We start from the raw sequence: 70,063 nt of genomic DNA, 5'->3' as shown, positions 1-70,063 counted from the left end.
AAAACAATGTAATTAATTAAACAAAGCACTGTGCTTCCTTCGTTACCTGTAAGGATTTTTTTCTTCGACAAAAAAGAAAAAGAAAAAAGGATCCTTCCCTTTTATTGTGACTCAATCACAAAGTGACATGTGTCTCCTCATTTTTAATTATCAAAACTGCTTTTTACTTATGGATTTTAAAGATTTCTATCAAATGGATTTACAACATTTGAAAGGTTTGTAATAATATTAACGTTTCATTTTTACAGTTCTTTTTTTTTCTTATAAAAAATCTTATGTTGACGCTAAAAGAAATCTATGTGTCTTTTCAAATCTTGTAAATCCTATGATAGAAACCTTTAAAATTCATAAGTAAAAAATTTTGATTATAAAAATCTGTAAATATAATCCTATAAGAACATCTCCAAGGGAGATGTCACATGCAAAATTTTAGATTTGAATTTGATGGCTTATGTGACAATTTGACATTTTGAAAAAAATTTAACTCCACCCGAAATGCCAAATATCATGTTATTTTATTATATTTTTAAAAGCCAATGGGGATGATATGTTGCATAAAAATAAATGATAGTAGGGTGTGATAACCATGGCGATCTGATTGATAAGAAGACGGTGCAACAAAGAAGACTAGAGAGAGTAGGGATGGCAACATGTCGGGTAAAGGCCGGGTATGACAATACCATCCTCGTCCCCGCTCTCTATCGCTGCCTCCGTCCCCAAACCCATCCTCATTTAATATGTTTCTGTTCGCTGCGCAAATCTCAAGGCCGGTGCTCCGGGCCGAGGGGATGTGCGTTAACACGTGACGCGTCCTTTTTGGATGCGGTGTGGTTGTGCACGGGCGTGCAAAGACGGTCTACCGTGCGTCGAGATGGTGATGAGGTTTGGGTTGAAGATGGCTTAAATGATGCGCCTGTTTCGAGTTTGACTCTTGATCAAACGATTATGGCCGAGAGAGGAACCGATCTCGGCGATGCAGTTCACGGCACGAGCTACAAGACCGTTTAATGGAGGGACAATCGAGGCTGAAAAGATCTGCGTGGTGGAGCCTGATCGGGCCAAGTGGGTAGTCAAATCGGCATTTGGGATTGTGAAGTATGGTGGTGTGACCCCCATGGATCCGGGTAAATCTCGGCCACGCCTGATCGTGGGTTCTGCCCCTTTGGCCGTGGGAATGCATTTAATGCCCTGGTCTAGTGGTTGGTGATCTGACCTCAAGTTGTAAGCATACTTATGAGGATGTTTGTGCCTAACCACTCTTATCTTTATTACCAAATCCTAACTTCAGTCACTTCCCCTCTCCCCTCGTGCATTAAATGCTTCTTGCGACTACTGGGCTTGCTGCGATAGTCAGAGGCATTACTTCATTAAATGGGGCATGAGACCCTAAGGCCACGTGGCGATTTGACCGCAGTATCTTCGGCCATGTTTTTTACGGCCCTCGGCTTTGGCCTATAATACCGCAATCGCGAGGCCGAGAAGACTTTGCCTTCGCAGCTTTTCTTTTATTTTCAGGAAGGTGAAATGCCTAACGAAACGTGGCCGTTTCAGTTCATGAGTAGGTGCTAGGGCCGAGAGGAGGTCCTTCGGTCGATTTACGACCGTGATTTATTAGGCACAAACAGTTTGGGAATCCCGTCCACTGTGCCCGTTGGGGGATTATCCCTATACCCGCCTCGAATCCCCAATTTTTTTTACATAAAAAATATTTATCATACATTTTAACATTAAGTTTCATATTAAATTATCATTCAACACATCCAAATTAACTATAAAATTCAACTCAACTATTCAAAATCACATCAATATGAAATTCCAAAGAAGATTAGGAAGAATTATAAAAGGGAGGTTAATTTAGGGTTAAACATAAATATTATAATTATATATATATTTATTTATTTATTTATTTATTTAAATATAAACATATATATTTTTGGGTCTGGTTTGGGGATGGGGGCGCCAATACCATCTCCTCCCCATACCTCGTTGGGGATTTTTCAAGTTCGGGGATCCTCATACCCAATATCCATTTGGCCTCGAAATCTCCTCCCATTAAGTTCGGGCACCTGATGGGGACTCGCCCAGCGGGGATTTTTGTCATCCTTAAGAGAGAGAATTGGAAGTTTCTATATATATTCTCTAAATCTGAATTGTACAGAGTGAATATTACAAAGGAGACTATAGCTTTTATACTTAGCTATGCTCACAATGACTAGCCGACTCTAAAACCAATCATGTGCTTAACTATCTAATTAGTTACAGACTTAATCATTAAGTAATCTAGTTAGCAGCTTTTGTTGGCGAGTCTTTACTTAGTTAGGATTTTGGTTACTTATCCATTTATTTAGTCCTATTGTAATTTACATTTATTTCCTAGTTTTTTTAGGGTTGTACTTCCTTATAAATACCTCCATATTGGAGAAGAATAAAATATCTGAGTATAACTGAATATTTGCATATTTGCCTACTTTGTTTGACTTGGTATTAGAGTCAGATTCTTATGACGATATTGCCTATTTCTTGGCTCCGACGACCCATTCTCTTTAGGGGAGAGGGGCTTGTACATAGGGTTTCTGTGTTCTGCTATGTGCCTTATTTTATAGGGTTTGCTCTTGTGTTTCTATTGCAAACTTTGCTTTGGTTTGTCAGTTGTTTCACTCCTGATTGACAGAAAGACCTTCTCTACAATTGGTTCGTCTCAAGTATGATATTCTATGACTCACTTGTCAAGTTGAGCATGTGAAATATCTTTGACCTAACTTGAGGAGAAGTGTTGGTGAGACCTTACTTAGTTAGGAATTTGGTTACTTACCCATTTATTTAGTCCTACAGTGATTTACATTTATGTCTTATTTTATTTAGGATTGTACTTCCTTATAAATACCTCAATATTGGAGAAGAATAAAATATCTTAGCATAACTGAATACTTTGCCCTACTTTGTTTGACTGCTTTAACTATAGTCAACAGCTCAAAGATGCCAATACTAGACATCTGAGATCATCCCCCCTCAATCTTAGCTAGGGGAGGAACACAACCTGAGATTAGAACTGTGACACACGGAGATTAGACTGTGTAAGCCCTTGGTTAACATATCAGCCACCTGTTCATCAGAAGGAATATATTGAATCCTCAAATCTTTACATTGAACCCTCTCACGAATGAAATTAAAGTCAATGTCTAAGTGTTTAATGCGAGAGTGGAACATTGGATTAGCACTGAGAGCTAAGGCTGAAAGATTATCATTATGCAATAATGAAGTTTCAGGGATTGACTGAGCACGTTAAGGTAGTTTTGAGATCTCGTAACTCCGAAAAAGGCAAGCCAAACCTAAGTATCAAATAATGCAACGGCCTCTAGAATGATACTTTTTTGCCCTTCCTATTCTCATAATCTCCTTGCATGCAGTTGGGCAATTCTTCCACTGCTAGTGCATGCAGTCGATCCTTCCAATCATGCATGGGAAACCTCAAACCTTGGCTTTTTGCATAAGTCTTTGGAAGTCCCTAGACGTAGGCTTGCGGAGATAGTCCCTCATGTACAGAGTTTCGATTGTATCACAAAATTTAACTAAGCACTCTAGAATAGTGGATTTCCCCATTCTAGCAATCGCATCCACCTGGTCTGCAAATGTGCCATACGTAAGCATCCGTAAGGAAGTTGTAATTTTTTGCTCTAGAAGAAGACCCGAAACCCCAACAACATCGCACTTTTGAACTAAGTATAAGTCATAATTGCAAACATCATGTATGATTTTACTGAACAAATGGGGCTGCATTCTATATTACCCTTAAAAACCAAAATTAGAGTACAATGAATTTGGGATAAAGTAATCTTCCAAGAGCTACTTACCTTGAGAGTGTCTACGCCCGTTTGGGCTATGGCCGGATTGTGAACCACTGTGGTGTTCGCTTGATTGATCGAGCATACCCACTACTAAAATAACTTGATTGTTATGTGCTTCCCACTTCTTTTCTTCTTCAGCACGTTTGCACATTTTTTCTTCATTTTCTCACTCGGCCCTCTCCAACAACCTCTTCGTATTAGACATTGAGAGCAGAATGTGTTTTGTAAAATCTGAGAAATGAAAGAATAAAGAGGATAAGGATGATTGGTATGAGTTGAGGATGTGGTTTTATAATAGGATTTAGAAGAAAAAGATGACACGTGGCAACCAAAATATACTAGTAGCAACCGAAAATCATATCTGAAATCTAAGATGTGAATAAATATGGATACGTGTCCGAAAATCTTAACCGAATATTTTATTCGAAATATGAGATGTGAATTCTATAATAAATATAAACACATGACAATTGAAAATCTTATCAAAATACAATAACAAAAAATTAATTTCATGTGAATAATGATTGTCTTTTTCCATGGAAATGGGTGGAAAAAAAAAAAAAAAAAAACCATTGCCATGATGGGCACTATTCATATGAATAGTAACAACCCTTGCTTCCCCTTACCATATGCCATGGAAATGCTCTTAGGAAACCCAGCAAAATTTGGGGGCACTTTGGGGTTCGTGCTTTTTTCCGTTAGCATCATCGGAATGACTGTGTTATGCTGTGCGCTCGCCATTGTCAGTTACAATGTCTTCTCCACGCTCGTTATTTGAGTGGCCTTGCTAATGATATGAGTTTTATACTTTCTCAACTTGCAATATGATGTTAACCATATTAACTGGATTGTGGTCTTCCCCACGACCACATATATCCTATTTGTTGCTGTGGTGGCATGGCTTGGATTCAGAGTAGCTTGGGACAAGCTCATGCTTATAGTGAAGAAAAGGGTTGCCTTGATCTGGATGCACTTTAAAAAGTTGCTCAAGTATTTGATAAGTGTTTTTATCCAGCTGGTCTGTATAGTGGCATTCCTGTATTTTCAGTTGTGCTTTTCCACAAACTGAAAAGTTCTTGATTTCTAGTTATTATCGAATGATTGATGCATATGGAAATGCGGGACTATTTACTTCAAATTTTTTTACTTCCTCTCACTCGAAAGCTTGAATTTCTTTTTCCATTTTTTCTATATCATGATCTTAGCTATTTTCTATATTATCAATTAAGTCATAAATGAATGAACATGCAGATGTTTCATTGTCCTTTTAGCCAAGTTTGATCCTCGATATTGGGTCTGTACCAGGAAGTTGGGAGGCTGTGTTGAAGCTTTCGTGTAAAACAATCTTGATGTTCAACCAGATTAGAAAAAACGAACAAAATGGCATAGTTCTGACCAATGTTTTAAATCACTAAGGCATAAGCCGAGGTGTTTTGCCTCTCATGAGACGAGGCGTAAGCTTTTTATGCCTTTCAAGGTGTAATAAAAAAAATATATTATGGAAAAAATATAATATAGTCAAATCCAAGAATTCCAAGCCTTTCAAATGATCCAAAATACATCTAATTCCATAAAATTTACATAGAAACCTAACCAAACATCATCATATCCAAATCCAAATCCAAACAAATCCACATACAAATCAAAATCTGATACGAACAAGCATGATGATGATCTTATACATCATCCTCATCACTAAGAATAACATCATTCAAGCTATCATTTTCATCACTTTCATTAGCGTGATATTCATTCAAGAAATCAAGCAGGGAATCCAAGGAATGAGCGATGTCCATAAAATTCATATCATCTTCTTCATCAACAAGAATCCTTTTTCCTACAGCCTTGGTTTTTCAACCTATGCATTAAAAAATGGGACGTGTTGTTAATAAAAAAAAAACATGTGATCCTTCTTGATAAACTAAATCTAACTTTTCAAACTTACTTGAGCTCTGTTCTGTAAGCATCATCGAAATGATTGTGTTATCCTACACGCTCGCCATTGTTAGTTACAATGTCTCCTACACCCTCGTTATTCGGTTGGCCTGACTAATTATATGAGTTTTATACTTTCTCAACCTGCAATATGATGTTAACCATATTTATTGGATTGTGGTCTTCCCTACAGCCACATAAATACTATTTGTTGTTGATAACTTTCAACTTATTAATATCTTCCAGCATCAAGTCAATGCAATTAGCTGCACATGAAGTCCATTACAATTTCTTTCTCTTTTCTATAAGTCTCTTTTCGATATTCTTATAATTTGAGGCAGTATCTATGATGACTTGAACCACATTATCCTCCCCAACTTCTTTCACAACATCATCCAAGTACTTTAGTATCAAATCTTCATTCTTTATAATGTCGGATGTATCAATTGATTTCAAAAACTAAGTACCATGAGGGCTATTCACTAAAACGTTTATTAGAACCTTAATTTTTCCATCTATCCAACCATCGGACATAATGGGGCACCCATACTCCTTCCAAGCTTTTTGGTGTTCAATCATCAAGCATTTCACATCTTCTAATAAAATTGGAGAATGAATTGATAATTGATATTGATTCAATGTACTAGGGGTGGGCATCAAAACCGGAATACCGAAACCATCCCAAAAACGTGCCAATTTTGTGTCGTCCCGTTTGGTGGTAACGTGTAAAAAGGATGATACCGTGTCATCTCGATACTGTTTGGCACAACATCGGTTCCACATTTGTGATGCCGGTTGGTGTCATACCGTACCGAACAGTACATTATTTTTATTAATCCTAATTTAATTTTAGTTCCAACCCTACTCTCACATATATTTTGTCAACTCTTTCTCTTTGTTTCTCTGCGTACGTCCTTTCCTTTCCTCTGTCAAATTCTTCTCATTTCTCATCTTCTCCTTTCTCAATCACAATTTGAAGCCATAATTCCCAAATCCTCCACCATCAATCGATTTCATATTCTTCTCATCCTCCTCCTCCTCCCTCTCTCTCTCTCGCTCGCCCCAACCCAAAGTCTCTCTGAGTTTTTGTGTTGAAAAATTAGGGGGTTGTTGAAGATCGTATTGTTGGTTTGGTTGTAGACTTCTTCAAACCCGTTTTCCCTCTGCTACCAATTTCAATACGATCTCAGATTCTCAGGTATTCATTTGGCTTGCAATTTTTTGGTTTCAAATTTGAGAAATTGTTTTGATTTTAGTCCCCAACGTCATTGATTTGCTGGTATTATTCTTGAGCATTTATACTGATGATTTTGGTGTTATATAGTTGTTTGCTTCAAAGGAACTTAAGGATTTCATAGGAAAATGAGGTGTGGATCATGAAAAGGTACAACACATCCTTGTTTTTCCTTTTTCATTTTTTATATATGCCTTGAGTTCCCTAATTTTGCATCATATAAACTATTATAATACGAACTGTTGTCATCCACAAGTTTGTTAAGGCCATGTGTTTTTGTCCATGGACTAAATATTAAGTCTGCAATAGTTAGTTTCGATAGCACAAGATTTTTGTATTGAAATTTTGTCTAATTACCTAAATACTAAGTTTGCAACAGCTGAGTCTACAATAGTTGACCACCATTGAAATTCTGTCTAATTTTTGTATTGAAGAACCCTTGCTTTCTTGTGTAAGGCTGCAACTCTTAATTATTTTCCATCACTATCTCAAGTTTTATTTGAAGCCATTTGATCATTGGTGAGTTTTGCTTTGAGACTATAGAATCTTATGTAACTTGATTCGTGAGTGTGTTTGCTATTTGATCTAATGCTCAATTTGATTTCGAGAGTTTCCTATACTTGTAAATTGCTAATCATCTTCTGCTGCTTTGGAAAACTTACATGCTTGTCTTATAGTTGGACACCTTACAACCTGCAACATGCTACGAAATTGTCTTTACATGTTCTAGAAAATTGTTTGTGTTTGCATGAATCTAAAACTGCTATTTGATGCAGCTTTGCAGGTATATTTTTCTTCAATCTGCAGCTCCAACCTAGCCCAAAGCCCCAATTGGGAATTTGGAATGGTAAGAGGCCTCGAAACTTGTTTTTTTTATTATTATTACTTTTGCTAAGCTTGTAACTAGGAATCTATTAATAATATCCATATGATAGTTCTATTCTACTCATGCAGTCCGGATTAGGCTTGACATGTCTTGAACTTGAACTCTTGATTGATTGTTTGTTTTGTTTGTATTAGGCTTGATTTGTTGTAAAAGATTATATAATATTTGATTTCCATCTCACCCATTTGGATTAGGCTTGACATGTCTTGAACTTGAACTCTTGAATGATTGTGTTGTTTTGTTTGTATTAGGCTTGTTTTGTTGTAAAAGCCTATATGATATTTGATTTCCATTTCACTCAAATTTGTATTAGGCTTGATTTGTTGTAAAAGCCTATATGAGATTTGATTTCCATTTCACTTAAACTTTGTATGAGATTTCCATTTCTTGGTTGGTCTTGAATCAAGACTCTTGAATCTTGATTGAGGGTTTTGTTGCATTACACTTCATTTATGAAATTTTGCATATTTTTTACGGTATCAACATTGATACCAAATCATACTGATCCCGTTTGGGTCTGGTTTGGTTTGAACGTGTTTTCAAAAACTCTTATCCCGTGTCATCCCATCCTGATTCCCCTATTCGGGATTGGCACTAGGATGACCTTCATCCTGTGTCATCTCATACCATGCCCAGCCCTAATTAATATCGAATAAGTACTCATCAACGAACCAACAACAAGTGAGCCAGCCAAAATAGTAAGATAATTACTTAAAAAATGTGAAATTAATATTCACTATATATATGAAATCAATAATTTGAAAAGGGCTTAGGCAAAAAGAGCAAAATTGGGAATTTAATACGAAGAATTTGGTTGATTTTGTGGCCCATTTAAACAAACTCAAATCTTAGTTGGTGAGGTTCTTTAAGAGGGTAGAGTTAAATGAGGTTGTTGGGGGTGGATAGGCTCCAAATTGAAAATGGATATTCAAAACTATTATCTGCTGGGGGTAGTTGCCATTATTACTTTACTGTCATATTACTCAAGTAAAATACAGCTTTTTCCAAATCTTTGAAACTCCACACCACAGAAGTTCAGCTATATATGGTTTCTTTACCCTAAGAAATTGATGACTGGCCAACAATTTCCCCAACCACTCCCCATTTTTTTAAGATCATTCTAGAGGGCAACACTTCCAGAGAGGCAAAACTTGTAAGCACCTTTCTCTTTCTCGCATTATCTTTATATTTCTAGTCATACATGTGTGAAAAATGCTTGTTATGCTATGAGACATCTGAGATGATTCATTTTTTATCCACACAAAAAAAAAAAATTCAAATGATTTTTTTCATGTTTTGATCAGTTACTTGACACAAATCTCTATGGTGTAGAGCATTCCAAAGGTATTTGTGATGAAACATGGGGATAATCTATCAAATCCAGTGTCACTTGAGCTTCCAAGTGGAAGTAGTTTAGCATGGAAAGTAGACCTCAGAAGATTGGATGGTCAGGTGTGGTTCGACAAGGGTTGGGCAGACTTCTCTGAGTTTTACTCCCTAGAGAAAAGTTACTGGCTAGTTTTTGGATATCAAGGGAATTCCAAATTCCGTGTTTGCATATTTGATAGAACTTGCACAGAGATTGACTATCCTTTGAGAAAGCAGGAGATGGGAGAAACTGATGATAAAGACGATGATTTTCATGAAGATTCTAGTGATGATTCTATCGAAGAACAATCAGACGATTCAACCTACCCAAGAAAAATGAGGAAGAAATCCTCATTGCCTTGTTCTAGGCCTCAGAAGAGAAGCAAGACAAGTTTAAAAGGTAAAGCAGAATTACACCAAGAACTTACACAACTTTATAAACTGATGTTTCAGAAGTCTAAATCAGAAATGAAACTAATAGATTACATGTTCTTGATAATTAGCATGTGGTGTTTTCTGACATTATGTTCTTATTTACAATAACCTGTTGTATTCTTTTAACAGGGAAAGATGATTATCCTGCTAAATTAGGGAGTGGAAGCATATCAAGCGCTAGAAGATTCGAAAAACGAACACCTAAGTTTCTTGGGAGGATCCGTCCATTGCCTAAAAGTGGAAAAGCTATAGCTCTTCAGAGAGCTAATGCTTACAAATCTCAACACCCTCTTTCTATCATTGTTGCCATGAAGCCCTCTTATATCACAGGGTTCTTGCTGGTAAGCTTTCTATAAACAATCATGCTTGCTCTTTGGGCCATAACAAATTTTGTTTACTTATATGTTAGTGGAACAATCATTAGCGTTCTCTCTCTTTAAAGATTTTCTTATTGTTTTCTTATTTCTTTCCATAATTTTTATTATTATTCTTTTCCAGTGATTGCCATTCGAGTTTCACAAGCTATATCCTATTAAGAATTCTTGTGAGGTTATACTTCGAGTTTTGGATCGGAGAACTTGGGTTAATTTGAAATATGGAAGAGGAAGAGATCTATTCCTGTCTGGTGGTTGGATGGATTTTGTGCGTGAAAATAATTTGAAAGTTAATGATATGTGTGTTTTTGAGTTGATTGACAACAGTGTTAAGCCTTCATTTGATATTGTCATTTTTCCCGCCATAGAAGCTTCAAATTGCCCCAATGACAGAGAACAATGAACATGTGTGAATTTATTTTTTTGCAGAATATGCAAGTACTAAAGCTACTACCACCAGTACAACTAGAGATTGATTCAAAGGGAAAGGGACATGCCATTTAAGATTTCCATTTCTTGCTTTGAAGTTTGTACTTAATTTGGCTGCATGTGTTTTCTAAAAGCCTATGTGAGATTTCCAATTCTTGCTTTGTAATTTGACATGTCTTGAACTTGAACTTTTGATTGATTGTTTATTTTGTTTGTATTAGGCTTGATTTGTTGTAAAAGCCTATATGAGATTTGATTTCCATTTCACTTGAACTTTGTATGAGATTTCCATTTCTTGGTTGGTCTTGAATCAAAACTCTTGAATCTTTATTGAGGGTTTTGTTGTATTACATTTGATTTATGAAATTTTGTAGATTTTTTATGGTATCAACATTGATACCAAATCATACCGATCCCGTGTCATCCCATCCCAATTTCCCTATTCGGGATTGACATCGGATGACCTCCATCCCATGTCATCTCATATCGTGTCCAGCCCTACAATGTACAGATACATATGTATATATGGCTACAGCAAAGTGCTATTTCTAGGAAATAAGTTACTGGTATGCTAGAGAGTGAATATTTTGAAGTCTCAACTTGCCACTTAAGAATTTTAGATGATCTCGTCCCAACGTTTTCGTGAACATGTCGACAAGCTGTAGATGTGAGCGGACATGAGAAGTAGAGACGATTCCTGCTTGTAGCTTATCCCTTACGATGTGGTAGTCTCTCTATATGTTTAGTATGCTCATGGATTCCAAGAAACAAGATAACCACCAAGAAATATACAATAGTCTGTGGTTGACCTTCTCGTTATAGGGCAACCTGCGTGGTTAGAATCATAGTAAGCTGTTAAGGCAAGGTTGTTAGCAGCTGGAAAGAACAAACCTTGACTAGGTGTGCCTTTGATAAACCTCAAGACCCGAAATGCCGCATCTAAGTTTGGTTTCTTGGGTTGTTGCATAAACTGGCTTAATATCTTAATAAGATACACGATGTCTGGCTGAATAACTGTGAGGTAGATTAATCTCCCTACTAATCATTGATAACGGGTTGGATCATCGAGTGGAACACCATCTGTAGGAGTAAGCTTCAGATGTTGTTCCATGAGAAAAGAGTCTGGCAGTCCACCCAGTAGACCTGCATCTTGTAAAATATCTAAGGCATACTTCCGTTTACACATAAAAATCTCTTATTTTGGTTGAGAGAATTCAATCCCCAAAAAATATTTTAGATCACCAAGGCCTTTGATGTAGAAGCATCGAAGCAAGAATGATTTGAGGCTGTTTATTTCATCCAAATTGTTGCTAGTAACAAGTATGACATCAACATATATAAGAACGGTAGTTAGAGAATTACCATTAACTCGGGTAAACAGTGAATAATCTGCCTTGGATTGTTGGAAACCAATTGCATGATTGGCTGTGGAAAACTTAGAAAACCAGTTGCGGGAGGCCTGTTTTAGACCATATAAGGACTTGTTAAGCCAACATACAAGATTCTCCCCCTGTCGGCGAAGACTAGGAAAAGGGTCCATGTACACGACTTCAGATAAGTCACCATGAAGGAATGCATTATTGACGTCAAGTTGGTGGATGAACCAATTACGAGTAATAGCCACGATGAGAAGGCAACGAAGAGTGGTGAGCTTGGCGGTGGGAGAAAAGGTTTCTTGATAATCGATGCCTTTAATCTAAGCATAGCCTTTGGAAACAAGGCGGGCTTTGTAGCAGTTAATCGTGTCATCAGGTTTGTATTTAATCTTGTAAACCCATTTACAACCAATAGGTTTGTAGCCATAAGGTAAGGGCATGAGAGTCCAAGTATTTTGTTTTTCCAAAGCATCTAGTTTAACTTGCATAATGTCTCATAAGTAAGGATCTTTGATAGCTTAGATATAGGAAGTTGGCTTAGTTGTGCCTGAAATGTTAACTAGAAAATCTCTATGAAAAGGAGAAAAATGAGAAAGAGATTATTAAAAAAAAAGAAAAAAAAAAGAGATAAGGGGTGATGAGTACCTGAAGGAGAAGGATGTTAGATGGGATGAAGAGCGTGGGGAGACAACAGTATTGGAGAGGTGATAATACTGATGCCAAGATAGAGGATGTTTTGATCTGGCAGACTATCGGGTAGGAACAAGTGCATGCGAAAAGGACGGTGTAGGGATATTAGGCATATAAGGTGACTCAAGCCCGACAGAAAAGGCAAGCCCATGAAGGGTGACCAGAGAAGATGGCCCATATGCGAGTGAGTGAACGCGTTGGGGAGGAAGGTGACGAAAGCGTAAGATCGAATAAGGAGGACTCGTGTGGGTTAGGTGTGTCAGTTCGGGTATGGGGTTCAAATGAAGGCAGTGAATTGGATTGTGGGCTAATGCAAAATGGATATGTGTGAGATGGGTCCACTAGTAAAGGGAGGATTGGACGTATTAAAGGTAGTGGATTTTTTTAGCGTAGGAAAAAATGGTTTCATGAAAGGTGGCATCCTAACTAACAAGAAAGTGATGTGAGTCAAGGTCGTACAACTTGTAACTTTTTTTACCTTTATGGTAACCAAGAAAGATGCAACGATGAGCACGAAAATCAAATTTATTATGACGGTGAACAACAATAGCATAGCAAAGGCAACCAAAGAAGATAAGAGAAAGTAGGTGGTTTGTTGTGGAGCATTACGAAAGGGGATTTTTGGTTTAGTAATGGGGTAGGTAATCTATTAATAAGATAGACTGCTGTCAAATTAGATTGGAAGCACAGAACATGTACGACATTGAGAATATGGCGATGCTTGCGTTCAACGACATCATTTTCTTGTGATGTGTACACGCATGAACGTTGAAACTCAACCTCATTATTAAGAAAAAAAATATTTCATGGAAAGAAATTCAAACCCATTATCAGTGCACATGATTTTAATGTTAACAATGAATTGAGTGTGGACAAAAAGAAAGAAGGATTTGAGCAGAGATTGGGTGTCATATTTGCGACTCATGAGAAAAACCCAAGTGCACCTAGTAAAATCATCTACAATAGTGAGAAAATAATGCACACTGTAATGTGGTGAAATCCGGTAGGGTCCCCAAATATCACAATGAAATAAAGAAAAAGGTGCATTAGTGGAAATATTACTTAAGGAAAAATAAGTTCGGGAAAAAGAATTATACAACAACGGAAAGATTTTGTGAGTAGAAGATATTAGATTGAGACGAAAAGAAGGCACATGAAGAACATTGTCAAGAGTAATGTTTTTATTAAAGAGAATAGTGCTGATGGAATCAATGGGTATCGATGAACCTGTAGGCAAATTAACACATGACATACGAAAGGAATTAGAGTGAACAAAAAGGGAGGAATCAGATGAAATATGGTCTATGGCACCACTATCAAGTATCCAAAAGTGAGACAAAATTGCATTAATATAAGGCAATTGGGCAGACCTGTAGTGTTGGCAAAAGCATTGATATTTTGGAATGTGGGTTTAGATAAGTGTACCATTGTTGCTACCAATTGTTTGCATTGATCTACAAAAAGCCCACCCAAATTTTTTTTCAAATTTTGAGTGGACAGATCCACATGAGAACTGGCTGTGTGGGTCTATTCAATTTAGGCCACAGCTGCTGGTGAGCCCGCTTGGACTTGATAAGCATATGAATATGAAGCGCGCCACTTGTTGTGGCTTCCATTGCGCGATGCACTCCCTGTGTTAACATGCCCAGACGAGTTGGAACCACCACAATAAAGTTTATGTCCAGGAGGATAGCCATGAAGCTTGTGACAATGATCAACTGTGTGATGATCCTTATTGTAATAGGCAGCGGCGGATCCAGGAATTTTTCAGCAGAGGTGCAATTTTCAAAAGCTAAGAGCTCCCAAAAAAAAAAAACTAAACATCCTTATAATTTAAACAATACTAATGTTATTCATAATACATTAAAAAAATATCATTACAATTACCCTACAATTGTTGCCGACGAGATTTCATATCTTGAAAACGTCGCATTATATTTATATTACTAATACAAGAAAAAACATCTTTCTCAATGTAAACAACCAAGCTATCACTCAACCATCGATTCCCTATTTTGTTACGCAATGGTGTTTTCACAATATTCATAGCTGAAAAAGCTCTCTCAACTGAAGCTGTTGCAACGGGTAAAACTAAAGCCAATGTAAGAAGTAAATATACATAGTTGTATATTCTACTCCTTCCTGTATTCACCAATTTTTCTGCCAGATCAGTAATTCCTATCAATGATGAAAACACAGTGCTGCTCTGCATATCAACAATATAAAGCCCAAGTTGATCTTCAAGCTTCATGAGGTCTCGGTCATTAAATTCTTGAGGGTAAAATTGAGCAAAACGAAGTATTTTTTGTTTGTCAAAAGCTGCAAAATTATAAGCCGGACTCAAACATGCCATACAAAGAAGCAATTCAGTATTTACCTCAGTGAAGCGATTATTCAATTCCACTAGTTGCTTATCAATGATAGTAAGAAATAGATCCACACGATAATAATGGCGGTTTGTGATTTTCTGAGCTTTTCGACGTGATCTCCCTTGTGGTACAAATAAATCATCCATGTTAGGAACATCAATATCATTGTTGCCACAAAATATTGATACTTTGCCAAGCAGATCATCAAAGTCATCATCCCTCATAGATTGTAGCTTTTGCTTACATCTTTGGACCAACATCATTGCATTCACAATATCTTGATCTTTCTTTTGTAATGCCTTTGACAAATCATTTGTGATTCCCAATATAAATCTCATCAAATATAGGTGAAACACAAAGTCAAAAGTTTGTATTTCTTTCAATAACCTATTTGCTTCACCTAAATTATCTTGGTTGACATCATCAACAATCCATTCAAGCACCTTCACCACGGGGTGAAACATAGTATTAATACTCAGTAAAGTATCATAATGTGAGTTCCAACGTGTATCACAAGGACGTTTGAGAGTAGTCTCTTGATTTAACCCTTGCCCTGTTTCAAGATCATTAATTTCAAGAGCTTTCATAATATCTTTTTGTTGTTGCTCTCTAAGTGCATCACGACGCTTACACGATGCTCCAATAATGTTAACAACACTACTAGCCGTTGTGAAGAAAGTAGCAATATTTTCATTACCCTTTGCCACGGCTACAAGAGCTAGTTGTAGTTGATGTGCAAAACAATGGACATAATATGCTTGAGGATATTCTCTCAAAATCTGTGTTTTAAGACCATTGAGCTCACCTCTCATATTACTAGCACCATCATACCCCTGTCCTCGTAGCCTGGACATGCTCAAATTTGTTGAAGAAATCAACTGCTCAATTGCCTCTTTCAATTTGCTACTAGTCGTATCAGAGACATATTGGACACCCACAAACCTTTCAATAACTTGCCCTTTTTTGTTCACATAACGCAACACCACCGCCATTTGCTCTCTTATTGAAACATCACGTGATTCATCTACCAATATAGAAAAGAATGCATCGTCTATATCCCTAATAATTGCATCAATGGTTTCAACAGCACAAGAATTGACAAGTTCTTTTTGAATGTTAGGAGCAATATACTTGAGATTCCCTGGAGCATTCTCAAACACAACGGCACGAACTTTCTCATCATGATCGGCAAGAAATTGCAAAAGCTCCACATAATTACCTTTATTGCTAGATGTTTCACTTTCATCATGGCCACGAAAAGGAAGACCTTGTCGTAATAAATATCTAGTGCAATCAAGTGCGGCAGTTAATAGAATGCGATAATTAACACGAGCTTGGTCTGTCTGCTTGATCACAATGGTTTCAATGTGTTGCTTCTGATTCATTAAATCTGTACAATGTTGTGTAGCTTTATTGTGAAGGCTTCCAACTTGTCCAACATGGTCCCTAAAATTCTCAGGTCCCTTCCTCCAATTTTTAAACCCTTTCTCAGTGAAGACATCGCTTCCAGTCTTTCCTTGTTTATCAAAGTCGCATTTAAAAAGATAACAATGAAGACAAAATGCAGCATCTTTCTCTTTACTATACTCTAACCAAACAAATGAATCAAACCATTTCACAAGAAAACGTCGATTACTCTCCCCCATAAGTGTTTGAGGCATATCGTTTTGGCTTTTAGGCTGACAAGGACCCCTTTGCAGATAAGCTCTTCGGATTTGTTCTCGAAAATTGGGATTATAATAAGTCATTGGAGGTCTAAGGCCAGGGTCTGCAGGAAGATTAGCTAATATTTCATCCAACTCAGTAGGCGGATTATTTGAAGGTTGATTTGAACTAGCCGGATTATTTGAAGGAGGGTTGGAACTAGCCGGATTATTTGAAGGAGGATTGGAACTAGACAGATGATTCGAAGGAGGATTTGAGCTACCCAGATTATTTGAAGGAAGATTTAAACTCTTTCTCTGAAAGTACCGTTCCATAACTGTACAATTGAAACAAAATAAGGGTTTTATATATATTATTATGACTAATTGACTATAATTTATCAAATAAATAAATAATTATCAATTAAATAAATAAATAAAAATTAATTATACCTCGAATAACGTGTCACGTAGCCTCTTTCTCCTCGAGTTTGCTACTGATCTTACTAATATAGAAAGAGCTAAATAAGAAAAAAATTATTAAAAAAAGAATAAACAAAATTGGTGTTTGCTCAAGAAAAAAAAAAGCATTCGACTTACTTTGAATTGGCGTACTCAAGAAGAAAAAAAATTGCAGGATTCTTGTGATGCACACACACTTTGATGAAATTGGGTGATATTATTGGTCTTTTATAAAGAGAATTCTCAATTCTACTTAATTAAGGAATTTCCAACTCTATTTAATTAAGGAATTCTCAAAACCCAATTGTATAAAGAGAACTTTCAATTAAAACCCAATTAAGTAAGGAAATAGAAGCCCTTTTTCAAAAGCCCACAAAGCCCACGTCAATTCCCTTTGTTTCCTGTTTTTTTTAATTTCAAAACCCTGGTCCAAAACGACCGTTTTGGCCAGGTTTTCAAAAAAAAAAGGCATATTAAAACTGGTCCAAAACGGCGTCGTTTGGCGGGCTCGTTAAAAAAATAACCTCGCGCGCGCTTGCAAACATCTCCCAGCAGCAGTGGTTTGCGCATTTCGCATCGAGCACGTTGTGTGCATCACAGTCAAGCGGAGGTGCAGCTCCATCGTCTGTAATGGTTATTTCCGGCCACCGGAGGTGCAGCGCACCTCCTTGCGCCGCAGATCCGCCAGTGGCAATAGGTACAATGTAGTTGTGGATTCACTGGAGGTTGGTGTGCCTCTAAAACTGTTCTGATTTCCATAACGATGGTGTGAAGATCCAGCCCCTTTTTGGGTTTTCACGGCAACGTTGATAAAAACTCCTTCAATGACAGGTGATCCAATTTCCAGTTATTTCTCCTCCTAAATGATTAGTGAATATGCCTCCCTAAAACTCAGGAGTTCCTTCATGAGTAGGATTTAGCCGCTTATGGCATTGTATAAATCATTTAACCCTATAAAAAATTGCATAATTTGGTCATGTTCTTTAAACTTGTTGTATTCTTTCATTCCATCATAAGAGCAAGATGGTGTTCCCCTTTAAGAGGTTAGTTCATCCCAATAGCCTTTAAGTTTTGTATAATAATTGGATACAGACATCGAACCTTAGGTGTGGAAGGCAACTGCCTTTTGGATTTGGTAGATCCGTGAGGCATTGCCCTAAGAAAATCAATCTTCAAAGTCCTTCCAGATTTTGTGTGTTGTGTCTGCATAAACAATCCTTTCTGCCAAATCAGGTTCAATTAAATTGAGTAGCCAAGAAAACACTATTTTGTCACACGTTTTCCAGAAGGTGAAGTCAGCTGGTTTCTTTGCTTGCGAAGGCGCTTTGATGGAGTCGTTGACGAAGCCAATCTTGTTCCTGGCTGTAAGAGCGATGATCATGGAGCATTTCCATGTGGGATAGTTATCACCATTAAGGCGCTTGGTAACAAGCAATAGCCCTGGGTGATCTGAAGAGTGTATAAAAAAAAAATAGAGCTTTGAGAAGACTCATTGTTGTTGCCCATGAAGAAAGAAGACAAAGGTTGCAGCGGAAAATGAAGAGCCACCACGAGGGTGCTCTAATACCATAATAAAATTGGAGAATGAATTGATAATTGATATTAATTCAATGTACAGATACATATGTATATATGGCTACAGTAAAGTGCTGTTCTAGGAAATAAGTTACTGCTAAGCTAGAATTAAGGTTGGCCCATGTATGATAGGATTACAACAGTTATGGTATATACAATCTCCTAAATTGTGGAATTTTATTCTCAACATCTTCAACTTCTACTTTGAGAATCCAAGTTCTCCACTCATGAGCACTAGGAGGTTTGAACTCGGGACCAAAATTGGCAATTCCATCCACTATAGTCAACTAATAAGGATTATTGACAGCATTAAATGGAATTGCACTAGTGTAAAAAAAGCTCCCAACCTTTCAACACACTTGTTTCCTTTCTTCCTTTTTGTATGTGGAAGTCAATGTTCCTTGGCGAGACTCTGATGATATTCTCTCCTAGGGGTGGAGCATTTGAATGTGGTACACTCCCACTACCACTAGCACTCTCACTTCCACCCGCACTTACACTTCCAACCTTACTTCAACTTACTCCATAACCTTCCGATTGAGATTTAAACTCCATTTCCATATTCACATCTCCTTGCCCAATCTCACAAAGCATTTCATTTTGCTTAGTTTTTGTTTCTTTATGTCTTCACGTGATGGCAAAGCTTCATGCTATGGTGGGTATGAGCCAAGTGATGTTTGAGTCTAGAGAATCCTACGGTGCATTTTTGGTCATAAAAACAAAACACTTAATGTATCTTTCTCCATCAATTACCTTAACCCACTTCCAAACAAAATCTTTCCTATTGCCACTCATAATTTCAAATCAGCCTAAGTTTTAAAATTAACTCAATCATCACATAAACATTATAAATACTCAAATATAGGCAGTGGTGGACCTACAGAGCCGCAAGGAGGTGCACCTGCACCTCCCCTCGTCGGAAAAAAGCCATGGGGGTGCTAGATTTGCCCATTTGTGCTAGCGCCCAAGGTTTTAAAGCATTATGTAAGGGGTTTGGAAATCGCCTCAAGGAGCCAATCGTTTGGCAAGTTACACATACTGGCATGATTTAAGGCGATGTGAGGTGCACGATGTGTTGCATAGGCGTCTCTAATGGAGGCTGAGACGATGGTTCACGAAGGAAGAAGATAACTCTACACACTAATTTTCTTTTTCACAAACGACGTCGTCCTTTAGTTTTGTTTAATGAAACACACGTTTTATTGAAGTTTATTAAAAGTCAAACTCTACCGTTTTGGTGAAATAAAATTCCTTTTCCTGCCCAAACTCTAACAAAATTAATAAATAAACAATAAATGAATAAAAACCTTACTTACAGCCCAACTAGTTAAAAGTGAAATGTTGAGTTGTGATCAATCTGTTAAAACCAAATCGTTATCACTACAACATATATGTATGTATAATTCTACAAACCTCCTCTAGCTTATTCTTATTTCTTTAGCAAGTCAGCCTAGATAAAAATAGTTTTAAGATTGATTATTTTGCTTCAATTACTTGATTATAGCTATTGTAATATATATTCCACTATAATAATCATTATAATATGTCCTATCAAAATGTTATTGCCCCTCCTTTGAAAACTTTCTGGATCCGCCACTGAATATAGGATGAAAATATGAATTAAACAACTAAAGCTACAACTTAGAAGAAGGAAAACATCTATTATATATATATATAAGTGGGTTACCTAGGGCATGCTAAAATTGAGATAAATATTGAAGAAAGTTGGTAATCTTCTTCTACAGATGCTGAAAATTGCTTCTCTTTGTGGCTAAGTGAATGGGCTTTGATGAAAAATGAAAACCAGCGATTGGATGATGGAGGAGAAAGGAGCTGCATCACGTTCGGCTTCTCCAGGAGTAAGAGGTGATGAATGTCGCATTAGGGGCTGGGTTCTTGCTGGAGTTTTAAAACCCTTACCCAATACAACGTCGTTTTGGGCTTTCTTTTGTTTAAAAAAAAAAAAAAAAAAAAAAAAAAAAAACAACTAACTACAAAAGCCCATGCCTCATTTAAAAAGTGTATGCCTTACAAAAAAAGCTTATGCTTTTTGTGTAAAAGTCAAAACTATCAACGTCTCGAAACAAAATAAGACCGCCTTGCTCTAATGCATATCACATCCTATACTACTAAAGAGCTATGCTACCGTACTATAGGTTATCGTGTGATGCACACTTGCCCTCGTACTTATGCAATTAACATTAGCAAAATCCGTAGTTTTTCTTCAATGGCAAAAATGTATCATCCATATAATTCCCCATGTCCATCAGAGCGGCGTGGGTTATCTGGCAGAATTGTACCCATTGAGTTGGCTAGCAACCGCTCTAGTGTTGTCACCACTTGCCCCTAAGTATCTTTCGAAAGTGACTTTCACTTGGAATTTTCCACAACTTTGTATATTTTTTCTCTTAAACAGAGAAAGGGCTTCTTTTTCCTTGTGAAAAAGTTTTGACTAAACTTTAATAAAATAAAAAAAATTATAAAAAAAAGTTTTGACTAAATTAAGCCATGCCATAATAATTGGCGTGGAAAAAAAGAAAAAAAGAGAGGATTATATTCATTATGTTGTGGAAGGGAAAAACAATGTAATTAATTAAACAAATGTAAAATGTTGGTAGGAAGGAAGGCCAAAAGAATAAGATATAAAAAGTTATAAATCAAAAAGAAAAGAAGAAAAAAAAAGCCCCCACAAGAAGAAAATGTAATTCGACCCCATTCTTTTTAATTTTAAATTGGATAGTAGACCCCATTCTTAGGTTAGAGAAACAATTGACCAAAATTTTAAAGATTTGTTGTTTGTGTGTGTAGCTAGCCACCACAATAATACTTTCATAATGCAAAATTTTATATTGCTTCCTTATGGGATTCTCCACCTGATGTGTTTCAGTCCATCGATAAGCTTCCAAAGTGGACCCTTTGATCGAGTGGTTCAGATGGTTGCGTGATGAAGCCATTCATACATACACACAAGAGAAACCCACCACAAATAAATTATATACACAAACAAGGGTTGATTTGAAAATACATGAGGTGCATATCATTAAAAAAAATCAGGTGAAAACTAACAAAAGGTGCCTTGGCAATATTAAAAAGAGTACCAAATATAAGGAAAGATTATGATAAGAACGTAAATTAAATGGAGGGCATCCCAAATTCCTAATAAAAACATCATCCTCATCATCCTCATAGCGGAAGACACCATTTTCCTTGTTACGTATTCCATTTCTGACCGTAAAAAGCAGCCAACACCGAAAACAGTCGTTCTCAGAGAACCGCCCCTTCTGAGAAAAGGATAAAGAGAAAAGCCTTGGGAAAGGAACCTCTGTGCCCCTCTCTTTGCTTTGTTTTGTTTGTTTCTGGTGAGGTGAGGGCTGGTTTTTAAGTTCTGTGAAGGAGAAAAGGAGAGAACTTTGTTTGTGGTGTTCATTTGTTTACTTGATAGTCTGAGAATAGAGGGGAGTTTTTGCTCTCTGTTCTTTGTATCTTTGTTACCCAAGAGATAGAGTTTGTGATGGAGATGATATATTACCAACCTTCTTACCAGGAATCCTTGAATGTTCTGGAGGCTGATATACAGCACGCCAATTCTCTGTAAGTTCTTTGTTTCTCTGTAACTTCTTTGTTTTTGTTTCAATCACTCTGGTTGCTGTTTTAGTTGCTTTGCATATCCTTTTCCCCAGGTGGGTAGTTTTATCTTTTAATTTTACAAGTCTTTATTTAGGCAATCTGATCCTCATGATCAACATCATAATTTGTCAATTGAGGCAAGAAAAAGCAAAACCCATATGGGATTTTTTTTGGTCAAGTTATAAAACCCATATGGGATTGTCTATTACATATTCAGACCTAAGTTATACCCTTTGTCTATTTGCCAATTTGGGATTTTTTTGCCCTTTTCAAGTCCAAAGAGCATTTGTGTAGGAACGAAGTTGTTTTTTTTTTTTTTTAATTTTATTTTGTGTTCAGACTTGGTCGTGGTTGAGTAATCTGATTGAATTCTAAAGTTAGCAACTTGTGCTATATAGTAATTCTGATTTTGGTTTGGATTACGTACAGAGCTGCTGCAATTCCAAGAGGCAAGGGCGGTGCCCGTTTTCAAATGAAATTGGTTTACAATCACTTGGCTCCCCTCTTTCTGTTTTTGTTACAGTGGATTGATTGCTCATGCACATGTCTACTCCCAAGATATCTAAATTTCTTCCACATACTTGTCTACAAGGTGGTTTCGTGTTCTCTAATCTCTAGTCTATTAGTTCTTAATGGTTGCTAAAAAGGAATTTACTTTTGTTGCTCTACCTAATTTGGGCATGCCTTTTCATTGTTTGCTCTTTTATCTGATACAGGTATACACAGATGGCAGGCCTACCATTTCAACCCATGGAAGGAAAGCAACTATAAGAGATTTCTATTGTATGTTAAATTTGGCTATTTTTTACTTCATCATTGAAATCTTTGAATGTCACACTTAGTTGTGCTCAAATAAATTGATTCTAACTTTATTTGCTTTGTCAAAAACTGAATTTCAGCCGTTATCTTGCCATCTCTTCAGCGGCTTCATGGGGATTTGGGGGAGTTAGATGATGCTAAGGAAGGGTATCCTAGCATGGAAAGCTCCGGAAAGAAGATGATTAGAGGAGATGGTAGCCTTGTCAATGCTGAGTTGGAGAGAGAAGAGGAGTGTGGAATTTGTTTGGAGCCTTGCACCAAAGTGGTCTTGCCTAATTGCTGTCATGCAATGTGCATCAAATGCTACCGCAATTGGTAAGTACAAGCCTTCATATGTGTCCCTTATATTTTGCTTTTATCATGACTGCTTGTTTTTCTAACGATTCATTTATTCTTTGCACATGAAATGTTTTGTTTCTAAATTGCAGGAATCGAAAGTCAGAGTCTTGCCCTTTTTGTCGCGGTAATATAAAGAGAGTTAATTCTCAAGACTTATGGGTGCTCACTTGCAATGAAGATGTGGTTGACACTGAAACGGTTTCTAAGGAGGATTTGTTGCGTTTCTACCTCTATATCAACAGCCTGCCAAAAGATTACCCAGATGCCCTTTTCTTGGTGTATTATGAGTACTCTAATTTGTTCTAAGAAAACGAAGAATGGTGTACAGATAGAAAAGAGCCTCCTGTCAAATGTAAATAGAATCCGGTAAGGAACTTCTATTGGATTTTCACACAAAATAACAGTTCCCAGTGCTATGCATATTTAAAACTTAGAAGTCAGTGTAAGACTACCTCATCATTAGTAATATCAAAGTTTTCATTTTCAGAACTGAGTTCTATTACCTTACTGACTTGTTAAAAGTCCATTAATAAGCACATGTAAATACACTTGTTAATGTGGGAATACAATCGTGTAACTTGTACCCTTGTTGAATGGCTAAAGTTACTGAGGAGAAAACCCATGTAAAACTCATTGTGGTGTGGCTTCACATCTGAGTTGTGCCAGAGTGGATTTGTCATAAATGTGGCCACCATTTTGATTTCAATTTGTGCACATGATTGTTCTTTTTCTGTAGCAAATTCTCAGAAGCTAGTCACCATAGAATCAGGTAATGAAACTTGCAGCCATATTGAAATAGCTTTTGGTAAAAGCTCTTATATATCAGTTCTTTACATGTGAAGTATCTGCAGCTGTGCTGCTTTTGGTGAACCACTTGACTTTCATTTGGGAGAAGAGGCATCATCAATTTGGCAAAATGGGTTTGATCTTCTTTCTTTGTGATGCAAGATTTAAAATTATAAATTGAATCAAATCGTTTAAGATTTTTTTAACATTTGCTTACTAGAACACTTGACACGTTTGAAACAATTTCCGGGTCTGTTTGGAATGCAAGATATAATAATACTAGAAAAGAAAATCAGCACTGCCAGAAACGTTTAAAACACAAAAACATCGTTATTGTTTTGAAAACTAATACCAACCAACACTTAGCTAATCCCGTGAAGTTCATCTGTTAGCAGCATTATAGTACCGTCTATAAGATTCCCCTACTACAACCAGACAATTAAAAAAGAACAAATTTTCAGGCTGTTTGCACCAGTTCTTTTATTTGTTTTATTTTTAAATTATAAACAATTCCGAATTTGAGACTTTCTTCCAAATTTTGTAACCTTTCAAAAGTGTGCAGTTTGTCGGGTCCTAGCATCTCTATTATGTTTGTGAGTTTAGTATATTATCGTCATTCTCAATAAATAAAAAAGTCCTCAAAGAAAGGAAGCATTTTTGTAAATCTATTAGAACACTTAAATGTAGCAAAGTTGAAAGTCTTCTCAGCATAGAGGTGAAGTACTGGATCCAACTGTTTGTTATTAATACCCAAATCTGCCTTGCGTAACCTTGTCCTCTTCGCTTGACTTATGAATACATTTCACATGTAAATTGTTATTTAAAATTCAAACTACAACTTAAATTCAACACATGCTAAAATGCTATAACTAAAGATTATTTAATAATTTCCAACAAAAAAAAATTGATTAATAATGTTCTTTAAAAAAAAAGATTAATTAATAATATTAGCAAAAAAAAATTCTATTGCACCTTAAGATAAATTTTTTAATATAACAGTCGCACCATACCAGCATAAATTTTTCATCAAGTAAAAGGAGAGGAAGCTGGAATGAAACAGTAACGGTGGTCCTTGTACAGTAAAAATAACGGAAGAAGTAACGGAGAAAAGTAAAAGAGACCGACAGACGAAGAGAGAGAGCGCGCGCGCGAGTAAAAGCAGGGAAATTTTAGTCAGCTCCTCAGGCAGAGTCCCTGCAAGATCAGATACACCACCGGACCGGAAGTGGTTCGTCTTCTTCAAATCCAACACAATCCGATTCGTAAACCTACTTCTTCTGTACTGTTAATGAAATCCACGGGTCAAATTTGATAATTCCGTGTCGGTTCCCGAATCTTCAATCTCCATTCCTAGGGTTTTAACTTCGGTCCCGGACGAATTTATAGCTCTTGGATTGATTTCTGCCGATTTAGGGATTCATAGCGTGTTTTTTGTTGGATTTCGGATCCGAGCCTTATTGCGGAGAAGGTATCGATTAGGGTATGAGCCATTGCGATGCCTGAGAACCGTGGTTCAGGGCAGGTTCAGGAAGGTTCTGCAGTTGTGGCACAGGGAGATCAAGGGATTCAAAGCAGCCAAATTGCAAATGGGTTAGCTGAAGATTCAAAAGCAATTCGCGACGACGTCGTTGGACCAGTGAATCAGGTAATTGAATTCTGAGAATTGCAATTTGTGACGGTCTCGTTTCAATTTGATCTGTTGCATAAAGCTAGGGTATCGGTTTTTAATTGCAGGAATTAGGCTCCGTGCCACCGGTAACGGTCCCGGTAGAAGATGATAACAGTGTTTCGGGAGATAACGGGAAAGTGACAGAGGACTCGGGGAAAGAGGAGTTCGTTGATTGCTCGGACGATTACGCCATGGATGAGGTGGAACGCCTGCGTGCTTTGCTGGAAAGCACAGTTGATGAGAAAGAAAGTTTTGCGCGCCAATTCGAGGTCGATAATTTCTTTTTTAATACAAAAAGATCGATGCTTTTCAAGTAATTTTTGTGTTTTGGGTAATAATTGTTGTTTTTTGTTTAACTAAAGGAAGAAAGGGAGGCTTTTGCCAGAGAAGTTGCTACTCTTCGGTTACAGCTGAAGGCTCTCACTGATCAACAGGCATCGCTTGGTGAAAGTGGTAATTTTATTCATGAGGCAGAAAGTGGGGAAAATTATAACGGTACTGGTACCCGGTGGAGTGAGTTGATGGACGAGTGTTCTGGGCTTGTTAAAACGGCTTTAGAAAAACAACTGCAGACTGAGGCTGCGGTAAGGGAGCTTGATGGATTTGTGTTTAAGAAGGATCAAGAAATTGAGGAACTAAATGCGAAGGTCAATGAATTTTCAGTATTGAATGATGTTGTCGCAGTTTTTTTGAATTCTGCTCAGAGGTCTGCGGAAGTATCATCTGTGGCTCAGATTGAGAAGGATGCACATTTTGAAGTTGTAACAAACAGGATGTTGGCTTCCCTTAGGGGTGTAATTGACCAACAAGAGATGGTGAATGGTTCTATTGGTGGAAAATTAGTACATGTTGAGGAAGGCACTTCTATGCTAATTGAGAAGTTCACCCAGATGCTTTCAGAAATTGAACAACTTAGACAGTGTTTGCCGGAGGCCAGGGAAGATCTTAGTTCGCAGGAGTTAGGGGGGATTTTTGCTACTGTCCGTAATGAGTTACTTGTGCTCAAAAGAAAGGAAGCAGAGTTTGTTGAAAGATTGAGCCATCTAGAAGATGAAAATAGGAAATTGATTGAAGAACTTGACAATCAAAAAGGGATTGTTGAGACAGTGAGTGCAGATCTAGGAAAAACAAAAATGGAGCTGGAGCAGGAGAATAACAGGTGCGCTAATACAAGAGAGAAGCTTACTATGGCTGTGACAAAAGGAAAGGCATTGGTACAGCAAAGGGACTCATTGAAACAGTCCCTTGCTGAAAAGATGAGTGAGCTTGAGAAGTGTTTCATTGAATTGCGAGAGAAATCAAGTGCACTTGAAGCTGCTGAATTAAGCAAGGAGGAATTACTTAGAAGTGAAAATTCGGTTGCATCACTGCAAGAAATACTATCCCAAAAAAATGTAATTCTTGAAAATTTTGAGGAAATTTTGTCTCACAGTGGTGTACCTGAAGAACTTCAATCTATGGATGTTCTAGAGAGACTTCGATGGCTTATGGATGAAAATGGTAAACTCAAGGCCATTTCCCTGGAATTCCAAAGCTTGAAGGCTGCTATGTATGCAATTGATCTACCAGAAGTTATTTCATCTTCTAACTTAGAGTCTCAAGTACATTGGCTTAGGGAATCATTTTCTCAGGCCAAAGATGAAGTGATCATGTTGCGTGATGAAATTACTGCAACTAAGGAAGTGGCACGAAAAATATCGACCAATTAACCGATTCACTTTCAGCTGAATTGCAGGCAAAGGAATATCTCCAAGCAGAGCTGGACGCTCTGACATCCGAATACCAAGATATTGTCAAGAAAGAGCAACTGGTGTCTTTAGAGAAGACTGAGATGATCAGGATGTTACTTGATGCCTCTGGAGTTGTGGTGGACAATGAAGAGGTTTATCAGCCTTCCTTGGACAATGCCTTGCTCATTGACAGATGCATTGGTATGATAAAAAAACAGAGTAGTGCCTTACTTGATTCTCCAAAGGTTGATGCTGAGTTGTTTGAAACAATTCAAAGCCACCTGTATGTAAGGGATCAGAAGTTGATGTTGTATGAGAATATGCTAGAAGAGGAGATGCTGGTGAGGTCAGAGGTGAATAATCTGTCAAATGAGTTCCAGGCAGTATCTCAAAAGCTTGTAGCATTGGAAGAGGAAAAAGGGTCCCTGCAGAAAGATGTTGAACGATCAGAGGAGAAAAATACTGTGCTAAGGGAGAAGTTGTCCATGGCAGTCAAGAAAGGTAAGGGACTGGTTCAAGACCGGGAAAACTTGAAACATCTTTTGGATGAAAAGAACTCAGAAATTGAGAAGTTAAGGCTTGAGTTACAGCAGCAACAATCTGCACTTGCTGAATGCAGGGATAAGATAAGTAGTTTGTCTACTGATGTAGATCGCATCTCAAAGTTAGATGCTGATCTTGTTTCTATGAAGGAACAACGGGATCAACTTGAACAGTTCTTACTGGAGAGCAATAACATGTTACAGAGACTAATTGAATCTATTGATGCCATTATTCTTCCTATTGAGTCAGTTTTTGAAGAGCCTGTGGGGAAGGTAAACTGGCTTGCAGGGTACATGAATGAATGTCAGGATGCCAAGGCAAATGCACAGCGAGAGTTGGGGATAGTAAAAGAGGAAGCCAGTAATCTGGCTGCTAAGTTAGCAGAAGCCCACTCAACCGTAAAATCTCTGGAAGATGAATTGTCAGTTGCAAAGAATGATATATCTCAACTTGCTGAAGAAAAGAGGGAAATAGAAGTGGATAAGACCAATGTTGAAAAAGAGTTAGAGAAAGCAATTGAAGAAGCTATGGCCCAGGCTAGCAAGTTTGGTGAGGTTTGTGCATCTAGAAAGTCACTGGAAGAGGCATTGTCACTTGCAGAAAATAATGTATCTGTGCTTGTCAGTGAAAAAGAAGGGGCTTTGGTCAGTAGAGCTACTGCAGAAACAGAGCTGGAGAAAGTGAAGGAGGAAGTTGATATTCAGACCAGCAAACTAACAGTGGCCTATAAGACCATAAAGTTGCTTGAAGATTCCCTATTGCAGGCACAGGCCAATGTTTCTTTACTTACTGAACAAAACAATGATTTTCAAATTGGTAGAACCGATTTAGAGGTTGAGCTAAAGAAACTCCAAGAGGAAGCTAGGTTCCATGATAACAAGCTAGCAGATGCCCATGCAACCATAAAATCACTGGAAGATGCATTGCTGAAGGCAGGGAATGATATTAACGTACTTGAAGGTGGAAAGAAAAATGCTGAAGAGGAAATATTAACGCTTAATTCCAAGTTAAATGCATGCATGGAAGAGTTTTCTGGAACTGAGGGCAGCATAGAAAGCAGGTCCAAAGAGTTCAGTGGTGACTTTGCATAAACTTCAACTCTTAATGAAGGATGAGACTCTGTTGTCCACTATGAAAAGATGTTTTGGGAAGAAATTTAAGAGCCTGAAAGATATGGACCTGATTCTTAAAAATATATCAAACCATTGTGTTTCCTTGGGTTTAGAAGACTTGCAAAGACACCAAGTATTGGAGGTATATAATAAGTTTTCTTCTTTAGTGCTCACTTTATTTTTGTTTTTGTGCATGCTATGTTGGTGGACCAGAATCTATCTGCATTTAGATCTCGCCTTTTCTATGTTGACATGCCAATCGAACATGGTCCTCAAATTTGGTATTAGTTTTTTTTTTTTTAGCTCTGATAAAATCAAATTCTTTTATAATTAGAATGTCATATGATGAACAATCCCCAATGACTCAAAATATTTGTGAAGATCTCTTATTTTCTGTCATAACGGATGATGTTTTCAAGAAGAACTCGACTTCTTTTTGTTTTCTAACTAGCCCCTTTTATTACTTATTCCAGGAGGATTCATATGTGGCAAAATCTTTCTCAGAAGGTCTTGACAGTATTTCCAGTGTTGAAAAGGATAATGGTGAGGACAATGTTACAGATGTCGAAGATGTGTCTTCATGTTTGAAGAAGACTGTGGAAAGGTTCCAGTTGCGAAACAATATTCTTGCAGAAAATTTTGAACGCTTCTCTCTTTCTACAGATGAGTTTATTGCAACTCTATTGAGAAAATTAAAGGCAATAAGGGATGAAGTAGTAACTGTGGTTGAGCACACGGAATCTTTTAAACGAAAGGCAAATAATCTGGAAATATATGAACAGGAACTGGAGAATACAATAGCCATTTTAGAAAATGATCTCAAGTCTCTACTTTCTGCATGTACTGATGCTACCAGAGAACTTCAGTTTGAAGTCAAGAACAATTTACTTGAATTGAGCTCTGTTCCTGAGCTTGAAGATTTAAGACATTATTCGTCCCCAGAAAGAGGAGTAATTGCTGAAGAGGCCACAGAAACACATGAGCAAGCTCTAGACGGCAGCAAATATGGAAAAACAGCAGAAATGTTGTCAGTTTCTATTAGAAAAGTTAAAGCTTTGATTAAACAGTTTGAGAGCACAAGTGAAGTGGCAGCCTCTACAATTGAAAATTTGCAGAATAAACTGACCGAAGCTAGGTCATCTTCTGAAAAAGCCATGGAAGAAAGGGATCTAGGAAAAAATAGGATTTCCAAGTTGGATGCTGATATAGAAGCATTACAGAATAAAGTGGCAGAAGCTAGGACAAATTCTGAAAAAGCCATGGAAGAAAGGGATCTAGGACAAAATAGGATTTCCAAGTTGGATGCTGATATAGAAGCGTTACAGCATTCATGCAGCAAGCTGACGCTTAGACTAGAGGATTATCAAGCACAAGAGGATAAGTTTAGGGAAAAGGAGGCAGAAGCTCAAATCCTGTACAATACTTTGCTAATGAAAGAACAAGGTAAAGATCTTAAATCTTTTCTTTCCTTTTCATGATGTTGCTGAACATATCTACTTTGCTGTTCTAATGACTGTAAGTGCTCTAATGACTCATTTGTTCACATTTTCTTGTTTCAGAGGCTGAAGACTCCATCCTGTCGGCATCTGAAGTCAAAACCCTCTTTGACAAGATCAGAGGGATTGAAATCCCTATGCCAGAGTCAGAAGTAGGAAATTTGGAGCTGCATGATTCAGCTCATGTAAAGAAGCTCTTTTATGTTATTGATAATATTATTAACCTTCAGAATCAAATAAACTTATTGTCTCATGAAAAAGAAGAACTGCAGTCAACTCTTGGGACTAGGATGCTTGAAATTGGACAACTGAAGGAGGAGGTTGAACATTATGACAGAGATAGAAAAGATACAGAGAAGATGAAAAGCGAACTGTCTGTGCTCATATATAGTTTGGAAAAAATTATAGATATGTCGGGAGGTAATGATTTAGTTGGAGACCAGAAATCTTCTGGTGTGATGGGACTTCTATCAGTATTAGAGAAGCAGGTTATGGCTTTACAAATGGAGTCTGAAAATTCAAAATCAAAAGCCCAGGAACTTGGTACTAAGTTGGTCGAGAGCCAAAAGTTTGTGGAGGAATTATCAACCAAGGTTAATGTGCTTCAAGATTCACATCAAGGAAGGCCTGCTCAGCAAGAGATTGTTCAGGAAAGGAGCATCTTTGAAGCACCTTCGTTGCCTACTGGTTCCGAGATATCTGAAATTGAAGATGTGGTAAATATTGATTTATATGATTCCACTATACATTTCTGCAAAGTTGTCTCTTGATTTATTTTGAACGGCTGATATGTGATGCCATTATTTTCCAGTTAATGTGTTTTAAGGTAAAATCAATATAAACTTCGGTAGGTGATTGAGGTATAGGCTCATCAAGTTAGTTGTGTGTTGAGGAATATGTGCTTTGAAGATGAAATGTGTTAGTAGTTTTGTTTCAACATCTTTATAAAATATTTTCCTGCATACGTAAGAACTGAAGTTGTTTGTAAATCAATTATATTCAGGGGCCAGTTGGAAAGAACACAATATCTCCTGTACCATCTGCAGCTCATGCGAGAACTATGCGGAAGGGTTCAACTGACCATCTCACAATTGATATTGGTTCTGAATCTACTCGTTTAATCAACAGTTCAGAAACTGACGAGGACAAAGGTTTGCACTTTAGGATTTGTCTGTCATTCCTAGTAGTTTTAAGGCCTGGTAAACTTATTTGTTTTGTTTTTCTTTTCTTGCCCTCTTCCAGGTCATGTATTCATGTCTCTCAATGCATCTGGTCTCATTCCAAGACAAGGAAAGTCGATTGCAGATCGAATTGATGGAATTTGGTAAAGTGCTGAACTTTAAACTTATTACATAAAGAAGAGGGTGGGGATGGATAATACCAATTTCTGCTAGGTTATCTTTTTTAGTTTTTTCAGAAATACATTACAGGAAAGCTTTACTAAGGTGCTTCATTCTCTATATATACAGGGTATCTGGTGGTCGAGTTTTGATGAGTCGGCCAAGGGCAAGGCTAGGCCTAATTGCCTACTGGCTCTTCTTGCATCTGTGGCTGCTGGGAACCATTTTGTAACCAAGTCTGATTGTTTCTCATTTTGGGTCTGCAAGCAAAATGTATCATAGCCTTTTTGTCATTCTTCTCTTTCGCTTTGCATATATGCCCCGTCCCCAAGTTAATTCTCTGCAATCACATTTTTAGGTTGCAGAGGATCAAATGGCTCTATGGCCGTGGAAATATTTTTTTTCCACTTTTGTCAGTTATTTGTTTTGTTTAATCGTAGTTTGATATATGACAGATGAACCAGAAATCTTTGTAGTGAATCTAGCGACACAGTACTTTCAATCCTTATGCATATTTTTTACATTACAGTGGTAACACCAATTACCAACCACCATAATTCTTTTATTTAATCTGCGCCTGCCTTGCCATACGCTTCCCAAAATACTGGATTTTATTATATATTGTTATTTGATAAATGCAAAAGACCGGATTTAGAATCCGTAAAACACATGGGCACACCAGAAATGCATGGCCTCTCATTCCTGCTACCTTCAATAATCCACGTGGCAGCAGCAGTATATTCTTAAAACCCAAAAAAAAAAAAACAAACAAAATTAATCATAAAAAGCACGAAGCTTTACATGGTCTGTTAGTCGTTGGTTGTTCAGTCTTGGGTCTTCAGCTCCGGTCGTTCTCATGTTTCCAGTTCTAAGCACCGGATTTTTAATAGATTTTTCTCTTTAAGGAGCACTCAAAGAGGTGCATAATTCCACGCAAAACTAAAGAGGTTCGTTCGTTTAATCTTCACTTGCCATTTTTTCTGTTGTCCAAATGAATAATCTAAGCGAGCTTCAATTTAATTTATGGACTTAGATTTTCTGGTGAAGTTGAATTTAGGAAATTGGTTTTAACAGGACTCTGCCCCTGCCTGCTACTATCGAATGGGTTCGCTTGCTGTGAACATTTGGCGGTCTACAGTAAACAATGCCGCCTTTACAACCCCATTGAGTTGGGGAAGCTCTATCTTCATCAGTTAGTCTTTTCACACTGCTTGAATTTGTTTCTATGTTTCTGGGTTTCTCCTGGTTTTAAGAGATTAACCCACTATTATCTATCTTATGCATCATTTTGCTTAGTTCTTGGTTGGCGTTTATGATTTTGCTTCTTGCCTGATTTTACAAAAGTTGAAACATTTGGACAGGTGGGAATTTGCTTGGCCTTTATGATGCGCAGAAGGTTTTACCTGCCAAATTATGCAGTGTGAGGCTTTCATTTCTACACTGTTTGGTCTATAACTATAATCTTAAGACAAACACTCAATTTTTCATTCACTATAATATTGATACAGTTGTGCGTTTCTGTCTTGGCAGGGAGTTTCAATTAGCCCAAGAGCTTTTGCAAGTCGGAATTCGGTGAAGAAACTGAGGAGGGACGGAGAAGCACGGAAAAGAGTAGCAGATAAGAGCACTGCTTCTGAAGATGATTATGTTCAAATTGACAAGAAGGTGGACCCTTCTGATAATTTAGCTGCAGAGGAATTGGTTGTATTCCCTCCCAGAGGTGCTGTGCTTCAGGCTTGCACTGTTACTTCTGGGTTGATAGCGGCATTGGGTATAATAATTCGACAGGTATGATTTACTTAATGTCTTCTTGGATCAATGTTTTTTGTTGAATTTTTAGGTCCACCTAACCTAATAGTTTTTACATTCTTGCCTCTTTTTTAGTTTCTAATGGTGATGTGTGAACAAACTCTTTTTGTTTTCCTGTTTTACCTTTTTGAGAACTTCTTTTATTTTCTTTCTTCTTCTACTAGGCAGTATATTTTGATGGACTATTTAAACGAAGAGAACAGGATCATAGGCCAGGTTTTTTATAGACTTGGATATACATTTTGGACCTTATAGAACACATTGCACTGCACTTTCTCTTCTTCCTGTGACTCAATTGTCCTTGTTTCTGTTATTTTATGTACTAAAGTTTATATTGTCTGATAAAATCAACATTTTCCCCTGAACATCGACTAGTCATGACCTATCTGCAACTTGCAGGCATCTCATGTTGCATCAATTGAAGGATTGCCAGTCTTTGACTGCTCGTTGGACATATCATGTATGAACTTTCACTTACTCTTCTCGATGCAAGAATTGTCAATGGAAAGTTTATTTTCATTCTCTTTGATAAGAAGAGCACCTGCATCTTTGGCAAAGAGACAGCCTATAAGCAAGATTTGTGTAGAGTGGGTTGTCTCAACCTCGAGTCTTATTTTAAAGGACAAATAACTTCATGGAAAGGCCATATAGATGAGTCATATTCACCGTAGGTGACCAATAGGTGGCTAAGCTTTTTATAACAGGATAGAAGTAGATATGAGAAACATTAATTGAATACTTCGTAGATAATGGAGGAAAACCCATCCCACTGCAAGATCAACTTTCCATTGCTTTCTTCTCTTTAACCTTTTTAGTTTCAGCTTTTTATGTCATTGGCTCTGGATTAGTTGTTTCATTAGTTTAAAGAGCATAACTCTTTTCTCCCCTTTTCTGCAGTTGATTTTGAGGTGTGGTATCTTGAGTTGATTACAGGATTAGTTATTGTTATATCATTATGCCGATATCTCTTGTTGAAGACATGGCCAGATTTTGCAGAATCTAGCGAAGCTGCCAATCAGCAGGTATCGACTTTCTGCTCTAGCACATCTGCAGGGACTAAGAAGAGTTTGCAGTAAACGCAGTCAATAGTTGTCTCCACAACACAAGCTAATTAGATTTCTGGATTACACATTGAGGAAACTGTCTCTACGGCATTTAAAACTTGTATAATCAGACACAAAAGAGCCTAGTTGATATTATAGTAACTCAGTTCCCCATTGCTGCTTGTTAGCATCCCTTTAAGTGAGAGTATTCCATAGCTGCTTCTGCATCTCTGACATACATCTTTTCTTGTAACTTAGGTCCTTAGTTCACTTCAACCTTTAGATTACATAATCGTCGCATTTTTGCCTGGGATTAGCGAGGTAAGCAAATACATTTCATCACATTGTAGTAGCTTACCATTCTTGTTTGTTCAACTCATTTTGCATTAATTCATGGTGCATTGGTTGGGCAGGAACTTCTTTTCCGGGGTGCACTGCTACCACTTTTTGGATCTAATTGGAGGAGTGCATTGGCTGTCGCCATCATTTTTGGTGTTCTACACCTGGGGAGTGGCCGAAAGTATTCCTTTGCCGTTTGGTACTTGTCTTCGTATCTCTATCCAAGTACTTAAATGCTCCATTCAGGCCATTGTTAGATATGAACAGCTTTAACACCAAATGAGTTTTCAAGCCTTACCTATCTGAATTCCCATTTCTGATATCGAATACATCACAGTGCAAAAAGACTTGCCATATAATGGCAACTTATGGAAATAAATTTATGGAGTTGAACTCTCCATGAAAGTTGTGTGTTGAAAATATTGCTTAGTGATTGATGATTTTCTGCCGTGTTGCAGGGCAACTTTTGTTGGGCTTGTGTATGGTTATGCAACCATCGTCTCCTCCAGCCTTATAGTGCCAATGGCTGCTCATGCGGTGAACAATTTGGTGGGAGGGATATTATGGCGCTACCGATCAGATTCACCGCGGCGGATATGAGAAGACTGCCACTGTCATTTGCCAACAAGTGTACATAATTTTTTTTGTGACTTCGAAGCCTACAACTTCAAACTAGTGAAGTCAATGTAGAAGTTGATCAACCGTATGTTTTTCTTTTTACAAACAATATTCTAAACTACACTACTTTACATATTAACTTACCTATACTTATATGTAAATTAATTTACCCATCTTATGCATAGAGGCAAAAATACGTAGGTAAATTAATTTCTAACAAAAACATAGGGATCAAAAATTATAGGAGCAAGAACGTGACTTCTTGCTTCACAAATAAATCCCTCAACAACGGTTGAAAATTATCCACGCTACGCTTGAGAATTAATTATTATGCACTTTTATCAAACGACACCGTTTGCACCCGCTTCCAAGACGACTGCTTAAAAATTATCGAACGACGGGATTGGTTCAATTATTTGGCTGCAGGCAGCTGATGGTGCTCCGTATGGTACGTACTCAGTCGTTGATTGAAGGGGTTTCAAACCCCACCATCAATTTTAGGGTTGGTTCAATTTCAGCTCTAATCATCTTTGAACTTTGATCCGATTTGCATTTAGGTTCCTCAATTTTCAAAATCATTCATGTGATCCTTCAGCTTCAGTTGTGTTAGGACAAATGGTCTTACTGTCAATTTTATTATATTTTATGTTAAATGCATAGGCAAAATAGTATTTTTGTATTATTTTTAATTTACACTATTTGAATATTTCTATCACTCAAAAAATAAAATAAAAAACTAAAAACTAAAAGACCTTTTTCCTATCCTTGCCACAGTAGCCACAACCCCTCCAACCCAACCCCACCTAAACACACACAACCCACAACAACAACCACCAAGACATCCTCACCCTCACTCTCACCATCCCACTCATGGCTTTGTTGGATTGTAGGAAAGGAGATATATCATTCCTCGATTGGTGGTGGGTTTTAATGGGCTTGGCTTGGGAATGGAGTGGAGGGAGATCTATGGATGGGGAGAGTTAAGTTGCAGCGGTGGGAGAGTGGGTGTGGGGTTTGGGTACGCCAGGAATTGCCCATGTGCCCAAGGAGTGAAGCAATTTTCGATTTTGACCCTCATGAGTACACCATGTGCCATGCATATGCTCAAATTTAACAGAAAAGGTTAACAAAATTAATAGCAGGACCATTTGTCCTAACGAACCTAAAGTTGAAGGACCACATAAACGATTTTGGAAATTAAAGGACCAAAATACGAATGTGGTCAAAATTTAGGCACCATTGAACCTAAAAACCTTGGTTTCTAATTACTTATTGACATTTTCTTTTCTCTATTATTTGGTTGGTTATGGACTGATTTTATAATGCAATATCTATATATAACGCAAAACGAGATAATGGTAAAACATTCAAAATGCCATTAGTTAATGCAAACATTAAGAATTGAAATTATTAATTAAATGAGGATAATATGGTAAATTCACACTTTTTCATATTTTAAAAAATTAAAATTAAAAGAAAAATCAAATAATGAATCTTATTTTTATGGAACACAATTACGCATTATCTTTTTTAATTCTAAAATAAATTTTAAATTTTTTTTAAAAAAAAAACCTCTCACATGAGAGGAAGCGCGTGCGGAGAGGTGCTTTTTTAACTTACTCAATTCATCTCACAAGCCTCAAATCTTCTCCCATGATTTAAATCAGTCCATGAAGTCCATGTTTTGATATACCCTCGACATCCGCATAGCTTCCTTGCACTAGGGCTCTGATTTGTGGATGAAGAAGAAATCTACGACATTTTTGTGCATGCACAGTGTGAGCTTCACCAGATTTTCTTTGGCGCTAGATTTGACATTTTTCGGGTGGAAGTTACTTTAGATGGGAGGTTGGAAATTGTAGACTTGAAAAGACAAAATTGCCCATGAAATTGACACCATGTTAGAAAGACTTGGCAATATGGACTAATAGTGCAACACAATGCCTAATTGAGTGGTGTTTGTACCATATCTGACCCGCCACTCACGTCATAACACGTGAAAAGTAAACGAGGTTGAGACCAGCTCAGTGAGCCATGCCGAATGGTCAATCGGCATACTCCACCGTTTCATACGTGGTCGTCAAGTCAGTAAGTGACATCGACCGACTTGACCACACCAACCTTTGGCACACGATGCCTAGTAACCAGTCAGCACATCTGGCCGATTCGATAGATAACCTTGGAACTCCCGCCAGAATCTATCAGGGCACGTGTCGATCGTCGAAGACACTCCCACGAGTCCCACATCGAAACTAAGTACTAAGAGCATCACAAATGCTCTCTATAAATAGAGCCCCTTGGCCCAGCCAAAAGGTAACACTGTTTTATATGACTTGTGTTTTCACACTATCAATAAGAATTGATCTTAGTCACTAACTTTGGCATCGGAGGGTCTTTGGCCGGCGCTACACCAGTGTCTTAGGCTTCACCTACCGTTTCTTTCTCCGGACCGAATCCAGCATGGCATCTCAAGGAAAGAAATCACGGACCGAAGACTTCTTGGGTCCAAACCATCCACGTCACCTGTAAGTCAGCTTTATTTCTATCTGTTTAGTTTTAGCGCAAACAGATTGGCGCCGTTTGTTCGATTGACAATCAGCCCATATCTATTTTTCCACCTTACTATAGACCCACCTTCGCCCCTTGTGACCGATGGTCATATCCTCGGCCTTGCCCGTGAGCAAACCCCCTGCACAGCACACCTCGAGTGGAAACGCCAGAAAGGCAGAACAACCTGGAGGATAAGATAGAAGCCCTGCAGTGGGAAATGGCGAAAATGCAGGAACATAACAACATCCTTTCCTCCAAACTAGACGACACCCGAAACAGCTTCACGAGCAACAATCACATTTGGCCCAACTATAGGACGGTTTGGAATAGACCCTGCAGCTTACCCAGGAGCAATCACTCAAAAGCGTACCAAAGCCTAGCGGTCAGAAGAGAGGAAAACAACCAGCCATGGGCGAGCCATCATCTCCCAAAGGCTGTTCATGCAATCTCCAGAGGAACACCACCGGGAATATCAAGTTTACTCCGATTGTCACGCAGACTCAACGATCGGCGTAGGGAACGGCGAACTTCCCGATTCGTCCAAGCAAAACTCGACGATCGGCACTTGGACGTACTCGGACCGAAATCTCCTTTTCATCGACGGTACGACTCGATCAATCTAGAAGAAATAGATGAATCTGACTACGTTCCGACCTCTCCGGGAATGACGATCTCATGTCAATCGGCAACATCAAGATCATCCCGACTAGAACACCGATAAGCCAAAGAGAACAATCAGCAGAAAGGAGGTCACGTCAGAAACTCCAACCAAGCGGTGGGCCACAAAACACAAAGACATGATGTTCGCCTTCCAACTGGCCCCCAGACGTCAGAACCTTTTGCAACGACCTCCCTCCTACCGATCCCACCATCCGCCTCCTCCTTTAGAAAGTCAACCAAATCGAGGAATAACAGAACCAGATTGGACACCAACCTAGGGAAAGGTACGGGGCGTTCACGGTCAATTGAATCTACCGACATGAGAAGGAGGTCCGGACACTCCGAATATCATTCTACATAGGAGTAGAAGATCCTTTTACCCATATTCATACCTTCCAATCGGCCCTAGGTTGCAAAGGGCTCACTAATGAAGGCTAGTGTCTACTATTTCTATCCACCTTGGTCGGAGCAGACCTGAATTAGTTCTATCGGCTTGAGCCAGGTATAATAAACTCTTTTCGTCAATTAAAACCAACTTTCCTCAATCATTTTATGATACAGACCGATCGCCTTTACTCTGTCAACGACCTTTACCCCATTTGGTAAGGAGATGACGAGCCTCTTTGGAAGTACGCACAGATTCAGCCATGAATACTTTTGGTGTCTATAGACCGACGATCGAGCAGCCTTCGGAGCTTTCAAAAGTGGCCTCAGAGCATCTCAATTTCGCTATCTAGTCCACAGCAGCAATTCGACAACATATGGTGAATTGATGAAACAGGCAGCCATTCACGCCAAGGCGGAACACTTCAACTCCAAATGAGTGCCTTCGACACCCTCTACCCAACGATGAACGTAAGTCAAGCTCCAGCACCAACCTATGACCGTTTCCTACCACAACAGATTACAAATCAAGCTCCCTACCAAGTGGCACCTATCGTGTGTACTCCTTACACAATAGGAGACAAGCGAAGGGACGGATTTCAGGGTGACAAGACGGAGGTAAACGCAATAAGGAGCCGAGTGATCGAGTTGATTTTCGAAGCCCAAAAAAGGCCCTACCAGAAGAAGCCTTTACCTCGATCAACTTCAACTTACGAACATGTCCCCATGGCCGAAAATCATATCATTCGAAGCCAAACAATCGGAAGCTCCATCGACAGGTCGACAAAGATACGAGTATTACGCGCTACTACCAATACAATGGTCACGATACGAATCATGCATCGCCCTCTAGAAAATTGTTAAAAGGCTGATCAGTGAAGGAAAACTAGACCAGATATCTAAATGCACATCTAGCCCTCGAGCAGGGGCAATCGGCATATCAACATGATCGGCAGCATTGCGATTCTAGCAAGTCTATCAAAAATTATGTACGTGCCGTTTAGCGCCCGCAGATCCTCAGCGTCACTGAAGGGCGCAATAGCAAAATTTGGTGAATCGAATGGGAATAACCGTCTCGAGGAAGATGAGAAGGGCATCATTTTTCCCCACTCCGATCCCATGATTGTTCGGGCCGACATTGCCGATTTTGACGTAGGCCGAAGTCCTCATCGACACTAAAAGTTCGGTCAACGTACTCTTTGCCGATGCCTTCGCAGGCCTCGGAATCAAACACCAAAGCCTCAACAGGGATATCACCCCGTTCTAAGCTTCTCAGGTGATTTTGCGGAGCCAATAGGAAGCATCCAACTCCCCATTGCCATCGGCACCAGCCCCAGAAGGACGTTCGTCTACACTCACTTCTTAGTGGTCGATTGTCCGATAGCTTATAACGCCATTATTGGTAGGCCTACCCTCACCCGTATAAAGGCTATATTGTCGCCGCATATGTTGTTGCTAAAATTCCCAACGCACTCTGGTATCGGCTAAGTATGAGGGGACCAATTGAGCGCACGCATATGTTATGTGGCATCTACAAGGGAATCGACAACCCGAGTTTGGGATGAAAACACCCAAATCCTGGCCGTTTCGGTTTGACCATGTTGAGCGGCAAGGGATGTCCGAGCTTCTGACGACCCCGGGACGAAGGCGTCACGCCGCAAGCTCTACCGGAGAACTAGAAAGCGATATCCATTTTCGACACACGAGGGGCAGGCGGTCGGGATCGGCACCTCCCTTAGTCGGTCTCTACTGCCGAAGAACTAGAAAGCGATATCCATTTTCGACACACGAGGAACAGGCGGTCGGGATCGGCTTCATTCGTGAGGTAACTTACCCTATATGGCTTGCTAATTCGATTTTAGTAAAAAAATCTGTTGGAGGTTGGCGAATGTGCCAGGATTATACGAATCTAAACAAGGCATGTCCAAAGGATAGTTTCCCACTACCAAAAATCGATCAACTGGTGGATGCCACGGCCGGCCACGAGCTCCTCAATTTTATGGACGCCTATTCGGGCTACAACCAGATATTCATGCATCCTACCGATTGCGAACATAAGGCATTTATCACCAATAGAGGTCTCTACTGCTACAACGTTATGATGTTCGGCCTGAAGAATGCAGGGGTAACATATCAACATCTGGTCAACAAAATATTTGCGAACTTATTGGCACTTCGATGGAAGTCTACGTAGACGACATCTTGGTCAAAAGCGGATGCCGACGATTATCTTGAACCTCTCCCTCATGTTCGGCACCTAAAAAGTACAACATACGCGCTGAACCCAAGCAAGTGCGCCTTCGGTGTCTCTTCCAGCAAATTCTTAGGCTTCAGGATAAGCCAGCGATGCATCAAAGCTAACCCTGAGAAAATTCAGGCATTACTAGAGATACATATCCTGAAGATGAAGAAGGATGTTCAAAGCCTCACTAGCCGAGTTGCTGCCTTGGCCCACTTCATTTCCAAAGCCACCGACCGATGTGCCCCATTCTTCAAAGCTCTCAAAAGGAGTAAAAGGCAGGTAATTTGGACTTCTAAGTGATACCGAGCGTTCGAGGATCTTAAAACCTACATGAGTATAGCCCTTATACTGTCCAAGCCTCTTCCAGGAGAGAACCTCATCATCTACCTCTCGGTATTGGCAACGGCATTGAGTTCCCCATCTTCTATACAAGCCATGCGCTGCAGGACGCGAAGCACGGTAACTTGAAAAATTGGACTACGCTCTCATTATCTCTACGAGCAAGCTTGACCCTACTTCTAAGCTCACACCGTCGAAGTATTAACCAACCACCCTACGACAAGTCTTGCGAAGCCGGAGACATCGGACGACTAATCAAATGGACCATTGAGCTCGGGGAATTCAACATACGTTATCATCCTCGGCCTGCTGAAAAGGGACAAGCGTGGTCAATTTCATTTTGGAACTCACACTTCCTTCGAAAACGATCGACCGATTAACCCTACCACGGAACCACCATTGGCATCTATGGAGGCACATTCGGTGACTATACATTTGATCCTACAACTCATACATACGTTGATCATTCAATCGACAAGGCAGCGACACAAGCCAAGTCTTCAAGACACCAGATGATACCACGATCGAATATGCCATCCGTTTTCAGTTTCACGCTTCCAACAACGAAACCGAATACGAAGCCCTCTTGGCCTCCGGCTCGCTCTTAGGTCTGAGCGGTGACGATATAAACGCTGTCCGGCAGAACCCTAGTTGGATAGATCCAATCCACGCCTACCTCGCCGATGGCACGCTTTCGACGACAAAACCGAGGCCTAAGCTATTCAACGCCGATCAGCATGATACCTTCTCTTGCAAAATGACCTCTACCAACGTGGTCACTCCCTACCGTTGCTATGATGTGTTACTCCACAATGGGGGGACTATATCCTGCGAGAAATTCAAGAAGGTGCGTGTGGTGACCATTCGGGATCCGATCTTTGGCCTCCAAAGCCGTTCGGCAAAGCTACTATTGGCCAACTCTCCACGCCGCTGTCAGGATGCTATCAACTCTCCATTCCGAAGCTACCGGCTGAACCACTCACCCCGATAACAAGCCCTTGGCAATTCGCGCAATAGGGACTCAATCTCAAATGCCCTAAGACAAGGGACAGCTCAAATTTGCAGTCGTAACCGTCGATTACTTTACAAAATAGACCAAGCCAAGACGCTAGCAACAGTCACGACCGCTAAAATCGAACATCGACCTACCAAACGCAATTGTCACAGACAATGGCAAGCAATTCGCTCCTGCTTTCGGCATCTGTGCTCCCGATTCAATATCAACATATGCTTTGCATCTCCGGCACATCCACAATCCAATGGACAAGTAGAGGCCATTAACAAAATTATCAAAAAGACGTTGAAAAAGAATCTCAGAGCCGCCAAAGGCGATTGGCGTGCAATACTACCGGAAGCACTATGGGCCATTAATACCTCATACCGAAAGTCAGCGGCGAGACCCTATTCTCACCGCCTTGATGCGAACCGGTGGAGGTGCATACACCCACATGCCGAATGGCATCTTATGATCCCAAGTAAAATGGGCACCAGCTTGCCTTATATCCTGGATCTCATCGATGAACACCAATCACAAGCACAGCTTTAGAACGCCGCTTACAAACAGCGAACGGCTCGGTATTACGACTCACATGTCAAACACCAATCGTTCAAGGTGGGGACTCGTTTTGCGTAAAGTCTCTCCAGAACGAGAGACCCTCAAGGCACTTTCGCCCTCGGGAAGGAAGTCGCCGTTGCCGACCGGCATCTACCGATTACGTGGTTCCGATGGTTAAACCCTCGGCCACCCTTGGAATGTTGATCATTTAAAATATTATTACAAGTAACCTTCGGTTAAAATTGTGGACCATTTTTTCCTTCGGCATCATTATTTACTTTTCTATCCTATGCATCTGATTACGCCTTAAGGATACCAACCCACATACACTATATACAGCAAGCATGCACTTTTGTAACTATGATGGAAATACCAAATCGATTGCAAATTAACCACAATAAAAAGCCATAAATGGGCAATTGTCTGAACAAAACGACCGAATTTTTCAAACATATCTTATATCACACACACAAAAAAGACAAAAACATAAATGTATCAAAGCGGGGGATCGTGGGCACGGTCTCAACAGTGGTGGCCGAAGGATTTAGCACCTCGGCATCGCAATCGGTTGACGACTTGGAGGATAAGTGTTTTCTTCCTCCTCACTACTTGAATTCGACCCACTCGAAGAATCGGCATCCACGTCCTCGCCAAGGTACGCCTCCACCATTTCTTCGGGAACAACGGTGGCAGTCCCTAAGGAAGTTGAGGTTCAGCTTTTAATCGGCATTGAAGTGCTTGAATCAGATATCAGTCCTCGCATTACTCCATCACCTCCTTGTCCAGAAGCGTTGTGAACTCTAATGAGCTCGTACTTAGCAACACCTTTTTCTTCTCCTCCTCTACCTTCGTCGCACGAGACCGAAGGACCGTTTCCTTTGCCGCCTCCGCCACCGCCCTCGCCTCTTTGGCATCCACCACCACCCTCTCAGCCTCGGCCAACTTTGAGGATAGCTCTGTAATCTTCGCGGCATTTTCCTCAGCATGCGAATCCTCGCCTTGGATTAGTTTCCCAACTTCGGCAATCTTGGCTCGGCTATCCTCATAGTTTTTTCTGAATGCGCTCGGCAGCATTGATAGCTCGTTTCATGCCGAGCCACATCTCCACGTTAGCCTACCATAACACAGGGTTAACACATGACCGACCGAATAAATGCTTTCAACAAAAATAACCAACAACACTTAGCGGCTTGATCGGCGTCGGTTGCTCACTTGATTGCTCAAGCTCAGGAGCTTCATCGAGCGCCGTCGATAAAGCGATTCATGAACGGCACAACTTTCCGGGTAAGCCCGTTCACGATTCAACATCGGCCTCCTTCTCGTCGCCGAGGACGAGGACCGCCATATCCTCATTCGGCCCCCTTAGCCTCTTTGGCGAGAGGGTCACGTCGAGGGCACCTCGATCACCCTCTTCCTCGTAACACGGAGGTAGGCCTCGCGAATGGCCTCGGCCTCGGCCACCTGTTTTCCCTTTGACAATCGGCCACCGCCACCTCCGGTCAAAGCCCCTCGACGTGGCGGTTTCGTCCTCGACCATAAGCCATCCTTTTTCTTCTGGGGGGGCTTGCGACTCCAGCCGCCTCCTTGTAGCTTCATTCATTGCCCTACCACCCAATGTGCAAGAGGGAACCAAGTTAGGAACGAATTGGCCTACAAAAACATAGAACAAGACATGCCGAACGGCATTCACTTACTTTTCCACCTCTCATCTTCTTCTTTTTCTTCTGCCCTCGGTGTGCTCGGCCTCATTGATCAAGCCCGCCTTGAACAAATTGCGAAGTCAAGCAGAGTCCGGAAGACATGTTCTTCTTCGTAATTTTCGACCGAAAGCACTCAATTACTTCCACTTCCGTCTTTGTTGCGATCGGCCGTTTTAAGGACACTGCAATACGACAATACACAACCCAGGTTAGCTTCGGCAAAAAAACAACAAACAACAAACAAAAGCTCTGCGGAATGACACCTTGTATGCCTCATTGTTTGAAGGTCGTGGGGTATGCCTCTCCACAATCACCCGATGTCGATTCCTAAGCTCAAAACCAGCACCGACACCGACCACGAAGTGCCCTCACACATCGAAGGCAATTCGATTGCACCCACCCCATTGATCGGCACTCTTTGCCTCGTCACGCTGTAGAGGTGGGCGAATCTGCTCATAGCTTGGCTCTTCCATCTTCGGCTATGCAGCTATGATCATTCCAAGTAGTGTAATCGAAGTTCGGATCAAAGCGCCGGAGCATAACCAATTTAATCTAGGATCTTACGCACGAATGCCTCAGCGGCGGTGAAGCCATTGTTTGAAGGCATTGGTGAAGAAGACCATCTCATCGTCGGGATTGCTCCACGACTCAATGGCGGGGATCTGCATCACCGAATCTAGGATGTGGTACTCCGCCTTAATTTTCGCCAATTCAGATTCATTCAAAGCGTTCGGCTCTAAGAAGTCTCGCCGAACATCAGCCCTTTGGCCGCCATCGGCACCTTTTGTCGGCCGGTAACCACAATCAACACGTCCTCCTTAGGATCGGCAAGACGCATCGGCCTCGGTCGCCCCCTCAAGCGACTAAATATCGATGGTGAGAGTTATTAACCTCGACACTCGAAGTGCTTCCAGAATCGGTAAACACCTCTACACCTCTACCCTCATCTACTCCTTCCGAATCGACACTACCAAGCCCTGCGGTCGATCTTGATACGTCGATTCTCCCTCAAATGCTTTTGGGCTATCACTATAGTCTGATTCGGTCTCTGACATCTACAAACAACAGCGAAAAAACATTAAACGCTATGCCAGGATCAAACTCCTACCCTACAGCCCAAGAGCTTATACTCATCTACGTTCGTCCATGTTCATGCATGTTCATACAACATTTGAAGAATTTGATTCATGTAAAACGTAAACATGGCAGCTTACCTTGTTTACACGATGGTTCGAACATGCCAGAAATCGCCTTTACCATTGCAGTGCACTCACCAGAAATACATCTCATAAGCTCGTTCGCTTTCAAATTCTCAAGTACCCCTTCCCACCGTCTCTTCGGCCCATTTATAGGATAAACCTTGTATCAAGAAACGAAATGACACATCGGGAAACGAAATGACGCGACCCTCTTGCAGCCCTCCCGCCACGTGTCACGCATGCACAAGAAAGCCCTAGCGTCATCGCTTCCCACTTGTGCAAGCGCTTCACATTCTCTCGGACTTTCAATTCGAAACACAACTTCCCCAATGACCGGCAGGCTGCTTTGTGGTTGAGTTCTCACTCAACTCACGTGTGCACCGTGGTGAGTTCTCACTCACCTCTCGTGCGAAGCAGCGCGATGGTTGAGTTCTCACTCACCTCTCGGGCCGACCGGCGGGCTGCGTGGTTGAGTTCTCACTCACCTCACGTGCTCATGTGCCGAAAGCAGGCCACCGTGGTTGAGTTCTCACTCACCTCACGTGCCGAGCGACAAGCACACAATGATTGAGTTCTCACTCACCTCTCGTGCCGACCGGCAGGCGCCTTTGTGATTGAGTTCTCACTCACCTCACGTGCTGAACGGCCCCATGGTTGTGTTCTCACTCACATCACGTGCGAGCAGCGAGCGCCGTGGTTGAGTTCTCACTTACCTCTCGTGCCGACCGCCGCGACCGCTGTGGTTGAGTTTTCACTTACCTCACATGTCGAGCGGTAGGCACACCATGGTTGTGTTCTCACTCACCTCACGTGCCAAGCAGCGAGGCACCATGGTCGAGTTATCACTCACCTCTCGTGCGAGCAGCGGCGCCGATGGTTGAGTTCTCACTCACCTCTCGTACCGACCGATTCGGCTCTGCAGCAGATTCACTTCCACTATTCAACCTCCCTTGGCAGGGACTTAGGGGACTACATGATCACCACAATCGGCATACGATGGAAGGACACTTGTAATCGGGTCGAATGCCGGGCTCAAGGACACAAGCATATCGACCCGCCACTCACGTCATAACAAATGGAAAGTAAACGAGGTTGAGACCAGCTCGGTGAGCCATGCCGAAAGGTCAATCGGCATACTCCACCGTTTCATCGTGGTCGTCAAGTTGGTAAGTGACATTGACCGACTTGACCACACCAACCTTCGGCACGTGATGCGGCGACTAAGTCGGCACATCCGGTCGATTACGACTAATAACCTCGAACTCCGCCGAGCCTGTTAAGGCACGTGTCGACCGTCGACCGAAGGCTGCCGTTTCTTTCTCCAAACGGAATCCAGCATGGCATCTTAAGGAAAGACATCACGGACCGAAGGCTTCTCAAGTACAAACCATCCACGTCACTTGTAAGTTAGCTTTGTTTCTATCTGTTTACTTTTAGCGCGAACAAGTGGCCTTTGTAACTATTTTGTGGAGTTGAGTGACCAAAATGTAACTCCGAGTATAGTTAAGGGACCATTACTACAAATAAGCCAAAAATAAATTAATTTTAAAAGAAACTTTAAAACCCAGTAACCCCTCTCAACCCCCAAAAAACCACCTTCCCCTCCCCATTCATTGCTCCAACGTACCACCCCTTCCCCCACTCTTCTTAATGGCAAACAACTCTTAGAACACTTGATTCTCAGAATTTGTTCTAAAATCGAAGTGCTTCTTTCACACTCCACATGTATCTTCCTAAGCTTCACGCTAATTACGAGTGGGCATCGAGACCGAAAAATCTAAATACCAAGCCACACCGGATGGAAAAAATTAGAAAGAAAAAAAAAAGTGTTGACTAAAAAGTAAATAAACCGGCACCGAACCAATTCAAACTAGTTCTGGTGCCGGTTTCACACCTTACAAAATATGATTGGATCGACTATCTATTTTTAATTTTTAAAAAAATTATTAAGTACAATGCTACATTTCCAATGTCATAACTAATATTTTTTTCAAGCCCAACTTCAAAGCACCTCTCTTTTCTAGGCCCAATCATTTATCTTTACATGAAATTGGGTCATTTGTAAATTTTTAAGCCCAAAAAATAAAATTTTAGTTTGAATTTGTAAATATAAAAAAATTAAAAAATATATATATATGGTCCAAAACTGGAAAAACCAGAATCGGTTTAAAGCTGACTGGTTTCATAAATTTTTCACCAAAATCGGACCGAACTAGTTGAATAGTACCTATTTCGGTTCTAGTGTGAGGTGGAAACCGGACCACGCCCACCCCTAATGCTAATCACCAATTCAGAAAAGAAGAAGAAAATTAAAAAAAAATTGAAAAGAGAAGACAACCCAATTGCTACAGGGAAGCAAATGATAAGATTATTTTTAGATCCATCCTTGCTTATCTCTCTCTCGCCCGTTTAGAGTCGGCACATTTATTTATGAAAATAAACCATCCCAACACGGGTCCATGGCCCAAGCCCATATGATCTTAGGCCGTGCTTGTGTTGGGCCACTAAACAAACTGAGATGGGCCCATACCAAATTTGACTTATGTATTGCATTTTTGTTTTTGTAACTTTTTTATAACTTCATTTGTAATATTTTTTTTTACAATTCTATATATACTAACAAGATTTATTATTTGTTGAAAATAGAGGCCACTAACTTTATTTAAAGTACATTTAAATAGAAAATAACTAGATTATTGTTTGGATTTTAAAATTTGAAACTTGAAACACAAAATCATTATTTTATATATAAAGAAAACATTAAATTTTAATACATATTATTAGATAAAAGAAAGACTTGAATTTAAGATATAAATGTAATAATATTATGTATTATTTTTCTCTAAAATAAATATAATTTAATAAATGGGCTTTAAACGGGCCGATCAGTTGGATTTCAAGTCGGCACTGCCCAAGACAAGCCACGGGCCGCCTTGGCCCATTGGACCTAATTACCTCATCTTGGTACAGCCCAAAGATATGGGTTGTGCCAGTGCCGGGCCTTACTTAAGTGGGTCGTGCTCGGGCCGACCCAATCTATTTGACACCTCTACTACCAACCTAATTGCTCCACCTTCCCACCGCCCCCAAAAAGCCCAATTGAAAAAGCCAAAATCTTTTTCGGATCCACTTTCTTCATATCAATGTTCATTTTTATATTAGTTAGATTGGTTGAATGGATCTCATAGGGGAGCTGTGGCTGGGTTGGGGTTTCGATGGAGAATGGGGCGACTAGATATCGTAAGGCATGGGTAAAGTGTTGGGTTAAGATGGATGGAGATCAGAATTAGAAAGGTGACGATTAGATTTGTGTGGGAAGATCAGTTTGCTGATTGTGGGAGGCTACTGATGTGGTTGAGGTGTACAGTTGGGTGGTGGTGCGACGGAGTCGAAGAAGATGATGAAAACTTTAGGGTTGTGTTCATTCTTTTTTGTTTTTTAATTTTTATGTTTTTTTTAATTATTTTACATATTTGACTTTGAATAATTCCAAGCATTTTTAATATTTAATAATTAAAATTACTAAAATACTAATGCCACATCAAAGGATTGAATGATTTATATTTGAAAACTAACGGAATAGGATAATCTTCGTCAAAAAATGAAAGTTCAAGGGGGAGATTGAGTCATTTAAAACTTTAGGAGGCAAACTGAGATGATTTGAAAATCACAAAGAGTATTTTAACAAATATGCCTTAATAAATTATCCTTCATTCAACATCTCTCTCTCTCTCTCTCTCTCTCTCATCAATCTCTCCCCCTCCTCCATGTTGGTGAAAATAAGGCATAAGTGAGGGAAAAAGAATCCCCAGCAACGAACAGGAGAAAGAAATTATAACGTTGAATATAAAAATGGCGAGGAGGGGGAAAATCTTAATTTTGGCTCACTTATATCACAACACGTGCCATAATTGCTCATGAAGAAGCATACATGGCATTCATCTGCAATATTGCAGAACAAGTAAAAAATTCACAGAAAAATGAGTGAAATTATATAAATATATAAACTTTGACGCCGTCAGCAGCTCTCTGTTACAAATTACAATACAACTTTGGAAGTTCCAAAGCCGCTGCGCGCTTATGCACGGTTTTTCCAACGCACCACCACCAACCTTAGAAACTATCAAATAAGGAAAACAAAGACGCCGCGTTGACCAAGAACGCGCTTTTTCAAACGGCAAGGTTTGTTCCCGCGTCCGAGACGAGTGCACCTACTAGAGAGAGCCAGTCTCGGAAATTCCGAATCTTTCGACCTTGTTCTCTTCCGCTGTTTATTTATTTATTATGCCTTTTATAATGGAAGCCAGGAGAGGGGATTCTCTCTCTTTATCTCTCTCACTTATCTTTTTCTCCTTACCCAGATTCTCTCTGCCATCTCTATCAATTGTAATCTCTATCCAGATTAACCAATCATGCCTTCTGTAAGTTCTGTTTTTTTATCTTCTTTTCTTCTTCTTTCCTAATATTCTCTGTTGGGTCAACTGCATTTGTTAAAAATTGATCCTTTTTTCATTCTGCAATGTTTTTAATTAATGGTGCTCTGCTTTTCTTCTCTCCCTGTTGCAAACTTTCCCTTGCTTTGTTTGGCTTAACTTTTATGTGCCAACCAACCACCACTTGTTCTATCATGTAATTTGCTGATAATTATTACATTTGCTGCATAATTTTGCAAATTGCAAAAAGATTATTGCTTTGGTTGGTATAGGAAATTGTTATCACATGACAGGAAGGAATGACATTGCTGCTGCTTGTGCTGCTATATATATATATATATATGGTAAATGAATGGCTCAATGGTTAATGGTAGTTTGTTTGGTTTATTTATTTGCAGTATGAGAAGGCCATGCCTCTAGGCGGCCCTCTACCAAAATTTGGCGACTGGAATGTCAACGACCCTGCCACAGCTGAAGGATTTACTGTCATATTCAACAAGGCCAGAGATGACAGAAGGTCTGGCGCTGGAACTCCATTGATTCTGGCAGCACCAGACAAATATGATGCCCATAAAAAGAAGGACAAATATAAGTACTCCAAAAAGGTATGCATGCCTAATTACAGGTTTTTAGTGAACAATGTGTTGGTCTAATTAACCTATTGAATTTAATCTCAACTGTAATTTACATTTTGGATGCAGAGCAAATGGCTTTGCTGTGGTTAAGACAAGAAAGAGAGAGAGAGAAAGAGATGTTCTTGTTTTTCTCCTTCCCCATTTATTTCCTTTAAATATTGATTGTTTGGCTGTTTTTTCCTTCAAGGAGAATGATGTACATTGAAGATTGAGTAATAAAATTCTAATTTTTTTTTTTTGGTTGCCTAATCTCTTCTTGATGCAACTTAAATTGGGTGTGGCTGAATGATCTGAAATAGCCAATATGGGCTCAAATTGGTTAATCTAAACTTAATTTGCACTTACTTGCAAGCAGTAGCAGCTATGGTTTGATTAACACACGATTAATTTCACTCAAGACCCCCATTCAACGATTTCTATAACCAGAGAAAAATGAAAAAGAAATAAAATCTAGTATCAGTCTGTTCTGTTCTGTGCGTCTTTTAAGACTGTGATCCGATGGATTTCTAACAAGCCACGTGTACACTTGCACCCTTTTTAAGTCTTCGATTTTGTCAACAAAAGACCGCAGATGTTCCCCTTGTGTTCCCTTCTGGTCAAACATTATGTGGGCATGCCATTCTGCCATTCTCGATTGAACTCCCCTCTGGACCCAGAAAAGGACACACCTTGAAGTTGATGCCTTGGGATGGCGGGCGTCCTAAATTCTTCTAATTTCAGATCTTAAAACGTACTGGGTGAACCCAAAATTTCCCCAAATGCAAAGAAAATGGCAAGCTGTGCTGTGGATGGTGGCTGTGCCAGCGACTACATAGCCATCGCTATATCTGCCGTCTGTTTCATTTTGTAAGTTTTTTTTTTCTTGTTCTAGTGGGTCTCCATCTGATTAAATCATCACAGTTTAATGGGTTTTCTTGGTTGTTTGCAAATGAGTTTGCTTTGGGCTTCTGAGGTTCTGATGGTTTTAATGATGGGAAATTTGTTTCGATGAAATCTTATAACATGTTGCTTTCTGGGTGTCTGTTTGAGTTTATGTCTCTGAGAGAATTTCAGTTCAAACAAAAGATTTAAAATTTCCATGTGAAATTTACTGGTAGAGTATCCAAATTTGTGGGCAATCAGTCCTTGTATCCTTTAGCTTTCTCTGAATAAATAAGTCTGGAAAGAACTATAATTTGATTCTCAAAGTTTGATAAGCAAAGTTCTTGGACCTCATTGTTCCCACATGATGTTCAAAGGTATTAGAATATCGTCCTAAGTTGTACTATTCTGATGTGGAAAACCATGTCAAACCAATTAAGACTAAGGTACTAGTTACTGCTGATTTGTTTTCTCATGTGGTCTTTGTTATTCTCTGATTATTATCCTTTTCCGCTGAAAAACCTCTCTCAATAGACTAACTCTGATCCTTTTCTACTGGTCGCTTTGTTTCTTTCAGGCTTCTTTTGCGGTTAATCTTGCCCTTTGCCATTCACAAGATTCCTCTACCGAAACGCAGTAGCTTTTGGATTCCAGTTATTCAAATTTTCGCCAGCTTCAACCTTCTGTTGTCAATTGTGGTACATCATAGATTTATATGTTCAATAGTCCATCAATAATGTTCTTGATAACTTAGACCACTTTAAGTTGTGTTATGGGAATCTATGGTTAACATTAAAAGCACAGCATGGTTTATGCAGATGTCTGTCAATTTTCTGAAATTCGAAAAGAGACATTGGTGGCAGTCTTGCTATGCGTGGGCAGGTTGTTCACTGCCTTTATCATGACTCATACATTTAAAGTTACTCATTCAGTTTCTTGTTTGAGAATACTTCTAGTTTTGTGTACTATTTAAAGTATCTTTTGCTTTCAGTCTGGATTGAAGCTCCACTTGGCTTTGGTTTATTACTGAGCTGTCGCATATCACAGGCCTTCCAGCTGTATTACATTTTTGTCAAGTAAGCAAATGTTTTACATAGTTGAGAATTTAAAATTAGATTGTAAATCTCAATATTACAATTGGGCTGCAACTCATCAACTATTCAATCAGACATTTAAGCTGCTGGACATTCTCTAAATTAACTAAAACCAATTCAGAAAGATATTTAGGTTGCATTTATATTGGACTATTTTGGATAACCTATGTGCTCCACTTATGTGCAATCAATCTTTCAGGAGGTGTCTACCACCAATCAGATCTTATATTTTCCTTCCACTAATTCTCTTGCCATGGATTGCTGGGGCTGCACGTAAGAGTCTCTGAAATAATTTATACTTTGGATATCCACTCCAATTGCCTGTTACACAATGTCTCTTGTATGTTTTATAGTTATGCATGTCAAGAAGCCTCTAAATGATCGATGCCACATGGGGACTCAGTGGATCATCCCAGTTGTGACCCTTCACACAATCTATGTTGCCATTTTGGTTGGGTTCACGGGGGCTATACGGCATATAGAGTTCAGGTTTGATGAACTTAGAGACCTCTGGCAGGGAATACTTGTCTCAGCCTCTTCTATTGGTACACCACTGTGATCTTCTTTTGGTTTACTCAGAAATGATATACTTTGATTTTTCCAATCACGGGGCTGTAATTGGTTCTACACCACTGTGGTCTACAGCTTGTTGACCCTGCTTTTAATTGGTTCTCCTTATTTCTTCCAGGAGTATGGGTTGCTGCTTACATTTTGAATGAAATTCATGATGATATCTCATGGCTTCAAGTTGTCTCTAGATTTGCGCTCTTAGTTACGGTATGATTTATCCTCTGGCAGTACTTTTGCATATTTTGAACTGGTATAGAAGTCTTCCAACTTGTGTGTTTTGCTAACATTTATAAGGTATATATTACAGGCAAGCATTCTTGTATTATCTTTCTTTTCGATATCAATTTCACAACCTCTTCTATCGCAAATCAGCTTGAGGAAAAGGGAACCCCTAGCATTTGAGACAATGGGTCAGGCTCTGGGTATACCTAACAGTGGACTACTATTACCAAGGGAACCAGCACCAGTGATAGACCCTAATGAGCCACTTGATAAACTGCTTATGAACAAAAGATTCCGTCAGTCCTTCATGTCCTTTGCAGACAGGTGTTCTGTTCTTCCCTGAGTTTCATATTTTGAAAATACATTTGCGAGGATAACTTTTATGCAGAAACTACCCTTGAGTACAGAAGAAGACTTTCTCCAGAAGCTAACTGAAAATGCTTTTTATCCAGACAAATGGAACCTTCAAAGATCGTTTATTAATTTATCACAAACTTCCAGTGGGATCTATTTTTTTGTAGGGACTATTAAGATAAGAAATAACATAATTGATTGTGTGCCACATAATGTATTTATTTTATTCTATTTTTTCTTCTTAATCACAGTTGTTTGGCAGGGGAGAGTGTGCATTTTTATGAGGAAGTGCATGAACTTGGTAAGATACCAGTGGATGACCCTGTAAGAAGGATTTACATGGCACGACATATCATCGACAAGTACATAACTGCAGGTTTGTGGTTTCGTCAATAAGAACCTATATTTTAAGTGTGTCGCTCAAGGATATGCATAATGCATTACCTTCAACCTTAGCCTCACCCTAGCTAGGAGTTAAGTCTTGTAAGTGTGTTGGGCATGTCATTCAATTTTCATGATACAGGTGCTACAATGGAGGTGAACATTTCTCACCGAAGCAGGCAAGCGATTTTGACTACTTCCAATCTGGCACAGCCAAATCTGTTCAATGATGCATTGAATGAGCTGATACAGTTGATGAAAATGGTAGGATGAAATTTTCTGGTTCCCAAACTTGTATTTGTTTTTTAACTGACTGGATTGATTTCTAAGCTCTTCTTTTTCTTTCGTTTTTTACCCTCTTGCTTAAGAACTTGGCAAACGATTACTGGTCATCCACTTACTTCATGAAGTTCAAAGAAGAAGCCAGTATGAGATCTCATGAGCTGCAACAGATGACAAGTTGGAACTCTCCCACTCCCAGGTTGAGTTCTGTACATGGTGTCGATGATCCATTTCAACAAGAACAAGAACCATGACTTTGTCCTTTACTCGCCACCTCAAAATCAAAATGTGTTTGATTCATAGACAGGCTTAATTAGGTCACTTGCTTACATAGGAACTTTTTCACATATTATTGAAATGACGAGAATTAAAAAAAAAGAGTCATCGAGTGGGTATGCCGTGTCCAGATCGTTGTAGGGAGATCCGACACTTGTCTTCTTATGCTTGAAGTTGACTTCACTGTCTTCATTGCTACTTATATGTTCTCGCTTCAAATTGTGAATTCGTCAATAGAAGGGGAATGAAATCTTCATGTGAGTTCTGTACATGGTGTCGATGATCCATTTCACCAAGAACAAGAACCATGACTTTGTCCTTTACTCGCCACATTAAAATCGAAATGTGTTTGATTCGCAGACAGGCTTAATTAGCGTCACTTGCGTGCATAGGAACCTTTTCACATATTATTGAAATGACAAGAATTATAGGGGTAAACTATTTCAACCATTCAAAATCTCAAATGGATTTAAAGCGGCTTAGCATCGTCTCAAAACTGACATCCCACAAACTTTTAGAGATGGGCTTCACTCTCTTTTAAAAGTCTTTTTTAATTCATGATAATTTGGATTCGAATTTAACATTTTACATTTCACATCCATAAGAGATGCTACGAAAAGAAAGCATGAGAACTTTTCAAGTTTCAGGATTAGGGAGATGTTAAGTTTAAGAAAAATGCCAGGCAAAATTGACATCAAAGCTCAAAATGATAAATGTGATAAATTTATAGCAGTTGGGTTGGAACAGCTTTTGCTGTTAAATAATACTATTCACCAAACACCGAACTGAAATTGAAAAGGAAAGAACACAACTCCAACACCTAACTGTAATTTTAGAAATGAGCCCGTTAACTTGACGGAAAAAGAAAGAAGAAATTAAAAGCCCTGTCCCAAAAGAGATGAGAGCAGGTTCTGTCCTGTCCAGACGACAATAAAAGCTGCTACTGAATAGTAGTTAGCTGTCAATTCAATACTCTTTATGGTGTTCATCTCCCCAACGTGACTGGGATCGAACCCCGTCAAAGTTGATGCAAACCGTGCCCTTTTCAGCTGCTGCGTGGCCTCACAATCTGCTCACTCTCATCCTTTAAATTACAGTTAAACTTAAACCAACTGATAAAAAGATCAAATTTCCTAAATCAAACTCTTAAACTTTATACGTAACACAAACGTACTCTCTCTCTCTCTCTCTCCCTCATCATAAATGATCACCCCATAATAATTAAGTGCCCCTTCCAAACTCCCCATAATAAAGCATTCAAGATCTCCCACAAGAAGTCCTTGTCTTTCTACCCAAAATTCCAGAAAAAAAAAAAAATGGTACCTTCTTCTTCATGCATTCATCACCTAACAAACCAACCCATCTGGCTTCTCCTTCTCTCATCTCTAGGTTTCTTCGTCTTTCTCAAACAAGCCACCTCTCTGGCCAACTGGGTTTTCATCATCCTCCTCAGACCCCCTAAAAACCTCAAAAAATACGGCTCATGGGCTATGGTGACCGGCGCCACCGATGGCATAGGAAAAGCCTTCGCCTACCAACTCGCTCAAAAAGGCCTCAACTTAATCCTTGTCAGCCGCAACTCCGCCAAGCTCAAATCAGTCTTGAAAGAAATCCAAGCACATTATCCCACCACCCAAATAAAAACCATCGCCTTCGACTTCTCCGTCGGTAGCTTGGTTGGTATGAATGAGCTGCTAGAGGAGGAGATCAGAGGGCTGGACGTCGGCGTTTTGATAAACAACGTTGGTGTGACGTACCCAAGTGCTAGATTTTTGCATGAGGTGGATGAGCAAGTGTGGACGAATGTGGTAAAAGTGAATGTGGAGGGCACAACCAGAGTGACCATGGCGGTTTTACGAGGAATGGTTGAGAGGAAGAGAGGTGCCGTTGTCAATATTGGGTCCGGCGCAGGCATTGTCGTGCCCTCACATCCTCTCTTCACCGTCTACGCCGCTACCAAAGCGTAAGCATACATTATTATAGGGGTAAATAATTAATTAATTGGTTAATTGGGTTTTGTAGGGGTAAATAATCAATGGTTATATTATTAAATGGTTACTTTATAGGCATATTAATTGAAAAGAAATAATAAAATAACATCATAAAGTCAAAGTGTCAAAAATATTAGTATGAAAGAGAAATATTATTCAATTTAGAATTTAATATTTCGGTTGGAGTGAATCTCATTTATTTTTTTCACATGCTGAAAGTGTCATGTTAAATTTAACATCTTCTTTGGAGATATTCTAAACGCAAATTCTACGGTGATCAATTTAAGTAAATTAAATTTCATGTTTATTTTACCCTATGCAGTTATGTGGACCAATTGTCAAGATCCCTCCACGTGGAATACAAGCGTCATGGCATTGATGTGCAGAGTCAGGTGCCATTATACGTAGCAACAAAGCTGGTGTTAAGGGTGGCGTCCATCGAGAGGTCATCTCTGTTCATACCCACGCCACATGCGTATGCCAAAGCAGCGATTCGGCGCATTGGGTATGAGGCCCGCTGCACACCGTTTTGGGCTCACTCTCTTCAATGGTGCTTGGGGAGCTTGGTCCCCGAGTCTCTTCTTGACGCTTGGCGCCTCTCTATTGGCTTGAAAAGAAGGGCCAAGCTACACCATGCATTAACTAGCTAGCAAGCTACTACTACTAGTTTCAATCTTGTTTCTATATATATAAAGGCCAAATTTGAAATTAAAATATCAGATTAGTGCAACTCTTTTTAATTATGTATTGCCTTTAATTGTTTTGAAAGCTTATTTTCCAATCTCCGTATTTGTTTATTTGCTAGTTTTTAGTTATTTGGAGTGAGGGAGGGAGGTTTGTGATAAAATAGTAGTTACTAGTAATGGTGCTCTTGTGATGCTACGGATTTTAAAACCATATGAAATGTGTACAAAGTCGTGAAAATATGTAGGAAAGATGGTACTACTTATATAGACATTGAAATCTAAATAATGACATTATGCTTTGTTTAGCAAGTTTAAGTTACAAAAGATAGACTAATAACATATTTTATATGCTGATTGTCATGTTAAAATATTCATCATATTTTAATAAACCAAGCACCGATCAAAACATCAAAATATTAGCAGTTTTGAGCTGCTTATCGTTCAAAAGAGTTTGGACATGTCTTTATATATATATATATATATGCTACTGGGTGGTGGAAGAGTTCTGCCTTGATGTATGTTGGAAGAGGATCTTTCTCTTGTTGGCTCCGTTATAAAGGTGGCTTCTGTTCTTTCTTGTCCTCTGCAGGGGTTTTAACTATGTTGGTACAAATTTGGAAAATGGCAGGTGCTAGTGTAGATAAATGAAAATTTTTGAGTGAAGATAATAACTATTATCATAGAATTAAGTTCAAAAATCCAATAGGACAAACAACAGTTTAGGCAATGGTGGAACTAGGAATTTTTCGATGGGTAGGCTAGCTAAAATAAAAATAGACATTAAATCATATAAACCACGCTAATTCATAGCTATGAATAATTTTCAATAAGATCTAGCATAAAACAAATACATATTAAATGCAACAACAAAAAATTGATATGATCAAAATAAATATATGTTCAACAACATAATTAAAAGTGTATCTATTCAAGTTGTGCCCTGCGATCCTGAGAAAATTGAAATCTTTTGTTATTACATATGAATCGATACTGTAAGCAAGTTCCTTTTCAATGTAGACAATCATAAAATCTGCTAGAAACTCATTCTCCATCTTGTTGCAAAGAGCTGTTTTAACAAGTTTGATAAGTCTTTTTTTAGTAATGCGGAGAGTTAGGTTAAGGACTTTACCTTAAATATGCATATTGACGATGGAATTCTATTTTAGTATAACGCAGTAGCAGGTATTCTTTTGAACGCCTAGGTCTTTTTTTGTCATGGACTAAGTTTCATATATATGCTTCTTTTTTTGGATTGACTAGGAATTCTAGCCATACTAGGATGAACGTGGGACCAACTAAGATGTACAGACATTAGGTAAATTTCTTAGTTTCATTGTTAAGCATCGAGGCATCGAAGTAGATCAGTCTAAGATTAAAGCTATCCGAGATATGCCTGAGCCAAGAAATTTAAGTGAGTTGAAAAGTTTACAAGGACATCTCGCTTTTATTCAACGATTCAACTCAAACTTAGTAAGGCGGTGTCAATCGTTCAGTCGTCTTATGAAAAAGGATGTCCCATTCATTTGGGATGAGGCTTGTCACAATGCTTTTGAAAAAATAAAAAAGTACTTATTGAGTTCACCACTATTAGAAGCTCATATTCCTAGCAAGCCACTCATATTGTACATTGTAGCTCAAGAGAGATCAATCGAAACCCTTCTAGCTCAAAAGAATGAGTCACATAAAGAGCATGCACTCTACTATCTAAGTCGAACTCTTACTGGTCTCAAACTAAACTATACGCCTATAGAAAAGACATAGTTTGCTCTTGTTTTTGCTATTTAAAAGTTAAGGCACTATATGCAAGCGTTCATGATTCATCTAATTGCATGAGCTGACCAAGTGAGGTACATTATGTCAAAACCAGTCTTGACGGGGCATTTGGCCAAATGGACGTTACTTCTCAATCAATACGAAATCATCTACACTCCAGCAAAGGCGGTTAAAGGTCAAGCTGTTGCAGACTTCCTAGCTAATCATCGAATTCCAACAGGGAAGTTTCGGATGACTTACCCTACGAATAAGTCTTATTCGCTAACGTTTTTCCTGCTTGGATGATGTTCTTTGATGGATCGGCTCGTATAGATGAGGCAGGGGCTAGCTTAGTCTTTGTATCATCCGAGAGACACGTACTACCATATTCATTATGCTTAAATGTGTTTTGCTTAAACAATGTTGCAGAATACCAAGTTTTGATCATAGGCTTGCAAATGGCCGTGGAGATGAAGATCTCAAGCTTAGAAGTGTATAGTGACTCCATGTTAGTGATCAACCAGCTATTGACCCATTACGAGGTTAAGAATGATGATTTGATTCCATACCACCAAATGGCCACGCAATTACTTGAAAAGTTTGACTTCGTGACGCTGGAACATATACCAAGAAAGGATAACGAAATGGCGAATGCCTTAGCCAATCTTGCTGCCACGTTGGCGTTGACAAAAGATGAAGTAGTGTATCTTCTAGTTTTCCATCATTAGGTCGTGCCATTAGCACTTGGAGCATCGCAAGAAGGAGTCAACGTTATCTCAATGTTTTCTATTGACGTTGACAACTTGAGACAACCTTTAATTGATTATCTTGAGCATGGGAAACTACTAGATGATTCGAGACATCGATCAGAGGTACGACGTCGAACACCTCGCTTCATTTATTACAAAGAAATTCTCTATCGTCGCTCATTTGAAGGCGTGTTTCAAAGATGCTTGGCAGAAGAAGATGCATCCAAAAAAATGAATGAGGCTCACTCAGGTATTTGTAAAGCTCATTAATCAGGACCAAAGCTATATATCCAAATAAAGAGGATAGGCTACTATTGGCTGACTATGGGTAAGGATTGCATGGATTATTTGAAGAAATGTAAGGCATGTCAATTCCATGCCAACTTTATACACCAGTTGCTGGAGCCGTTGCATCCTACAATTACTTCTTGGTCATTTGATGTGTAGGGTCTTGATGTGGTGGGACCAATAGCACCTAAATTTTCTGACGGTCATTCTTACATCCTTGCAGCCACATACTACTTTTCAAAATGGACAAAAAGATATACCTTTAAAGGAAGTGAAGAAAGAAAACGTAGTGAGCTTTATCAAAGTGAACATTATTCATCGGTATGGTGAGCCACGTTACATCATCACAGATAATGGAAAGCCATTCTCGAACCGCTTGATGGATAAACTGTGTCAAGATTTTGGTTTCAAGCAACGTGACTTTTTAATGTACAATGCTCGGCCAACAGTCTCGCATAAACATTCAACCAAACTCTTTACAACATGTTGAAGAAAGTTGTCGGGAGAACCAAGAAAGACTGGCAAGAAAGAATAAATGAAGCATTATTGTCACATCCCGGATCGGCTCCGCCGTAGCACGATATTGTCCGCTTTAGGTCCCCCTCTTTGCCCTCACGGTTTTGTTTCTGGGAACTCACAAGCAAATTCCCAGTGGGTCATCCATCTTGCGATTGCTCTAGCTCCAACTCGCTTAACTTCGAAGTTCTCATGACTCCAAAGTGTTTGTGCCTAATAAAACACGGTCATGAACTGATTGAAGAGACTTCCCTTCGGCCCGACACCTAAGCGTTTCGTCAAGCATTTCGCCCTCCTAAGAGCAAAAGAAAAGCTGCAAAGGGAGAATCCCCTCGGCCTCGCGCATTTTGAAGACCTAGGCCAAAGGCCGCAAAAGACATGGTCTAAAAAGCTGTGGTTGAGTCGCCACGTGGCCTTAGGGCCCCACGCTCCATTTAATGAAGTAATGCCTCTAACTTCGCAGCAAAACCCACTAGTCACAAGAAGCATTCAATGCATGAGGGAAGTGATTGAAGTCAGGATTTGGTGATAGGAATTAGGGTGGTTAGGCGCAGACATTCTCACAAGTAATCTTGCGACTTAGAGCTCAACTACGTCCAGGGCATTAAATCGTTCCCACGGCCAAGGCGGAACCCACGATCAAGGCGGTGGCGAGATTTGTCGAGATTTACGGGGTCACACCACCATGCTTCTCAACCCCAGACCACCATACTTTACGATCTCAAATGCCGATTTGACTACCCACTTGCCCGGTCAGGTTCCACCACGCAGGTCTTATCGGCCTCAGTGTCCCTCCAGGACTCCTATAAATACTAAGCTCAGGACTACGTTCAAAAGGTTCAACACCAAAACCAAAAGCCTCCCACAGAGCAAATTATATTTTCCTGTAATGCACTTTCAATACCTTTATTTGCTTTCTTAGGAGTAGTGGTAGACTATAAGGAAAATTCATCCATTAATATATCATACGACCCTTGATTCTCAAGGCGCCGGAGCACCATCTCTGTTATCGCCTCACTCACCCCATATATCATATGACCGTCGCTCTCTGAGCAACGCGCCAGAGCACCGCCCAAAACCCGCCACCAACACCACCACTAAAAGGCCTTGTAGCTCAGGCCGTGAACCTGATGGCCGAGATTCGTTCCTCACTCGAACACAATCATTTGATTAGGAGTCGAACGCAAAACAGGAGCAACATTTAAACCATCTTCTACTCGAACATCATCATCATCTCGGCCTTACGGTAAACCGACTTGGCCGCCCTGCGCACAACCGCACCGCATCCAAAGAAGGGCGTCACGTGTTAACGCGCATCCCCTCGGCCCATAGCACCAGGCCGCGAGATTTGCGACGGACAAACACGAAGCTAGTAAACTCCCAAAATGCCCGTGCTAGATGAAGGTGGGCATGTACATATAAGGCACATCACCCCCTCTTCGTTGGTCGATATGGGATGTTACAATCCACCCCCTTAGGGCCCGACGTCCTCATCGGCACACTCGTGCCACCACGGCAGAATGGCTATGATGCAAATTATCACAACCCCAGATCGGCTAGCACGATATTGTCTGCTTTGGGCCCCCATCTACCCTCACGTTTTGTTTCTAGGAACTCACAAGCAACTTTCCAATGGATCACCCATCCTGAGATTGCTCCAACTCGCTTAACTTCGAGTTCTCATGATTCCGAAGCCAGTTAACTCCCAAAAGGCCTCGTACTAGATGAAGGTGGACATGTACATATAAGGCACATCACCCATTCTCTGTTGGTCGATGCGGGATGTTACAATAATGGGCTTACTGGACGACATATCGAACGCCTACTCAAGCTACACCATATCGCTTGTGTATGGCGTGGAAGCAGTTTTGCAACTAGAAATTAAATTTCATCATTAAGGATGGTCATACAAGAGGGATTGTGATGAAGAAAATGCAAAGGTGCGTCTCCAAGAGCTGGAAGCATTAGATGAAAAGAGACTCGAAGCACAACAACGCTTAGAGGGTTATCAAGCTCGGCTTTTGAATGCTTTTAATAATAAAGTTCGCCCTAGATCTTTTATGGTAGGAGATCTCGTCCTTGTATTACATAGATCTATCATCACAACACACAAAACTAGAAGTAAGTTTACTTTGAAATGGGATGGGCCCTATGCAGCACAAGAAGTATATACAAGTGGCGCTTACAAGACCGTGGCCGAGGACGGCTTAAGAGTCGGCCCCATCAATGAAAAGTTCTTGAAACAATACTATATGCATAAAGTGAATACCAAGCTCTTGGCCTGCATGAGCCTAAACTGCGTATGACACCAACAAAAACAAAAAACAAAAACAAAAAATGGGGCTCGTTCGATTAAAAACCGAAAGGGAGGTCCGAGCAAAAGTTAGAGCGTATTAAAGTCCATTGAGTTGAAAACCCAAAAGTGCAGCTCAAGCAAAAATTTGGGGACAAAAAAAATCCTTTTGAACTACGTGACGACTTTCATCCAGGGTACATAGGCAGCTTGAACAAATAACTCCAAATTCAGTCACATCAAAATAAAAACAAGGGTTTCTCCATCAGTCCAAACCATTTGAAAGAAATAATGAAATATAAAAATATTTTTATTTCATTATGAAAGTAACTAGTAAACATCAATACTTTGACAAGTTCGAAAGGAAATATGAACGAACCAAAGAAAGTTTACAACAACAACAATAACAACAACAAAAATTGATATTCCCAAGACATGTCTCTAAAACCGTTACGCAATCTCTCAAAAGAAACTCATAGTGCATCTAAAACCTCAACATCGCCAGTTGATAATACAGGAGCTCCTTTGACTGCAATCTTATCCTCTTTCAAGCGAGTAAACTCACCATGATGATGTGAAAGTTGTGCATCACTTTTCGAAAGTGATTCATTTAATTAACGCACTCTTAACTCCAATTGTTCTTGTTTTTTCTTCAACTCCTCCATATGCGTGTTGGCAGACTTAATTAGGATTAGGTGCTGGAAAAAAAAAAAGGCAGAGGGAAGGCCAAGGGAGGAAAAGGAAATGGTATGCTGATTGAAATATATATGGGAAGGTAAACATATACACTACTTATTGTTACCAATAGTTATTCTAGTTATTTCTTAGACTTCGACAAGTGTAGCTTAATTAATTATCACTTATTAGTTTATTTGATGGCATATAAAGTACTTTAATGATTCAATTTCCTCCAACCTTGTAACCAAAGAAGCAGCTCGGAATATAGGTGTACTTTTCAAGCAAGAGATTAAAGGAGCTTGGGTAAAATTTTCAGATTATCCAAAGACTCAAGTAAATCTATTATTTGAGCGTTTCATCGAAGCTGGATATACTTACACATGTTCTGAGGAAGAATTGAAGGTTGCATTCACTGGACATATAAAAAAAAAATTTGCTGATTGGATGTGGAACTTGAGAAGGCCAATTTTTCAAAAATACAAAAGCACTAGTCAAAGATATGCAAACCGCCCAGAGAATGTACATGATCCTGGATTGCAATGGTTGATGAAAGGTTAAAGCCTGAGTGGCAGGTAAAAGTTAATTTAAATAAGATGTTTTAGCTATTTCATACATTATTATTAAGTTACCATTCTACTGTGGGTTATTAATTTTTACATTGTTTGCAATAACTATCCATTTGATGGCATCTACTTTGAATTATATTTGCAGGATCAAAGTAAAAGAAACAAATCTAATCGGGAAAAATCAACAATAGTGCATACCACCGATTCAGTTCTAATGGCGAAATACCAAAAAGATGAGGTAAACAATTGAATATTTTATGTAAGGCATGTATGTAAAGGTCTTCAACTATTTTCATTGTTGAAGCTATGGTTGTGAAGTTGGTGATTGCACTAGTATCATGATTACAGCTTATGTCATTTATTTTTTAAGGGAACTTGGATGACTGAATTTATTTGTCTTATCATATTCATGTTTTCTTGTTAACAGCTTGATAGAACTGGAATTGAACCTAGTCCAATCGATTGTTTCAAAAAATTCATATAAGTAAGGGTAAGAATGGAGAAGGAGAAAATTGGCCAAGCGAAAAGGCAAAAGAACTTTATGTATGGTTTCCACTTCAATGTCCAGCTTCTTATTTTTCCATTAGCATGATATTGTGTCTATATATGAAACATGTGTTTATAATTTCACTACATGAAAAAATGGAAAACAAAAAGGCTGCTGTTGAACAGGAAAACCTTGATGTCAATGATTGAGACATATATAGGGAGGTGATTGCCCCGAGTCATGGTCGCGTTCTTGGCTCAGGCGGTGGCGTCAAAGCTAAAGATGCGTACTACTCCTCAACTAACCAAAATTGTAATAAGCGTAGGTGCGTGGAATTGGAAGAAAATCATGTGCATTTGAAAGAGGAATTGAATGATGTCAAAGGTCAATTGAGCACTTTGCAACAACAAGTTCAAATGCTGATTAACAATAACCCACAAAATTCTGCTCATAGTGCAAGGCAATCACCTAATGCGGTATAGCTTTTGTTATGTATATTACTTCTTAATTGTATTTGTTACTCAAATTCTATTAGGTCTTATTATAATTCTTTGTTTTTGTTGTTGTTATACCAGGACAATGTGGGAAGCTGTTCCGATGCTTATCTTAGTGATGATGTCGTGGAAGAGCCCAACTAGTTCTTTTATCATCTGCCAAAGACATTTTATTTAGTAATGTCAGACTTGGAATTTATATTCAAAGTTTAGAAGTTGGAGACATATATGAGTTGATATGAAATGAATCTTGTTCAGTTCTTTTATATTAATGAATGACAAAAACATCTTTATGAAAAAAGTTTCTGATTGGAAATATTATTTATATATTTTATTATGAAAATATAATATTTATGAGAATAATTATTCTATTTACGGCAGGTCTGATTACATTTTCGACATCCTTGTTCATTGTAAAAAAACTTTTACGACAATCTATGTTGATCGGAAATATAACTTACGAGTCATTTCTGAGAATAGTGATTTCATTTACGACACCACATTCCCATCGTAATTGTCTACTTTCGATGACACGTTTCATTATTTCCAACCAATCTACACCGTCGTAAATAACATTTCTGACGACCTATGTTCCTCATAAATAGGTCCTACGCATTATTTTCAACAAAGAATAATTATTTTTCAATGCAATTTTGCTATCGAAAATGTCTATTTCATATGAACAAACATAGTCGGAAATAAATTTAGTCCTCGAAAATAGTATTTTAGACAAGATTTCTTGTCAGAAAAGTTTGGTCGGAAACAACAAAAGCTCGTCGTATAAGAAATAGATCCGACTACATTCGAATTATTTCCGACCATTTTGGTATATCGGAAATACTAAATTATCATTGTTTGTCAAATTAGTTTCCGACGATGTCATAATATTTACGACACACATCGCTGGTCGAAAATAAAAACTTTTCTGACGGCTCATCGAAATGTACCTTTTCGATGATCGCTTTCCGACGCCATCCAAGGCCATGCTCTCGGAACAACGTTTTCCAACAAAAAATTGGCATTTCGGACTTTGTTTTGCCTTTGCAAAAAAGGTTTTTTTTTTGTAGTGAGCCTTCAAGATTATGCTTTATATTTGGTTTCCTAACACGCAAACTACTTTACAAAGGGTTTTGTCTGCAACACCTAATTTGGGTTCCTCCACAAGACATTTCATAGGTAAATGCTTAATTAGCCGACTTTGATAAATGTTGTTGCACAAGCGAACCTTCATTGATCGACAAATAATGGTTAAGCAAGTAGACTCCAGGATTTCTAAACATGGATCGTGACAAAATTTTGAATAATATCTCTTAGACTAACACCTGAACCACTTATCGAGTGCAAAGTATCATTTACCCTTTCAATAGGCAAATAATTAAATGGCACAAGCTCAGACACAGTAGGAACCTAATGCAAGATTTCTCCTGATTAGAAAAAGGCTTAAAGTGAAATAAATTACGTACCTCGTCTATTAGAACTGGCTGCGAAACATCAGGCAAGTCACACAAAAAAATGTGTCATCGAGCAGGTATGCCATGTCCTGATCGCAATAGAGAGATCCGACACTTGTCTTCTTATGCTTGAAGTTGACTTCACCATCTTCGTTGCTACTTATATGTCCTCACTTCAAATTGCGAATTCGTCAATAGAAGGGGAATGAAATCTTCATGTGAATATGCTACACTTTATTTTCTCCTAAATCATTAGGGACCCAAGTTGGAGGAACATCAACTGGTAGTAGGTGTTAAACTCAAGGTGCGGGAGTAGTAGAACTACCTTTAACTTCTGGATGAGCTCTGTGTGCTTTACTACGTACGGATTTATTATGAACTAAAGTTCTGCTGTCTTGAGACTTAAAATATTTTGACTGAGATAACGACGACGACTTGTCTACAGTTGAGACTATCTTTGACTTTGTTGATTCAAAGTGATGCACATTTGACCACCAAACAACATAATCAGAAATGACTTCAAATTCCTGGATATTGTCCTTAGCAGGTAGGGTTATTGTAGATGCAGTGCCAACATTTAAGCATGACTTCCAATGTGAATAAACTGATAGCACAGTCCCGTTACGGATGTCATCTTTAAGTTCTCCCGGCGCATGTTGTACATACCAGAATTGCCTCTTGAACCGGTGCAGGCTATAAGGTTGGATGACTCGGTAGTTTTCCTATCGTAGAGAAACGTATCCTGAATGAAGGCATATCAAATACGCAAAGTCTTCTTTGGGAATATGGTCTTCATCAATCAGTCGTTTGTACTCTAAAAACACTCTTGCTAGGCGGCTCATCTCCACTTTATCACAAGTCCAGAACAAAGCTCGAGCTGTTGAATCTTCAAAAAATTTCACCGAAAGCCTTTTTGAGAACCTTGTCATGATAGGAGTAGACTTCTCAGAAGATGAATACAAAAAGTGTGTATTAAAGTATTCGCTCAACCACCTATACACATAATGAAAAGGAAGAACAGTTGCACAATTCCCTGGATCATCTGCACTAGAAATATCATTAAACCTCTTGTAAATCCAATACTGGAATTGCTAGGTCAAACGGTACACCTTGCGCCATTTGACTGGCAACTTTGAAAACCCCCGGTCTGATCAAAGTAACATCGTCATTGAGAAATACAAATTTTCATAACTAACAAGTAAGGAAGGCAGCCAAGTATGATTTTTCCATATCTTCATCAGTTATACCCAAATCTTCAAAAACCCATTCCTCCCTCTCAATAAGTTTCGCTACCACAACAATGATGTCAAACAAATCAGAGTCTTCCTTTGGCTTTTGCAACTTGTTCCATATGTTTTTCCTCGAAGGCCTTCTGTATTTGAATGGTATCCAAGCAATCATCCTTACTCCAAATTTTCCTATAGCATCCCGTAAAATTTTGTAGTATGCTTAAAAGAAATAACGGCAAATGTGCGGGATATAAGGCACGCCTCTCTGGTCTTTTCTATCGAGACTCTCAGCGCTTGGAATAACCTCATCATAAAATCAACCCATAATAGGAAGACCGCCAATTTCATGAAGATCCCAAAGGAAAATAAACATCCCCCCTTGCAATGTATGAAGAGTAATTGTCGCTGGACATCAGTACTCACAAAAGGCTAGGATGACTGGAGCATGCCGATCGTAGCTAAATAATGAGGTGAATACAGCATTATACAGACCGACACTCTTAAGAACTTGAGTATTTCTACTTAGCACATCTTCAAGTCATTCCTAGTAATACTCGGTAAATGTAGATTCACCAATCGTCGGGAAAACAAAACTCCAACTCACTACTCCATTGTGGATTCGGTCACTAAGAAGTTTGAATGCCCTTAACGAATCGGTCTCTGCATGATGCGAGGACTTTAACTGTAAAACAATGGAGTGAAGGTTCCTACTCATAAACTTGGATTTTTTTAAGCTGCTCAATTAACGAAACACCTCTTGAGACCAAAATGGGATATGAAGAGAATTGTCCACCTCGAATACCTTTGAAACTAGGATGGGCGCACCTACAAGCAATGTGGTAACTTCGTCTCGGGTATCACTTTCATCCTCAAAAATAGTGACGGTGCCTTTCTTGAAACATTTGAAGAATGCCATCTTTATAAGGTAAAAGACATGAAACGATATTAACTATCAGGCTAATGACTTCATACTTGGACAATGGAAAAGAAACTAGAATAGTAAAGGGGAAGTGCTTGCTTGTACAAACTTAGGGATCCTGATAAAGATGGAATGCCATAAGAAGCAATCTTCACTCGTCCTCCACTATGTAAAACATAAGTGTTTGAGCGGGTTATCACCAAGTCGGAGAGATGGATCAAACCCAAGCGGCATAGGGCGTCTACGTTCTTCACTCATTCTCCACTACATAAAGCCTAAGCGCTTGAGCGGGTTATCTCCAAGTCGGAGAGATGGATCAAACCCAAATGGTATAGG

The 70,063-nt window shown here is 39.3% G+C and overlaps 8 protein-coding genes across 10 annotated transcripts; 7 read left to right on the top strand and 1 right to left on the bottom strand.

Annotated features, from left to right (window-relative positions):
• The first annotated feature begins 8,783 nt into the window (after window positions 1-8,783).
• Window positions 8,784-10,480, top strand: LOC103339999 (B3 domain-containing transcription factor VRN1-like). The gene is made up of 5 exons (XM_089044461.1): window positions 8,784-8,850; window positions 8,965-9,053; window positions 9,233-9,668; window positions 9,833-10,044; window positions 10,205-10,480. Exons 1-5 carry the CDS (start codon window positions 8,784-8,786, stop codon window positions 10,478-10,480), a joined length of 1,080 nt encoding a protein of 359 aa, XP_088900587.1.
• A 3,980-nt stretch (window positions 10,481-14,460) lies between these two features.
• LOC103330917 (uncharacterized) lies at window positions 14,461-16,920 on the bottom strand. Its single transcript, XM_089046959.1, has one exon. The coding sequence runs from the start codon at window positions 16,918-16,920 to the stop codon at window positions 14,461-14,463; it is 2,460 nt and encodes an 819-aa protein (XP_088903085.1).
• Window positions 16,921-21,717: 4,797 nt separating this feature from the next.
• On the top strand, window positions 21,718-24,000 carry LOC103321895 (E3 ubiquitin-protein ligase AIRP2-like). Its single transcript, XM_008223751.2, has 5 exons — window positions 21,718-22,212; window positions 22,678-22,840; window positions 22,965-23,031; window positions 23,148-23,382; window positions 23,496-24,000. Exons 1-5 carry the CDS (start codon window positions 22,133-22,135, stop codon window positions 23,710-23,712), a joined length of 762 nt encoding a protein of 253 aa, XP_008221973.1. The 5' UTR covers window positions 21,718-22,132; the 3' UTR covers window positions 23,713-24,000.
• Window positions 24,001-24,876: 876 nt separating this feature from the next.
• TNO1 (TGN-related, localized SYP41 interacting protein) lies at window positions 24,877-32,588 on the top strand. The gene is given in 10 exon segments (XM_008223750.3): window positions 24,877-25,837; window positions 25,927-26,130; window positions 26,224-27,547; window positions 27,550-29,216; window positions 29,218-29,388; window positions 29,720-30,689; window positions 30,806-31,458; window positions 31,746-31,893; window positions 31,985-32,066; window positions 32,212-32,588. Coding segments are annotated over 10 exon segments (5,472 nt in total). The 5' UTR covers window positions 24,877-25,687; the 3' UTR covers window positions 32,315-32,588.
• Window positions 32,589-32,730: 142 nt separating this feature from the next.
• On the top strand, window positions 32,731-36,030 carry LOC103321893 (CAAX amino terminal protease family protein). 2 transcript variants are annotated; one of them, XM_008223748.3, is made up of 9 exons: window positions 32,841-33,029; window positions 33,157-33,274; window positions 33,444-33,502; window positions 33,613-33,870; window positions 34,291-34,351; window positions 34,789-34,913; window positions 35,193-35,255; window positions 35,348-35,472; window positions 35,732-36,030. In XM_008223748.3, the coding sequence occupies exons 2-9, from the start codon at window positions 33,184-33,186 to the stop codon at window positions 35,871-35,873; spliced, it is 924 nt and encodes a 307-aa protein (XP_008221970.1). In that variant the 5' UTR covers window positions 32,841-33,029; window positions 33,157-33,183; the 3' UTR covers window positions 35,874-36,030. The 2 variants fall into 2 exon arrangements, with proteins under 2 accessions (XP_088901359.1, XP_008221970.1); XM_089045233.1 differs by lacking the exon at window positions 35,193-35,255 and having other exon boundaries at window positions 32,731-33,029.
• A 14,774-nt stretch (window positions 36,031-50,804) lies between these two features.
• LOC103321892 (protein NOI4-like) lies at window positions 50,805-51,824 on the top strand. The gene is made up of 3 exons (XM_089046584.1): window positions 50,805-50,941; window positions 51,352-51,558; window positions 51,655-51,824. Exons 1-3 carry the CDS (start codon window positions 50,933-50,935, stop codon window positions 51,676-51,678), a joined length of 240 nt encoding a protein of 79 aa, XP_088902710.1. The 5' UTR covers window positions 50,805-50,932; the 3' UTR covers window positions 51,679-51,824.
• Window positions 51,825-52,179: 355 nt separating this feature from the next.
• Window positions 52,180-55,897, top strand: RGS1 (REGULATOR OF G-PROTEIN SIGNALING 1). 2 transcript variants are annotated; one of them, XM_008223745.3, is made up of 11 exons: window positions 52,180-52,434; window positions 53,027-53,147; window positions 53,268-53,331; window positions 53,441-53,525; window positions 53,743-53,816; window positions 53,897-54,088; window positions 54,232-54,320; window positions 54,421-54,659; window positions 54,941-55,065; window positions 55,213-55,334; window positions 55,439-55,897. In XM_008223745.3, the coding sequence occupies exons 1-11, from the start codon at window positions 52,358-52,360 to the stop codon at window positions 55,604-55,606; spliced, it is 1,356 nt and encodes a 451-aa protein (XP_008221967.2). In that variant the 5' UTR covers window positions 52,180-52,357; the 3' UTR covers window positions 55,607-55,897. The 2 variants fall into 2 exon arrangements, with proteins under 2 accessions (XP_008221967.2, XP_008221968.2); XM_008223746.3 differs by having other exon boundaries at window positions 52,194-52,434; window positions 53,254-53,331.
• A 1,003-nt stretch (window positions 55,898-56,900) lies between these two features.
• LOC103321890 (very-long-chain 3-oxoacyl-CoA reductase-like protein At1g24470) lies at window positions 56,901-58,402 on the top strand. Its single transcript, XM_008223744.2, has 2 exons — window positions 56,901-57,591; window positions 57,942-58,402. Exons 1-2 carry the CDS (start codon window positions 56,945-56,947, stop codon window positions 58,267-58,269), a joined length of 975 nt encoding a protein of 324 aa, XP_008221966.2. The 5' UTR covers window positions 56,901-56,944; the 3' UTR covers window positions 58,270-58,402.
• The last annotated feature ends 11,661 nt before the right edge of the window (window positions 58,403-70,063 follow it).

The sequence above is a fragment of the Prunus mume genome, linkage group LG2, assembly GCF_029339155.1.
Source record: "Prunus mume cultivar Tortuosa linkage group LG2, ASM2933915v1, whole genome shotgun sequence".
NCBI classification, from domain to species: Eukaryota; Viridiplantae; Streptophyta; class Magnoliopsida; order Rosales; family Rosaceae; genus Prunus; species Prunus mume.
The sequence above is the reverse complement of the archived record's forward strand: the minus strand, read 5'-3'. Positions and strand labels throughout refer to the sequence as shown.

Coding starts and splice junctions, on each gene's coding strand:
- LOC103339999 (XM_089044461.1), top strand. CDS start 8,784: ATGAGGTTGTTGGGGGTGGATAGGCTCCAAATTGAAAATGGATATTCA. Junction 9,054..9,232: donor CTTCCAGAGAGGCAAAACTT/GTAAGCACCTTT, acceptor TCTATGGTGTAG/AGCATTCCAAAGGTATTTGT. Junction 10,045..10,204: donor ATATCACAGGGTTCTTGCTG/GTAAGCTTTCTA, acceptor CTTTTCCAGTGA/TTGCCATTCGAGTTTCACAA.
- LOC103330917 (XM_089046959.1), bottom strand. CDS start 16,920: ATGGAACGGTACTTTCAGAGAAAGAGTTTAAATCTTCCTTCAAATAAT.
- LOC103321895 (XM_008223751.2), top strand. CDS start 22,133: ATGGAGATGATATATTACCAACCTTCTTACCAGGAATCCTTGAATGTT. Junction 22,213..22,677: donor ATACAGCACGCCAATTCTCT/GTAAGTTCTTTG, acceptor GATTACGTACAG/AGCTGCTGCAATTCCAAGAG. Junction 23,032..23,147: donor AACTATAAGAGATTTCTATT/GTATGTTAAATT, acceptor ACTGAATTTCAG/CCGTTATCTTGCCATCTCTT.
- LOC103321893 (XM_008223748.3), top strand. CDS start 33,184: ATGGGTTCGCTTGCTGTGAACATTTGGCGGTCTACAGTAAACAATGCC. Junction 34,352..34,788: donor CTGCTCGTTGGACATATCAT/GTATGAACTTTC, acceptor CCTTTTCTGCAG/TTGATTTTGAGGTGTGGTAT. Junction 35,256..35,347: donor TTTTGCCTGGGATTAGCGAG/GTAAGCAAATAC, acceptor TTGGTTGGGCAG/GAACTTCTTTTCCGGGGTGC.
- LOC103321892 (XM_089046584.1), top strand. Junction 51,559..51,654: donor AATATAAGTACTCCAAAAAG/GTATGCATGCCT, acceptor TTTTGGATGCAG/AGCAAATGGCTTTGCTGTGG.
- RGS1 (XM_008223745.3), top strand. CDS start 52,358: ATGGCAAGCTGTGCTGTGGATGGTGGCTGTGCCAGCGACTACATAGCC. Junction 53,148..53,267: donor ACCTTCTGTTGTCAATTGTG/GTACATCATAGA, acceptor TGGTTTATGCAG/ATGTCTGTCAATTTTCTGAA. Junction 53,526..53,742: donor CTGTATTACATTTTTGTCAA/GTAAGCAAATGT, acceptor TCAATCTTTCAG/GAGGTGTCTACCACCAATCA.
- LOC103321890 (XM_008223744.2), top strand. CDS start 56,945: ATGGTACCTTCTTCTTCATGCATTCATCACCTAACAAACCAACCCATC. Junction 57,592..57,941: donor GTCTACGCCGCTACCAAAGC/GTAAGCATACAT, acceptor TACCCTATGCAG/TTATGTGGACCAATTGTCAA.